Consider the following 72,089-nt stretch of genomic DNA (forward strand, 5'->3'; position numbering starts at 1 on the left):
AGGATATGTTCTGCAAGCAGAAGGGCTACCTGGATGAAGAGTTGGACTTCAGGAAGTGTTCCATGGACCAGGCTCATAAGGTAAGCCGCCCTCAAATCTCCCGCCGGACCACTGATGGACGAGGATTGCGGCCCAGAGGATCCTGGAGCTGGAGGCCATGTTGTACGAGGCGCTACCGCAGCGGGACTGCCCCGCCACGGACGGCGAAAAAGCCAGCCACGCTGGCGTGAATGACGTGCTGACGGCGGATCAGAGAGAAGAGCTTAGGAGCGCCGTGGACCAATGGAAGCGAGCCCTGATGTGCGAGTTGAGGGAGCGCGACGCTTGCATCCTCCAAGAGAGAATGGATCTGCTGCACAGCGCGCAACAGGTAAGGGCCCAAAGCCAGCCCGGCACTTACTTGCACGCTTACTGGCTTTTGAATGCCACTTTCCATTTGTCCGTCCTAGAGGAACAAAGAGCTGAAAGAATTCATCGAAGCTCAGAAGAGACAAATCAAACAATTGGAGGAGAAGTTTCTGTTTCTCTTTCTATTCTTCTCCTTGGCCTTCATTCTGTGGCCCTAACACCAGCTGGTGAGTGAGCTCCAGCGGCACCGCACTCGACACCTCCGATACACTGCCAGCCGGTCTCAGACGTTGGCAGACGCTCCGATGCCAACGTATACCCCCCGCCACGGTGACAGAGGCACCGCGTCACACCGGCGCTCATCCAATCAGAAGGCAGGAAAAGCAAATTCACATGCAGGGCACTTTTGAACCAGAAGAGAGCGCCACAAAAAACGGTTGTTGCCCCAAACGCGCACTAAAAAGGGTCAGAATAACAAGAGTCCCACTGGCCAGCCGGGGCCACCCGTCCAGCTGTTTCTTCAGGGGGGAAAAAAATTGGAGTCACCGGTGAGTACATTTTGCATTTAGCTCTGCTTTTCTGCTTCTGTCTTCAAGTGTGTGGCATCCTGCGATCAAAGAGTCAGCCAACCCCAAAGCGGTTGACCTCAACGTCCCACCACCATGCCTACCAGAGCAGGTGACGTGATGCTTTGGACATCCTTCCGTCTCAGATGCCCAAAAGTACTCTTTGCCACATCTGCGGCAATACGGTGTCTTTTCAAAGGTGCAAATAAATCCAGCGTGGGCGGAACACGCACGTCTTCGGTTTTTCCCGCTTTGTTTGTGTGACAGCTGTTGTGAAAATTTTATACAAATAAAGTTGTATAGTACAGGTTTGGCCAAGCCGCAACTCCCGAACCGCATGCGGCTCTTTTATGTTCATATCAACATTTGTGTGTGTGTGTGTGTGTGTGTGGGGGGGGGGGGGGTGTTGTGCGTGTTGGCTTCACTTGAGTTCAATTTGGTATTTTGGTCAAAAGCGCATGTGGTGAAATTCCACAAAGTAGGATGGGCAAACACATTTCTTTAAACTATGAGTGTCAATTGGGCTCTCGAAATGGCAGGGAAAAGATGCACAGCAAAACGAAAATACGTAGATGAACACAGGACGTTTTAATCAGAGTGGGAAAGTTTCTATTTTTTGTTGAACGTGATGGCAAACCATTCTGCCTGATATGTCAGACCTCAGCGCATTTCAAAGATTCAAATCTTCAGCGCCATGCACTTCAGCTCACTCCATGCTAACATTGATCAGGCGTCGAACCCGCATCATCATGCTTAAGAGGTGGCCATGCTAACCAGTGCGCCATTATGTCAACGCATAATAACTAAGTCTACTGGTCAAAACAGCGGTTACTATATGACGTCGCTACGTCGTGGTCACGTGACGCAGACAAGACGTCAATGGACGTGGGCAGAGTTAACTTGTTTAAAAGGGAGTAGGCAGAAGAAATATTTAATTTATTTAAATCTATTTTGAGTGCACACCATTATGCCAATGCATAACAACTGTAAATCTACTAAACAAAACAGCGGTTGCTATATGACATCTGCCACGTCGTGGTCACGTGACATACGTGACGTCGATGGGCGTAACTTTCGCCGGAATTCAAATCCGCGGGGAGAGTTAACTTGTTTAAAAGAGAGTGGGCAGAAGAATTATTTAATTTATTTAAATCTATTTGGTGTGTGCGCCATTATGTCAATGCATAACAACTGTAAGTCTACTAAACAAAACAGCGGTTGCTATTTGACGTCTGCCACGTCGTGGTCACGTGACGCGGACGTGACGTCGACGCCTACTTTACATCCCACCGATCACAGGACTCCTCGGCTGCATAACCGTGCCCCCTTCCCAACCAATCGGATTTGCTATACGCGAAAACGACGCCAATGGAAAGAGCTTCCGCCCAAATTTAAATCCGTGGGCGTGGCTCGCAGCAGGAAGTAGGAAAATGGCGGCGATGTTGACAAAGACACAGCGGATGGTAACATACGACTAACAAGATAAATATTTTTATTTTCTGCTTGCAACTGGACCGTCCAGAGCGTACACGGTAAGTACAACTCATCGTTTTTAAAAAGAAGTACTTTTGTTGCCCTGAAAAGCGAGTGAGCGTGGCGTTTGTGGGGGACGTCGAATTTCGACGATTCTTTCTGGTCAACGGTTGTAAATGATTGTGTTGATTAAAAAAGAAAACTTGATGTAACTCTACTTTTAACTGCCGTTTCAGATAGATTTGGAATTGCATCACATCCAATTTTGCCTAGAGCGTACACGGTAAGTAACACTCGTTGTGTTTAAGGAGATTTACGTTTGTAATAGCAGAAGTGTAGCCGCGTTGCGTTGTACGTGTGAATGTTGGTCCGGGCGAAATGTTAATGTTTAATTTCATTCCTTTAGGTTCCACGGTGTTTGTTGGCTGCAAGTTTTCCACTGCAAGAAGAGGCTCATATCATTGACCAGGAGCGAGCTACAATGGTGAGTAGCCATAACATTTATGTTAAACACTTCCTATTTCATGTCTAACAGTACTTGATTTAACAAATAACCATAAATAAATACAGTGTGGGCACTGAAGTTAACATATGTGATTATACTGCCTAATCTGTCACCGAGTAGATTGTTGCAAAGTAATATAAGATCCAAAGTTGTAATTCAGAATAGTTTTCAAAAGAAGGCCATTAGAATTATATACAAGTCTGATTACCCCGAACAAGCTATTAATTAAATCACAAATTCTTCAATTCAAAGATTTGGTAGATTATCAGACAAATAATGTCTAACAGTAATTGATTTAACACATCACGATAAGTAGATTGAGTGTGGGCACTCTCAAGTTAACCTATGTGATTATACTGCCTAATCTGTTACAGAGTATGTTGTTGCCAAGTAATGTAGAATAGATCCAAAGTAGTAATCCAGAATAGTTTTGAAGAGGCCATTAGAATGATAAACAAATCTGATTACCTTGAACATAATAACAAGCTAAGTGTTTAATATGTCCTATGAAGTCAAAATTGGGCACCATCATGTGGTGAAATTTGGAATTGCATCACATCCAATTTTGCCTGGGAACAAACAGATTACATAAATCTTAGTTTTGAATAAGCCACTCCTTCTCAAACAAGTAAACTCTGCCCATTTTGCGCAGTAGATGTTCTGTTAATATCTAGTATTTATACAAAGTCATAATTTAAATTGCTTTCAACCTTCATTCATCGGTTCAACCAACATTACTCGCTCTTCTTACCAACTTGTATTGATTTAACTAAGCGTTTAATACTTCCTATCAGGTCTCAAATCGAGATTTGGCAAAATACAATTTCAGCAAATCCAATTTTGCCAGGGAACAAAAATAGATTAAATAAACTAAATAAGTCCTCTTCCCATTAAATAAATCAGAAAAGTCTGTCTTGTAACCAGTCCTCTTCAAACAAGTAAAGTCTGCCCATTTTGTGCCGTCGATTTTGTGTCTATGCCTAGTATTTAAACAAAATCATAATTTAAACGACTTCTTTCCTTCATTCACTTTGGAAATTTGGAATTGCAGCAAATCGAATTTTGGCAGGGAACAAAAATAGATCAATTAAACTAAATAAGTCTTCTTCCCATTAAATAAATTAAAAAAGTCTGTCTTGTAACCAGTCCTTTTCAAACAAGTAAAGTCTGCCCATTTTGTGCCGTCGATTTTGTGTTAATGCCTAGTATTTATACAAAATCATAATTTAAAGGACTTCATTCCTTCATTCACTTTGGAAATTTGGAATTGCAGCACATCAAATTTTGCCTGGGAAGAAAAGTAGATTAAATAAATTTAATAAGTCTTACTACTTCCCATTAAATAAATTAAATACGTCTTACTTGTTCCCACTCCTTTTCAAAACAGTAGTTTAAAACGAGGGCCCTTCACTCAATCTTTAACCTCAACCCCGCACGTTGTGTTGTATCTGTGAATGTTGGTTGTGGCCAAATGATAGTTTTCTTTCATTCGTTTAGGTTCCAAGAAAACTTGATGTAACTCTACTTTTAACTGCCGTTTCAGATAAGCGGGTATTACGTCGCAGTCAAATGCCGCGGATATGACGTAATTGCCCGAACCTCCGCCAAAATTCAAATCTGTTGGCGCGATGGCCGTGAGCCACTGAGCAGCGACGATTATCAACAGAAATATCTTTATTTTCTGCTTGCAACTGGACCGTCTAGAGCGTACACGGTAAGTAACACTCATTGTGTTTAAGGAGATTTACGTTTGTAATAGCAGAAGTGTAGCCGCGTTGCGTTGTACGTGTGAAAATTGGTCGAGGCGAAATGTTAATGTTTAATTTCATTCCTTTAGGTTCCACGGTGTTTGTTGGCTGCAAGTTTTCCACTGCAAGAAGAGGCTCGTATCATTGACCAGGAGCGAGCTACAATGGTGAGTAGCCATAACATTTATGTTAAACACTTCCTATTTCATGTCTAACAGTACTTGATTTAACAAATAACCATAAATAAATACAGTGTGGGCACTGAAGTTAACATATGTGATTATACTGCCTAATCTGTCACGGAGTAGATTGTTGCAAAGTAATATAAGATCCAAAGTTGTAATTCAGAATAGTTTTCAAAAGAAGGCCATTAGAATTATATACAAGTCTGATTACCCTGAACAAGCTATTAATTAAATCACAAATTCTTCAATTCAAAGATTTGGTAGATTATCAGACAAATAATGTCTAACAGTAATTGATTTAACACATCACGATAAGTAGATTGAGTGTGGGCACTCTCAAGTTAACATATGTGATTATACTGCCTAATCTGTTACAGAGTATGTTGTTGCCAAGTAATGTAGAATAGATCCAAAGTAGTAATCCAGAATAGTTTTGAAGAGGCCATTAGAATGATAAACAAATCTGATTACCTTGAACATAATAACAAGCTAAGTGTTTAATATGTCCTATGAAGTCAAAATTGGGCACCATCATGTGGTGAAATTTGGAATTGCATCACATCCAATTTTGCCTGGGAACAAACAGATTACATAAATCTTAGTTTTGAATAAGCCACTCCTTCTCAAACAAGTAAACTCTGCCCATTTTGCGCAGTAGATGTTCTGTTAATATCTAGTATTTATACAAAGTCATAATTTAAATTGCTTTCAACCTTCATTCATCGGTTCAACCAACATTACTCGCTCTTATTACCAACTTGTATTGATTTAACTAAGCGTTTAATACTTCCTATCAGGTCTCAAATCGAGATTTGGCAAAATACAATTTCAGCAAATCCAATTTTGCCAGGGAACAAAAATAGATTAAATAAACTAAATAAGTCCTCTTCCCATTAAATAAATCAGAAAAGTCTGTCTTGTAACCAGTCCTCTTCAAACAAGTAAAGTCTGCCCATTTTGTGCCGTAGATTTTGTGTCTATGCCTAGTATTTAAACAAAATCATAATTTAAACGACTTCTTTCCTTCATTCACTTTGGAAATTTGGAATTGCAGCAAATCGAATTTTGGCAGGGAACAAAAATAGATCAATTAAACTAAATAAGTCTTCTTCCCATTAAATAAATTAAAAAAGTCTGTCTTGTAACCAGTCCTTTTCAAACAAGTAAAGTCTGCCCATTTTGTGCCGTCGATTTTGTGTTAATGCCTAGTATTTATACAAAATCATAATTTAAAGGACTTCATTCCTTCATTCACTTTGGAAATTTGGAATTGCAGCACATCAAATTTTGCCTGGGAAGAAAAGTAGATTAAATAAATTTAATAAGTCTTACTACTTCCCATTAAATAAATTAAATACGTCTTACTTGTTCCCACTCCTTTTCAAAACAGTAGTTTAAAACGAGGGCCCTTCACTCAATCTTTAACCCCAACCCCGCACGTTGTGTTGTATCTGTGAATGTTGGTTGTGGCCAAATGATAGTTTTCTTTCATTCGTTTAGGTTCCAAGAAAACTTGATGTAACTCTACTTTTAACTGCCGTTTCAGATAAGCGGGTATTACGTCGCAGTCATGTGCCGTGGATATGACGTAATTGCCCGAACCTCCGCCAAAATTCAAATCTGTTGGCGCGATGGCCGTGAGCCACTGAGCAGCGACGATTATCAACAGAAATATCTTTATTTTCTGCTTGCAACTGGACCGTCTAGAGCGTACACGGTAAGTAACACTCATTGTGTTTAAGGAGATTTACGTTTGTAATAGCAGAAGTGTAGCCGCGTTGCGTTGTACGTGTGAAAATTGGTCGAGGCGAAATGTTAATGTTTAATTTCATTCCTTTAGGTTCCACGGTGTTTGTTGGCTGCAAGTTTTCCACTGCAAGAAGAGGCTCGTATCATTGACCAGGAGCGAGCTACAATGGTGAGTAGCCATAACATTTATGTTAAACACTTCCTATTTCATGTCTAACTGTACTTGATTTAACAAATAACCATAAATAAATACAGTGTGGGCACTGAAGTTAACATATGTGATTATACTGCCTAATCTGTCACGGAGTAGATTGTTGCAAAGTAATATAAGATCCAAAGTTGTAATTCAGAATAGTTTTCAAAAGAAGGCCATTAGAATTATATACAAGTCTGATTACCCTTAACATAACAACAAGCTATTAATTAAATCACAAATTCTTCAATTCAAAGATTTGGTAGATTATCAGACAAATAATGTCTAACAGTAATTGATTTAACACATCACGATAAGTAGATTGAGTGTGGGCACTCTCAAGTTAACAGATATGATTATACTGCCTAATCTGTTACAGAGTATGTTGTTGCCAAGTAATGTAGAATAGATCCAAAGTAGTAATCCAGAATAGTTTTGAAGAGGCCATTAGAATAATAAACAAATCTGATTACCTTGAACATAATAACAAGCTAAGTGTTTAATATGTCCTATGAAGTCAAAATTGGGCACCATCATGTGGTGAAATTTGGAATTGCATCACATCCAATTTTGCCTGGGAACAAACAGATTAAATAAATCTTAGTTTTGAATAAGCCACTCCTTCTCAAACAAGTAAACTCTGCCCATTTCGCGCAGTAGATGTTCTGTTAATATCTAGTATTTATACAAAGTCATAATTTAAATTGCTTTCAACCTTCATTCATCGGTTCAACCAACATTACTCGCTCTTATTACCAACTTGTATTGATTTAACTAAGCGTTTAATACTTCCTATCAGGTCTCAAGGCAAGATTTGGCAAAATACAATTTCAGCAAATCCAATTTTGCCAGGGAACAAAAATAGATTAAATAAACTAAATAAGTCTTCTTCCCATTAAATAAATCAGAAAAGTCTGTCTTGTAACCAGTCCTCTTCAAACAAGTAAAGTCTGCCCATTTTGTGCCGTAGATTTTGTGTCTATGCCTAGTATTTAAACAAAATCATAATTTAAACGACTTCTTTCCTTCATTCACTTTGGAAATTTGGAATTGCAGCAAATCGAATTTTGCCAGGGAACAAAAATAGATCAATTAAACTAAATAAGTCTTCTTCCCATTAAATAAATTAAAAAAGTCTGTCTTGTAACCAGTCCTTTTCAAACAAGTAAAGTCTGCCCATTTTGTGCCGTCGATTTTGTGTTAATGCCTAGTATTTATACAAAATCATAATTTAAAGGACTTCATTCCTTCATTCACTTTGGAAATTTGGAATTGCAGCACATCAAATTTTGCCTGGGAAGAAAAGTAGATTAAATGAATTTAATAAGTCTTACTACTTCCCATTAAATAAATTAAATACGTCTTACTTGTTCCCACTCCTTTACAAAAAAGTAGTTTAAAACGAGGTCCCTTCACTCAACCTTTAACCCTATTTATTCACCTTCTAGGCTAAGTGTTAAAGGCTAAGTGTTAAAGGCTAAGTGTTAAAGGCTAAGTGTTAGAGGCTAAGTGCCAGAGGCTAGGCGCCAGAGGCGAGTTTTTGTGGGCTGAAGTTTTAGTGGGGTTAGTGTGAATACAATCCAAAAGAATACAACAGAATACAATACAATAGAATATAATACATAGATTAAATTCAATAGCTCTTACTACTTCCCATTAAATAAATTAAATACGTCTTACTTGTTCCCAATCCTTTTCAAAAAAGTAGTTTAAAACGAGGGCCCTTCACTCAACCTTTAACCTCAACCCCGCACGTCACATTGTGTTGTATCTGTGAATGTTGGTTGTGGCCAAATGATAGTTTTCTTTCATTCGTTTAGGTTCCACGGTGTTTGTTGGCTATGTTTTCCACTGTCAGAAGGATGAAAATACAAAGTACAACGCTTGGACGTGGGCGAAGACGTCACCGGTGAGTCCTTCCTTCCTATTTATTTACCTTCTAGATGCTAGAGGCTAAGTGTTAGAGGCTAAGTGTTAGAGGCTAAGTGTTAAACACAATACGAACAACACAACGATACTGCACTGAACAACACGATACCGCACTGAGAAACACGATACCGCACTGAACAACACGATACCGCACTGAACAACACCATGCCGCACTGAACACCATGCCACACTGAACAACACCATCCCGCACTGAACAACACCATGCCGCACTAAACAACACCATGCCGCACTGAACAACACCATGCCTCACTGAACGACACCATGCCGCACTGAAAGACACCATGCCGCACTGAACGACACCATGCCGCACTGAAAGACACCATCCCGCACTGAACACCATGCCGCACTGAACAACACCATCCTGCACTGAACAACACCATCCCGCACTGAACAACACCATGCCGCACTGAACAACATTATGCCGCACTGAACATTATGCCGCACTGAACAACACCATGCCGCACTGAACAACACCATGCCGCACTGAACAACATTATGCCGCACTGAACAACACCATGCCGCACTGAACAACACCATGCCGCACTGAACAACACCATGCCGCACTGAACAACATTATGCCGCACTGAACAACACCATGCCGCACTGAACAACACCATCCTGCACTGAACAACACCATTCCGCATTGAACACCATGCCGCACTGAACAACACCATCCCGCACTGAACAACACCATCCCGCACTGAACAACACCATGCCGCACTGAACAACATTATGCCGCACTGAACAACATTATGCCGCACTGAACAACACCATGCCGCACTGAACAACACCATGCCGCACTGAACAACACCATGCCGCACTGAACAACATTATAACGCACTGAACAACACCATCCCGCACTGAACAACACCATGCTGCACTAAACAACATTATGCCGCACTGAACAACATTATGCCGAAATGAACAACACCATGCCGCACTGAACAACACCATGCCGCACTGAACAACACCATCCTGCACTGAACAACACCATCCCGCACTGAACAACACCATGCCGCACTGAACAACACCATGCCGCACTGAACAACACCATGCCGCAATGAACAACACCATCCCGCACTGAACAACATTATGCCGCACTGAACAACATTATGCCGCACTGAACAACATTATGCCGCACTGAACAACACCATGCCGCACTGAACAACACCATCCTGCACTGAACAACACCATCCCGCACTGAACAACACCATGCCGCACTGAACAACATTATGGCGCACTGAACAACATTATGCCGCACTGAACAACACCATGCCGCACTGAACAACACCATGCCGCACTGAACAACACCATGTCGCAATGAACAACACCATCCCGCACTGAACAACACCATGCCGCACTGAGCAACACCATGCCGCACTGAACAACACCATCCTGCACTGAACAACACCATGCCGCACTGAACAACACCATTCCGCACTGAACAACACCATGCCGCACTGAACAACATTACGCCGCACTGAACAACACCATGCCGCACTGAACAACACCATGCCGCACTGAACAACACCATGCTGCACTGAACAACATTATGCTGCACTGAACAACACGATCCTGCATTGAACAACACCATGCCGCACTGAACAACACCATCCTGCACTGAACAACACCATCCTGCACTGAACAACACCACCCCGCACTGAACAACACGATCCCGCATTGAACACCATCCCGCACTGAACAACACCATGCCGCACTGAACAACACCATGCCGCACTGAACAACACCATGCCGCACTGAACAACACCATGCCGCACTGAACAACACCATGCCGCACTGAACAACACCATGCCGCACTGAACAACATTATGCCGCACTGAACAACACCATGCCGCACTGAACAACACCATCCCGCACTGAACAACACCATGCCGCATTGAACAACACCATGCCGCACTGAACAACACCATCCTGCACTGAACAACACCATCCCGCACTAAACAACACCATGCCGCACTGAACAACATTATGGCGCACTGGACAACATTATGCCGCACTGAACAACACCATGCCGCACTGAACAACACCATGCCGCACTGAACAACACCATGCCGCACTGAACAACACCATGCCGCACTGAACAACATTATGCCGCACTGAACAACACCATGCCGCACTGAACAACACCATGCCGCACTGAACAACACGATCCCGCATTGAACAACACCATCCTGCACTGAACAACACCATGCCGCACTGAACAACACCATGCCGCACTGAACAACACCATTCCGCACTGAACAACACCATGCCGCACTGAACGACACCATCCTGCACTGAACAACACCATCCCGCACTGAACAACACCATGCCGCATTAAACAACACCATGCCGCACTGAACAACACCATCCTGCACTGAACAACACCATGCCGCACTGAACAACACCATGCCGCACTGAACAACACCATGCCGCACTGAACAACATTATGCCGCACTGAACAACATTATGCCGCACTAAACAACATTATGTCGCACTGAACAACACCATGCCGCACTGAACAACACCATGCTGCACTGAACAACATTATGCCGCACTGAACAACACGATCCCGCATTGAACAACACCATCCCGCAGTGAACAACACCATGCCGCATTGAACAACACCATGCCGCACTGAACAACACCATGCTGCACTGAACAACATTATGCTGCACTGAACAACACGATCCTGCATTGAACAACACCATGCCGCACTGAACAACACCATCCTGCACTGAACAACACCATGCCGCACTGAACAACACCATGCCGCACTGAACAACATTATGCCGCACTGAAAAACACCATGCCGCACTGAACAACACCATCCCGCACTGAACAACACCATGCCGCATTGAACAACACCATGCCGCACTGAACAACACCATGCTGCACTGAACAACATTATGCTGCACTGAACAACACGATCCTGCATTGAACAACACCATGCCGCACTGAACAACACCATCCTGCACTGAACAACACCATCCTGCACTGAACAACACCACCCCGCACTGAACAACACGATCCCGCATTGAACAACACCATCCCGCACTGAACAACACCATGCCGCACTGAACAACACCATTCCGCACTGAACAACACCATGCCGCACTGAACAACACCATGCCGCACTGAACACCACCATGCCGCACTGAACAACACCATGCCGCACTGAACAACATTATGCCGCACTGAACAACACCATGCCGCACTGAACAACACCATCCCGCACTGAACAACACCATGCCGCATTGAACAACACCATGCCGCACTGAACAACACCATCCTGCACTGAACAACACCATCCCGCACTAAACAACACCATGCCGCACTGAACAACATTATGGCGCACTGGACAACATTATGCCGCACTGAACAACACCATGCCGCACTGAACAACACCATGCCGCACTGAACAACACCATGCCGCACTGAACAACACCATGCCGCACTGAACAACATTATGCCGCACTGAACAACACCATGCCGCACTGAACAACACCATGCCGCACTGAACAACACGATCCCGCATTGAACAACACCATCCTGCACTGAACAACACCATGCCGCACTGAACAACACCATGCCACACTGAACAACACCATTCCGCACTGAACAACACCATGCCGCACTGAACAACACCATCCTGCACTGAACAACACCATCCCGCACTGAACAACACCATGCCGCATTGAACAACACCATGCCGCACTGAACAACACCATCCTGCACTGAACAACACCATGCCGCACTGAACAACACCATGCCGCACTGAACAACACCATGCCGCACTGAACAACATTATGCCGCATTGAACAACATTATGCCGCACTAAACAACATTATGTCGCACTGAACAACACCATGCCGCACTGAACAACACCATGCTGCACCGAACAACATTATGCCGCACTGAACAACACGATCCCGCATTGAACAACACCATCCCGCAGTGAACAACACCATGCCGCATTGAACAACACCATGCCGCACTGAACAACACCATGCTGCACTGAACAACATTATGCTGCACTGAACAACACGATCCTGCATTGAACAACACCATGCCGCACTGAACAACACCATCCTGCACTGAACAACACCTTTCCACACTGAACAACACCATGCCGCACTGAACAACATTATGCCGCACTGAACAACACCATGCCGCACTGAACAACACCATGCCGCACTGAACAACACCATGCCGCACTGAACAACACCATGCCGCACTGAACAACACCATGCCGCACTGAACAACACCATGCCGCATTGAACAACACCATGCCGCACTGAACAACACCATCCCGCACTGAACAACACCACCCCGCACTGAACAACACGATCCCGCATTGAACAACACCATCCCGGACTGAACAACACCATGCCGCACTGAACAACACCATTCCGCACTGAACAACACCATGCCGCACTGAACAACACCATGCCGCACTGAACAACACCATGCCGCACTGAACAACATTATGCCGCACTGAACAACACCATGCCGCACTGAACAACACCATCCCGCACTGAACAACACCATGCCGCATTGAACAACACCATGCCGCACTGAACAACACCATCCTGCACTGAACAACACCATCCCGCACTGAACAACACCATGCCGCACTGAACAACATTATGGCGCACTGAACAACATTATGCCGCACTGAACAACACCATGCCGCACTGAACAACACCATGCCGCACTGAACAACATTATGCCGCACTGAACAACATTATGCCGCACTGAACAACACCATGCCGCACTGAACAACACCATGCCGCACTGAACAACACCATGCCGCACTGAACAACACGACGTCGCACTGAACAACACGACGCCGCACAGAACAACACGACGCCGCACAGAATAACACAATACCGCACAGAACAACACAATACCGCACAAACAGTTTTAGATAATATTACGTCGCAGTCATGTGACGCGGACATGACGTCAATAGGCGGAACTCACGGCAAAATTATAATCCGTGGGCGTGGCTTGCAACAGGAAGTAGGAAAGCGGCAGTTCTGGCAAACAAGACACAGCTGTTAGTAACACGATGACTAACAAGGCAAATATTTTTGTTTTCAGCTTGCAACTTGACCGTCTAGAGCGTACAAGGTAATTACAACTGTTTTTTTTTAGCCCTGAAAAGCGAGGGAGTGTGGCGTTTGGGAGGAATGTCGAACTCGGCGTCTGCTTCCAGCCACAGACGCCAAATTTCGACGATTATTTCGACTGGTCAACGGTTGTAAATTATTGCGTTGACTAAAAACTTTATTTAACTCTACTCTTAACTTTGCCGTTTCAGATATGCGGGTATTACACCGCGGAAATGACGTCAATAGGCTGAACTCTCGCCAAAATTCAAATCTGTGGGCGCAATGGCCTTGAGCGAGACACCGGATACAAACACGACGATTATCAACAGAAATATCTTTATTTTCCGCTTGCAAGTGGACCGTCTAGAGCGTACACGGTAAGTACAACTCATTGTGTTTAAAAAGATTTACGTTTGTGTAGTTTGCGTTGCGTTGTATCTGTGAATGTTGGTTGAGGCTAAATGTTAATGTTTAATTTCATTCCTTTAGGTTCCACGGTGTTTGTTGGCTGTATGTTTTCCACTGCAAGAAGAGGCTCGTATCATTGACCAGCAGGAGCTACAATGGTGAGTACCCCTTTCGTCTTCCATTTATGTTAAACACTTCCTATTTCATGTCTAACAGTACTCGATTTAACAAATAACCATAAATAAATACAGTGTGGGCAGTCACGTTAACATATGTGATTATCCTGCCTAATATGTTTATCACAAATATGTCACTAATCACTAATATGTTTATTTGTTTATCACAACACCTTTGGACCTTCAGCAATCGATTATTTACCTTCATCTACATAGAGACAGAACGATGGTGTCTTAAACATCTCATTCATTTCACCAAATAACTTCACGCAGGTGGATAACGGCCGTCTCGGTCACGCTATGTTGCGTGATGCAGTTTTGAAGAACCAAATGCATTTATTCAATGAATAAGTCAAGCTAGTTCTATGTTTATGATGTTGTAAGTTACGGTACCGATTGAAGTTGAGTTCGAAGCCAGTGGAAAACAGCGCTGCGTTTGTGCTCTCCAGGTACAAATGTTGTGATCTCTGACTGACGACCGGGCGAGACTCGAGTAAGAGATGTCCAAACGAGCTCCGGCAGGGCGGGCCAAGGCGGAGCGAACGGACGCCCTTCAGGCCGCCAATGACGAGCTGAGAACCAAACTGATGGACGTCCAGTTAGAACTTCAGCAGGAGAAGAACAAGGTGAAAACCTCAACAGACAGACACTGCCTGCCTCCCTGCCTGCCTCCCTGCCTGCCTCCCTGCCTGCCTCCCTGCCTGCCTCCCTCCCTCCCAGTTTTCCCGATGTAGATTAGACATGCGTGTGCCATGACTGTGTCAGCCTACATCAACAAATGCACCGAGGACGTCAGCACCACTAAGAATATCATCACCCGGGGCAACCAACGACCCTGGATGACTGAGGAGGTACGTCAAACGCTACGAGCGCGGAACTCTGCCTTCAAGTCTGGCGACAAGGAGACACTGAGGACAGCGAGAGCCAACTTGAACCGTGCCATCAGGATAGCGAAGCGAGACCGCAGTCGAAAATTTCAGGATCGTTTCCACGACGTCAAAAACATCAGGAGTATGTGGCAAGGCATACGGGCGATTACAGACTACAACTCACCCTCCCCCCCCCCCCGGTGGGTGTAGTTGATGCTGACTTTCTAAATGGTCTAAATAACTTCTTTGGGAGGTTCGAGGCACTAAACGGCACTCCAGCAGTTAAAACTGTCCCCCATCAGGAAGAGGAGGTACTCTGCCTTGACTCCGCCGATGTGTTGAAGACCCTGAGGAGAGTCAACCCCTGTAAGGCCCCTGGCCCCGACAACATTCCTGGGCGTGTGTTCAGGGAATGTGCAAGTCATCTGGCTGGGGTCATCACAGACATTTTTAACACCTCGCTGGGCCAAGCCACAGTGCCGGCGTGCTTTAAGACTGCCTCCATCATTCCGGTGCCGAAGAAACCTCAAATCACCTCATTTAATGATTACCGGCCTGTTGCACTGACTCCGGTTATGATGAAGTGCTTCGAAAGGCTGCTTAAAGGTCACATCGTTTCCAGACTCCCCCTATTATTTGACCCGTTCCAGTTTGCCGACCGGCAAAACCGCTCCACTCAGGACGCCATCTCCTCCGTTCTTCACCTGAGCCTGGCTCACCTGGAGGAGAAGAACACCCATGTGCGGAGGCTGTTCCTGGACTTCAGCTCAGCGTTTAACACCATCATCCCACAGCATCTGGTAGGAAAATTGGAACACCTGGGCTTCAACACCCCCCTTCGCAACTGGCTGCTAGACTTCCTCACCAACAGACCTCAGTCAGTCCGGGTCGGACAGAACACCTCTGATGTCATCACCCTCAGCACAGGCTCCCTTCAGGGCTGCGTCCTGAGCCCCCTGCTGTGCACCCTGATGACACACGACTGCGTCCTCAGGTTCACCACCAATCACATCGTGAAGTCAGCAGACGACACAACGGTGGTGGGGCTCATCAGAGACAACAACGACCTGGACTACAGAGAGGAGGTGGAGCAGCTGGTGGGCTGGTGCAGAGAAAACAGCCTGATCCTGAATGAGGAGAAGATGAAGGAGATCATCGTCGACTTCAGGAAAAAACAGCCTCACCACGCTCCACTGATCATCAACAGCTCAGCTGTGGAGGTGGTCAGCACCACCAAATTCCTGGGGGTCCACATCACAGAAGACCTCACCTGGACTATGAACACTACGGCACTGGTCAAGAGGGCACAGAAGCGCTTGTACTTCCTGCGGAGGATGAGGAGAGCCCACCTGCCCCCACCCATCATGAGGACGTTCTACAGGAGCACCATAGAGAGCATTCTGACAAGCTGTCTCTCTGTGTGGTGTGGAGGCTGCACCGCCTCCGATTGGAAGAACGTGAGGAGAGTGGTGAGGACAGCAGAGAGGATCATAGGGGCTCCTCTTCCCTCCATTCAGGACATTTCATCTCAGCGCTGCATGTCCCGTGCCCGTAACATCATCAATGACCCATCACACCCCCACCATGGACTGTTCTCCCTGCTGCCCTCTGGGAAGAGGTTTGCAGCATCCGCTGCAGGTCCACCAGGTTCTGCAACAGCTTTTTCCCTGCTGTCATCAGACTGTTGAACACTAGAACTGTTGAGCTCTAAACTGAACTCTGCATCACACATTCACAGAACTGTACTTTATGACACTACGGACCTCTATCTTGCACTATCTCGCACTACCAACTTTACTGAACTTGTATAAACCCTTTAAATAGAAGTTTAATACATGGTTTAGCATTCCTCTGCACACTCTTGAATACTGTTTTGCCTACTTGCACTATTGCATAATTATCACTGCTGCACTTTATACTTATTTTTAATATATATATATATATATATATAGTATATATGTATATATATATATTTTCATAGGGTATGTTACTTCTATTCAACTGCAATATCACTACTTTGTTGTAAGACGTATGCAACGGAATTTCGTTTTGTATGCACCATGTGCAGACAAGATGACAATAAAGTTTGTCTAAGTCTAAGTCATGTCAGGTCAGCTGTCTGGAGAGAGAGAGAAGTCAGGACCTGCGGGCGGAGCACCACCGTGCCACCGCCGCCATGACGGAACTCAAAAGCAAACTCCATGAGGAGAAGCAGAAAGAGTTAGCCATTACCAGGGAGACATTACTGCGGCAGCATGAAATGGAGCTGATGAGAGTGATCAAAATCAAAGATGGAGAGATCCAGCGACTGAATGCCTTGGTCCTCAGCCTGAGGGACGGCTCCATGGACAAGGTGATCCGCTCTATCCGTGTCTGACTATCCGCACGCCACGTCGGGCTTCGATGCGGCCGCTACCGTATTGTGTAGCTTGTCCCCAGTAAGCGTCGCGGCGCTCCGTTGCGGTCTCAACGGCCCGGTGTGGCGCAATGTCTGCTCAGGTGAGGAGGGGGGGCGCTTTGCTGGCGGAGGTGGAGGAGACGCGGCGGTGTCGGGAACCGAGCGGTGTCGCCTCCACCAGGAGCGCGGAAGAAGCCCTGGCAGCGGCCCAGCAGGCCTGGCAGTCCCGAGCGGCCGAGCTCCGATCGGCTCATCACCAGCATCGGGAGGAGCTGAGCCGAACCAAGAGAGACTGCGAGAGGGAGATCCGCCGACTGGTAGGACTGATCAGATGCGCGGTGCGTGGCTATGTTCCCAATTTCGTTGTATACCTGCAGTGCAATGACACCTAAGGCATTCTATTCTATTCTATTTCACAAGAAGAAAATGTCCGGTTGCTCGCTTCGCTTTTGTCACAGCAAAGGTGTTCTAGTCGATTCAAGAAAAAAATTGGCCGGTTGCTCTCTTTGTTTTTGTCACAATTCTGGCAAATGAGTTTGCCCGCCTGCCTGAGCGCTCCCCGTTTGTACATCCAGACGGATGAGATCAAGCTGAAAGACAGAGCGGTTAGTGTTTTGGATGAAGCCCTGGGGCCGGCCACGTCCACCGCCTTCAGCTGCAGACTCAGGCTGCCGAGCAGCAGATCGCTGCCCTGAGGGATTCCCAAAGGGCGGGCCTAAACTACCCTGGAAGTGGGGTCAACGCCGCTACTAGCAATCCTCTTCATTGCGTAAGCCACCTCATCACACACTTGCAGTACGCATGACTTAGTTCGTTGCTGGAGGAAGGTAGCACAAAAACAGTTTTGAACTTTGAACGAGTGCTTGTGTGTGTGTGTTGCGGGGCGTTTTCAGTCTCAGGAGGATCGGGACACGCGACGGTTTCATCTGAAAATCGCTGAGCTCAGCGCAGTCATCAGGAAACTGGAGGATCGAAACGCCCTGCTTTCTGAAGAGCGCAATGAACTGGTAATTTATTGACGGCACGCTTGAAGGTTTGCGCTACGTTTGATGCGCGCCATCCAGCGAGGCACCCATTGCGCTTGCTTATTAGTTGAGCGGCGCGGCGAGTCGGTTGCCTGGTAGATGTCTTTTATTGGGAGCCAAAGCCACGATTCCGTTCAAACCGATGCAAAAGGAATGGATACGTTCTGGCCCGCGTGTTGTGCGTCTTTCACATCCCGCACTTCATGCTTGCAGCTAAAGCGACTGAGAGAAACAGAAAGCCAGTTTCTGCCACTCCTGTACAAAAACAAACGCCTGAGCAGGAAGAATGAAGAACTCTCGCTGGTGCTGTGTCGCCTTGAAAACAAAGTGCGCTTTGTCACCCAGGAGAACGAGGAGATGGCAAGCTTGGTAAGTCGACGCGGACAACGGCGGCGTGCCAACAGAGTCCACTGCATTTGTGTTCCACAGAGAAGGCCTAGTTCGCTCAATGACCTGGACCGCGGTTGCGGCTAGCAGGACGGTGAAATGGAGTTCCTTCAAGTTGTGGAGCAGCGGCACATCATCGACGACTTGTCCAAGGTCTTCAGGCAGGCGACTCGGTGCACGTACGGCAGCGCCGCGCTCGCTCGCTGTCGCCAGGAAACCTTTTCCGTCCAAAGCTTGGCCGGCGGCCGCCATCCAAAAAATTGGCCCCTTAAATTCCGACCTTTCAAGCAGGAGCATTGTGCGCACGCGTTTGAACACGCTTTAGACTTGTTTTGCCGTTTTCAGCAGCTCAAAGCTCCCGTTTTGTCAGCGCCTTTGCCACTCGCTGTGCGCTGAAAACGACGGACTTGCCCGGCTGCTCAGCCCGTCAACCATGAGCCGCGAGCGCGACGTCATTGTCCGTAGGCAGCTAGTGGCAAAATGCACCCTGTTAGAGTTGCGCTCGCTCCAACTTATTTTGCAAGAACCACACGGGAGACAAGTAAGTTCTTTTGGACACCTGCAGGTGGAGAGTCCATCCGTTGTACGAATGAAGTCTGACTCTCGGCTCCTGCACGAGCATTTTAATTAAGAGAAACAGGGTGGGTGTAAGAGTGGATTGAATAGAGGAAGCCCTTGACCTCTAGTCAAAACATAGCAAGGGGTGTTTTACGACTTTGTGTAGGAAGGGATAAGCGATAGGGATAAATAATATTATTTATTACAGGTCGCAGTCAAAGTCAAAGCAACACAATGATACGATAAAGATAATCTGGAAAACCCTGACACATCCTGTAGTTGTCACTTTTGGAAAAGACGAGCGTCCCTCCAATCATCGCCGGTGACGTGTTTTTCAGGCTCTGGAGACAGGAGCTCATGTCAGAAATGTCATTGTGAGTCGCGTTTGTTTCTGCGCCGGAGCCGTTCGTTCCCTTTGCATCCAAAGAATCTCAAAGGCGGATTATTTGTGTCGACAGGAGAGAGATTTGCTGCTACGATACCGACGTCGAGAATCTCTGAGGAGGAACAAAGCGTGAGGTCCTGCAAGGTGAGTCTGTTTGTTTGCGGCTGCTTGGTGTTGCGCAAGATGAAATGGCCTTTTTCTCGCTATCGTTCCTCTCGTCGATTCATCGTGAGGTGTCGCTTCAGTTTGTTCAGAGAGATGTTTGCTTCCGCGCCCGCAGGTCATCGAAACATTTTACGGCTACGACGAAGACGTGTTGGTGGACTCGGACGGATCGTCCTTGTCTTTTCACACCGACAGAACCCCCGACACGGAACCCGAAGAGGTAGCCCGCCATTTCTGCCAGCGTATTGGCACCAAACATTCCTCTTCAGCCTGGAATCGGACTCGTCTTTGCGTCGCGGGTGCTTTGTCGCCGGTCTGACTGATTCTGGTACTAGTGCTGTGTTGCATTGGTGTGTGCATGAAGAGGCGGAGCTTCGCTACCGCCAGCTGACGCAAGAATATCAAGCGCTGCAACGAGCCTACGCTCTGCTAGCCCAGACCAGCGAAAGGGGACTACGACGCCGAGAAGGAGATCAAGGTGGCGCCCCTTCCCGCAACCCCCGGCCGGGTCGCAGCCTCCCCGTTCTCACCCAGCCTCGGGTGTTCTCTGGTCTGAAAGGAGGAGGAGGAGCCTCCCTCCTCCTCCTTTCAGACCAGAGAAAAGCTGATGGTAGAAATGGGTCACTATCAAAGCAGAGTAGCAGATCTGGAGTCAGCGCTGAAGCAACAAGGACAGGTAAGCTCATCAATGAGCACACCTTTTTCTCAGACAAAATAGCTACATTCTTCAGTCACTCATCCGTCTGGCATTACTGGACCAACCCCCCCCCCCCCCCCCCCCCCCGAACGTGGCTGGGAAAATGCGGAGAAAAGCAAATGTCATTTTCCAGTCAACCAAAGAATTTGTGGATGAAAATGACACAACATTCCAAAGCTGTCCACGCGTTTGTCTCTTCTAGAATGTCAAGTGGGTGGAGGAGAAGCAGCTGCTGCGTCAGAGCAATCAGCAGTTGGCCGAAAAGGTGACGGAAAGAAAGGCGCTGGGCGGAGTCGCTTGGCGTCACACCTGTCGGGAAGCCCCGCAGATGAGGTCTGACTGTCTTTTCAGGTCAGGCGGATGGAGGCGGAAGAAGCGCGTCTGAAAGAGCACATCCAGGATATCCGAGACCAAAACGAACTGCTTGAGTTCCGCATCCTGGAGCTGGAGGTGGGAAGACTCGCACAAGCGTGTTGAGGCCAGAGATGTGACGGACGGACGGACGGACGGACGGACGGATGCATGCCTCTGCCTTTCAGGAGAGGGAGTGGCGCTCCCCCGTCTTGAAGTTTCTGCAAGTCCGTTTCCCAGACGGCCTCAGCCCTTTGCAGATCTACTGCGAGGCCGAGGGCGTGAGCGTACGTAAGGCGTCCCTCGCAACCCTAACCTTAACCCGAGGTCCCAGAACACCTTACATTGCTCCTTGCGCCTTTCCCCCGGACATCGTCATCAGTGATCTGATGAAGAAGCTGGACATCCTGGGCTATAACGCCGTAAGTGTATGTCGAACTCCTTATGTTCGCACTCCACGAGACTCGGCGGCTCAAATGTGACTTTTGGAAGGCTTTGCGCTGAAAGAAGCTTGTTGACGCTGTGCCTTTGGGCTCTTGCAGAATCTCACCAACGAGGAGCAGGTGGTCGTGATTCACGCCAGGACCCTTCTCACCCTAGCCGAGAAGGTAACGCGCACGTCCACGCACGCTCTCGCATTCTGCTTATGTGACAGCAGCCTTTCCTCAGTGGTTAGAATACATCAAAGTGACCAAGTCAGCACTTCAACAGAAGATGTTGGACATTGAAAGTGAGAAGGTAGACAGACACGCGACATCAGCCAAGGGGAACTCCGGCAATGTGCCCCAACAATTCTGACCTTGAGCTGTGCTAGGATATGTTCTGCAAGCAGAAGGGCTACCTGGATGAAGAGTTGGACTTCAGGAAGTGTTCCATGGACCAGGCTCATAAGGTAAGCCGCCCTCAAATCTCCCGCCGGACCACTGATGGACGAGGATTGCGGCCCAGAGGATCCTGGAGCTGGAGGCCATGTTGTACGAGGCGCTACCGCAGCGGGACTGCCCCGCCACGGACGGCGAAAAAGCCAGCCACGCTGGCGTGAATGACGTGCTGACGGCGGATCAGAGAGAAGAGCTTAGGAGCGCCGTGGACCAATGGAAGCGAGCCCTGATGTGCGAGTTGAGGGAGCGCGACGCTTGCATCCTCCAAGAGAGAATGGATCTGCTGCACAGCGCGCAACAGGTAAGGGCCCAAAGCCAGCCCGGCACTTACTTGCACGCTTACTGGCTTTTGAATGCCACTTTCCATTTGTCCGTCCTAGAGGAACAAAGAGCTGAAAGAATTCATCGAAGCTCAGAAGAGACAAATCAAACAATTGGAGGAGAAGTTTCTGTTTCTCTTTCTATTCTTCTCCTTGGCCTTCATTCTGTGGCCCTAACACCAGCTGGTGAGTGAGCTCCAGCGGCACCGCACTCGACACCTCCGATACACTGCCAGCCGGTCTCAGACGTTGGCAGACGCTCCGATGCCAACGTATACCCCCCGCCACGGTGACAGAGGCACCGCGTCACACCGGCGCTCATCCAATCAGAAGGCAGGAAAAGCAAATTCACATGCAGGGCACTTTTGAACCAGAAGAGAGCGCCACAAAAAACGGTTGTTGCCCCAAACGCGCACTAAAAAGGGTCAGAATAACAAGAGTCCCACTGGCCAGCCGGGGCCACCCGTCCAGCTGTTTCTTCAGGGGGGAAAAAAATTGGAGTCACCGGTGAGTACATTTTGCATTTAGCTCTGCTTTTCTGCTTCTGTCTTCAAGTGTGTGGCATCCTGCGATCAAAGAGTCAGCCAACCCCAAAGCGGTTGACCTCAACGTCCCACCACCATGCCTACCAGAGCAGGTGACGTGATGCTTTGGACATCCTTCCGTCTCAGATGCCCAAAAGTACTCTTTGCCACATCTGCGGCAATACGGTGTCTTTTCAAAGGTGCAAATAAATCCAGCGTGGGCGGAACACGCACGTCTTCGGTTTTTCCCGCTTTGTTTGTGTGACAGCTGTTGTGAAAATTTTATACAAATAAAGTTGTATAGTACAGGTTTGGCCAAGCCGCAACTCCCGAACCGCATGCGGCTCTTTTATGTTCATATCAACATTTGTGTGTGTGTGTGTGTGTGGGGGGGGGGGGGGGGGGGTTGTGCGTGTTGGCTTCACTTGAGTTCAATTTGGTATTTTGGTCAAAAGCGCATGTGGTGAAATTCCACAAAGTAGGATGGGCAAACACATTTCTTTAAACTATGAGTGTCAATTGGGCTCTCGAAATGGCAGGGAAAAGATGCACAGCAAAACAAAAATACGTAGATGAACACAGGACGTTTTAATCAGAGTGGGAAAGTTTCTATTTTTTGTTGAACGTGATGGCAAACCATTCTGCCTGATATGTCAGACCTCAGCGCATTTCAAAGATTCAAATCTTCAGCGCCATGCACTTCAGCTCACTCCATGCTAACATTGATCAGGCGTCGAACCCGCATCATCATGCTTAAGAGGTGGCCATGCTAACCAGTGCGCCATTATGTCAACGCATAATAACTAAGTCTACTGGTCAAAACAGCGGTTACTATATGACGTCGCTACGTCGTGGTCACGTGACGCAGACAAGACGTCAATGGACGTGGGCAGAGTTAACTTGTTTAAAAGGGAGTAGGCAGAAGAAATATTTAATTTATTTAAATCTATTTTGAGTGCACACCATTATGCCAATGCATAACAACTGTAAATCTACTAAACAAAACAGCGGTTGCTATATGACATCTGCCACGTCGTGGTCACGTGACATACGTGACGTCGATGGGCGTAACTTTCGCCGGAATTCAAATCCGCGGGGAGAGTTAACTTGTTTAAAAGAGAGTGGGCAGAAGAATTATTTAATTTATTTAAATCTATTTGGTGTGTGCGCCATTATGTCAATGCATAACAACTGTAAGTCTACTAAACAAAACAGCGGTTGCTATATGACGTCTGCCACGTCGTGGTCACGTGACGCGGACGTGACGTCGACGCCTACTTTACATCCCACCGATCACAGGACCCCTCGGCTGCATAACCGTGCCCCCTTCCCAACCAATCGGATTTGCTATACGCGAAAACGACGCCAATGGAAAGAGCTTCCGCCCAAGTTTAAATCCGTGGGCGTGGCTCGCAGCAGGAAGTAGGAAAATGGCGGCGATGTTGACAAAGACACAGCGGATGGTAACATACGACTAACAAGAGAAATATTTTTATTTTCTGCTTGCAACTGGACCGTCCAGAGCGTACACGGTAAGTACAACTCATCGTTTTTAAAAAGAAGTACTTTTGTTGCCCTGAAAAGCGAGTGAGCGTGGCGTTTGTGGGGGACGTCGAATTTCGACGATTCTTTCTGGTCAACGGTTGTAAATGATTGTGTTGATTAAAAAAGAAAACTTGATGTAACTCTACTTTTAACTGCCGTTTCAGATAGATTTGGAATTGCATCACATCCAATTTTGCCTAGAGCGTACACGGTAAGTAACACTCGTTGTGTTTAAGGAGATTTACGTTTGTAATAGCAGAAGTGTAGCCGCGTTGCGTTGTACGTGTGAATGTTGGTCCGGGCGAAATGTTAATGTTTAATTTCATTCCTTTAGGTTCCACGGTGTTTGTTGGCTGCAAGTTTTCCACTGCAAGAAGAGGCTCATATCATTGACCAGGAGCGAGCTACAATGGTGAGTAGCCATAACATTTATGTTAAACACTTCCTATTTCATGTCTAACAGTACTTGATTTAACAAATAACCATAAATAAATACAGTGTGGGCACTGAAGTTAACATATGTGATTATACTGCCTAATCTGTCACCGAGTAGATTGTTGCAAAGTAATATAAGATCCAAAGTTGTAATTCAGAATAGTTTTCAAAAGAAGGCCATTAGAATTATATACAAGTCTGATTACCCTGAACAAGCTATTAATTAAATCACAAATTCTTCAATTCAAAGATTTGGTAGATTATCAGACAAATAATGTCTAACAGTAATTGATTTAACACATCACGATAAGTAGATTGAGTGTGGGCACTCTCAAGTTAACATATGTGATTATACTGCCTAATCTGTTACAGAGTATGTTGTTGCCAAGTAATGTAGAATAGATCCAAAGTAGTAATCCAGAATAGTTTTGAAGAGGCCATTAGAATGATAAACAAATCTGATTACCTTGAACATAATAACAAGCTAAGTGTTTAATATGTCCTATGAAGTCAAAATTGGGCACCATCATGTGGTGAAATTTGGAATTGCATCACATCCAATTTTGCCTGGGAACAAACAGATTACATAAATCTTAGTTTTGAATAAGCCACTCCTTCTCAAACAAGTAAACTCTGCCCATTTTGCGCAGTAGATGTTCTGTTAATATCTAGTATTTATACAAAGTCATAATTTAAATTGCTTTCAACCTTCATTCATCGGTTCAACCAACATTACTCGCTCTTATTACCAACTTGTATTGATTTAACTAAGCGTTTAATACTTCCTATCAGGTCTCAAATCGAGATTTGGCAAAATACAATTTCAGCAAATCCAATTTTGCCAGGGAACAAAAATAGATTAAATAAACTAAATAAGTCCTCTTCCCATTAAATAAATCAGAAAAGTCTGTCTTGGAACCAGTCCTCTTCAAACAAGTAAAGTCTGCCCATTTTGTGCCGTAGATTTTGTGTCTATGCCTAGTATTTAAACAAAATCATAATTTAAACGACTTCTTTCCTTCATTCACTTTGGAAATTTGGAATTGCAGCAAATCGAATTTTGGCAGGGAACAAAAATAGATCAATTAAACTAAATAAGTCTTCTTCCCATTAAATAAATTAAAAAAGTCTGTCTTGTAACCAGTCCTTTTCAAACAAGTAAAGTCTGCCCATTTTGTGCCGTCGATTTTGTGTTAATGCCTAGTATTTATACAAAATCATAATTTAAAGGACTTCATTCCTTCATTCACTTTGGAAATTTGGAATTGCAGCACATCAAATTTTGCCTGGGAAGAAAAGTAGATTAAATAAATTTAATAAGTCTTACTACTTCCCATTAAATAAATTAAATACGTCTTACTTGTTCCCACTCCTTTTCAAAACAGTAGTTTAAAACGAGGGCCCTTCACTCAATCTTTAACCTCAACCCCGCACGTTGTGTTGTATCTGTGAATGTTGGTTGTGGCCAAATGATAGTTTTCTTTCATTCGTTTAGGTTCCAAGAAAACTTGATGTAACTCTACTTTTAACTGCCGTTTCAGATAAGCGGGTATTACGTCGCAGTCAAATGCCGCGGATATGACGTAATTGCCCGAACCTCCGCCAAAATTCAAATCTGTTGGCGCGATGGCCGTGAGCCACTGAGCAGCGACGATTATCAACAGAAATATCTTTATTTTCTGCTTGCAACTGGACCGTCTAGAGCGTACACGGTAAGTAACACTCATTGTGTTTAAGGAGATTTACGTTTGTAATAGCAGAAGTGTAGCCGCGTTGCGTTGTACGTGTGAAAATTGGTCGAGGCGAAATGTTAATGTTTAATTTCATTCCTTTAGGTTCCACGGTGTTTGTTGGCTGCAAGTTTTCCACTGCAAGAAGAGGCTCGTATCATTGACCAGGAGCGAGCTACAATGGTGAGTAGCCATAACATTTATGTTAAACACTTCCTATTTCATGTCTAACAGTACTTGATTTAACAAATAACCATAAATAAATACAGTGTGGGCACTGAAGTTAACATATGTGATTATACTGCCTAATCTGTCACGGAGTAGATTGTTGCAAAGTAATATAAGATCCAAAGTTGTAATTCAGAATAGTTTTCAAAAGAAGGCCATTAGAATTATATACAAGTCTGATTACCCTGAACAAGCTATTAATTAAATCACAAATTCTTCAATTCAAAGATTTGGTAGATTATCAGACAAATAATGTCTAACAGTAATTGATTTAACACATCACGATAAGTAGATTGAGTGTGGGCACTCTCAAGTTAACATATGTGATTATACTGCCTAATCTGTTACAGAGTATGTTGTTGCCAAGTAATGTAGAATAGATCCAAAGTAGTAATCCAGAATAGTTTTGAAGAGGCCATTAGAATGATAAACAAATCTGATTACCTTGAACATAATAACAAGCTAAGTGTTTAATATGTCCTATGAAGTCAAAATTGGGCACCATCATGTGGTGAAATTTGGAATTGCATCACATCCAATTTTGCCTGGGAACAAACAGATTACATAAATCTTAGTTTTGAATAAGCCACTCCTTCTCAAACAAGTAAACTCTGCCCATTTTGCGCAGTAGATGTTCTGTTAATATCTAGTATTTATACAAAGTCATAATTTAAATTGCTTTCAACCTTCATTCATCGGTTCAACCAACATTACTCGCTCTTATTACCAACTTGTATTGATTTAACTAAGCGTTTAATACTTCCTATCAGGTCTCAAATCGAGATTTGGCAAAATACAATTTCAGCAAATCCAATTTTGCCAGGGAACAAAAATAGATTAAATAAACTAAATAAGTCCTCTTCCCATTAAATAAATCAGAAAAGTCTGTCTTGTAACCAGTCCTCTTCAAACAAGTAAAGTCTGCCCATTTTGTGCCGTAGATTTTGTGTCTATGCCTAGTATTTAAACAAAATCATAATTTAAACGACTTCTTTCCTTCATTCACTTTGGAAATTTGGAATTGCAGCAAATCGAATTTTGGCAGGGAACAAAAATAGATCAATTAAACTAAATAAGTCTTCTTCCCATTAAATAAATTAAAAAAGTCTGTCTTGTAACCAGTCCTTTTCAAACAAGTAAAGTCTGCCCATTTTGTGCCGTCGATTTTGTGTTAATGCCTAGTATTTATACAAAATCATAATTTAAAGGACTTCATTCCTTCATTCACTTTGGAAATTTGGAATTGCAGCACATCAAATTTTGCCTGGGAAGAAAAGTAGATTAAATAAATTTAATAAGTCTTACTACTTCCCATTAAATAAATTAAATACGTCTTACTTGTTCCCACTCCTTTTCAAAACAGTAGTTTAAAACGAGGGCCCTTCACTCAATCTTTAACCCCAACCCCGCACGTTGTGTTGTATCTGTGAATGTTGGTTGTGGCCAAATGATAGTTTTCTTTCATTCGTTTAGGTTCCAAGAAAACTTGATGTAACTCTACTTTTAACTGCCGTTTCAGATAAGCGGGTATTACGTCGCAGTCATGTGCCGTGGATATGACGTAATTGCCCGAACCTCCGCCAAAATTCAAATCTGTTGGCGCGATGGCCGTGAGCCACTGAGCAGCGACGATTATCAACAGAAATATCTTTATTTTCTGCTTGCAACTGGACCGTCTAGAGCGTACACGGTAAGTAACACTCATTGTGTTTAAGGAGATTTACGTTTGTAATAGCAGAAGTGTAGCCGCGTTGCGTTGTACGTGTGAAAATTGGTCGAGGCGAAATGTTAATGTTTAATTTCATTCCTTTAGGTTCCACGGTGTTTGTTGGCTGCAAGTTTTCCACTGCAAGAAGAGGCTCGTATCATTGACCAGGAGCGAGCTACAATGGTGAGTAGCCATAACATTTATGTTAAACACTTCCTATTTCATGTCTAACAGTACTTGATTTAACAAATAACCATAAATAAATACAGTGTGGGCACTGAAGTTAACATATGTGATTATACTGCCTAATCTGTCACGGAGTAGATTGTTGCAAAGTAATATAAGATCCAAAGTTGTAATTCAGAATAGTTTTCAAAAGAAGGCCATTAGAATTATATACAAGTCTGATTACCCTTAACATAACAACAAGCTATTAATTAAATCACAAATTCTTCAATTCAAAGATTTGGTAGATTATCAGACAAATAATGTCTAACAGTAATTGATTTAACACATCACGATAAGTAGATTGAGTGTGGGCACTCTCAAGTTAACAGATATGATTATACTGCCTAATCTGTTACAGAGTATGTTGTTGCCAAGTAATGTAGAATAGATCCAAAGTAGTAATCCAGAATAGTTTTGAAGAGGCCATTAGAATAATAAACAAATCTGATTACCTTGAACATAATAACAAGCTAAGTGTTTAATATGTCCTATGAAGTCAAAATTGGGCACCATCATGTGGTGAAATTTGGAATTGCATCACATCCAATTTTGCCTGGGAACAAACAGATTAAATAAATCTTAGTTTTGAATAAGCCACTCCTTCTCAAACAAGTAAACTCTGCCCATTTCGCGCAGTAGATGTTCTGTTAATATCTAGTATTTATACAAAGTCATAATTTAAATTCCTTTCAACCTTCATTCATCGGTTCAACCAACATTACTCGCTCTTATTACCAACTTGTATTGATTTAACTAAGCGTTTAATACTTCCTATCAGGTCTCAAGGCAAGATTTGGCAAAATACAATTTCAGCAAATCCAATTTTGCCAGGGAACAAAAATAGATTAAATAAACTAAATATCCCATTAAATAAATCAGAAAAGTCTGTCTTGTAACCAGTCCTCTTCAAACAAGTAAAGTCTGCCCATTTTGTGCCGTAGATTTTGTGTCTATGCCTAGTATTTAAACAAAATCATAATTTAAACGACTTCTTTCCTTCATTCACTTTGGAAATTTGGAATTGCAGCAAATCGAATTTTGGCAGGGAACAAAAATAGATCAATTAAACTAAATAAGTCTTCTTCCCATTAAATAAATTAAAAAAGTCTGTCTTGTAACCAGTCCTTTTCAAACAAGTAAAGTCTGCCCATTTTGTGCCGTCGATTTTGTGTTAATGCCTAGTATTTATACAAAATCATAATTTAAAGGACTTCATTCCTTCATTCACTTTGGAAATTTGGAATTGCAGCACATCAAATTTTGCCTGGGAAGAAAAGTAGATTAAATAAATTTAATAAGTCTTACTACTTCCCATTAAATAAATTAAATACGTCTTACTTGTTCCCACTCCTTTTCAAAACAGTAGTTTAAAACGAGGGCCCTTCACTCAACCTTTAACCTCAACCCCGCACGTCACATTGTGTTGTATCTGTGAATGTTGGTTGTGGCCAAATGATAGTTTTCTTTCATTCGTTTAGGTTCCACGGTGTTTGTTGGCTATGTTTTCCACTGTCAGAAGGATGAAAATACAAAGTACAACGCTTGGACGTGGGCGAAGACGTCGCCGGTGAGTCCTTCCTTCCTATTTATTTACCTTCTAGATGCTAGAGGCTAAGTGTTAGAGGCTAAGTGTTAGAGGCTAAGTGTTAAACACAATACGAACAACACAACGATACTGCACTGAACAACACGATACCGCACTGAGAAACACGATACCGCACTGAACAACACGATACCGCACTGAACAACACCATGCCGCACTGAACACCATGCCACACTGAACAACACCATCCCGCACTGAACAACACCATGCCGCACTAAACAACACCATGCCGCACTGAACAACACCATGCCTCACTGAACGACACCATGCCGCACTGAAAGACACCATGCCGCACTGAACGACACCATGCCGCACTGAAAGACACCATCCCGCACTGAACACCATGCCGCACTGAACAACACCATCCTGCACTGAACAACACCATCCCGCACTGAACAACACCATGCCGCACTGAACAACATTATGCCGCACTGAACATTATGCCGCACTGAACAACACCATGCCGCACTGAACAACACCATGCCGCACTGAACAACATTATGCCGCACTGAACAACACCATGCCGCACTGAACAACACCATGCCGCACTGAACAACACCATGCCGCACTGAACAACATTATGCCGCACTGAACAACACCATGCCGCACTGAACAACACCATCCTGCACTGAACAACACCATTCCGCATTGAACACCATGCCGCACTGAACAACACCATCCCGCACTGAACAACACCATCCCGCACTGAACAACACCATGCCGCACTGAACAACATTATGCCGCACTGAACAACATTATGCCGCACTGAACAACACCATGCCGCACTGAACAACACCATGCCGCACTGAACAACACCATGCCGCACTGAACAACATTATGCCGCACTGAACAACATTATGCCGAAATGAACAACACCATGCCGCACTGAACAACACCATGCCGCACTGAACAACATTATGCCGAAATGAACAACACCATGCCGCACTGAACAACACCATGCCGCACTGAACAACACCATCCTGCACTGAACAACACCATCCCGCACTGAACAACACCATGCCGCACTGAACAACACCATGCCGCACTGAACAACACCATGCCGCAATGAACAACACCATCCCGCACTGAACAACATTATGCCGCACTGAACAACATTATGCCGCACTGAACAACACCATGCCGCACTGAACAACACCATGCCGCACTGAACAACACCATCCTGCACTGAACAACACCATCCCGCACTGAACAACACCATGCCGCACTGAACAACATTATGGCGCACTGAACAACATTATGCCGCACTGAACAACACCATGCCGCACTGAACAACACCATGCCGCACTGAACAACACCATGCCGCAATGAACAACACCATCCCGCACTGAACAACACCATGCCGCACTGAGCAACACTATGCCGCACTGAACAACACCATCCTGCACTGAACAACACCATGCCGCACTGAACAACACCATTCCGCACTGAACAACACCATGCCGCACTGAACAACATTACACTGCACTGAACAACACCATGCCGCACTGAACAACACCATGCCGCACTGAACAACACCATGCCGCATTGAACAACACCATGCTGCATTGAACAACACCATGCCGCACTGAACAACACCATCCTGCACTGAACAACACCATGCCGCATTGAACAACACCATGCCGCACTGAACAACACCATCCTGCACTGAACAACACCATCCCGCACTGAACAACACCATCCCGCATTGAACAACACCATCCTGCACTGAACAACACCATGCCGCACTGAACAACACCATGCCGCACTGAACAACACCATTCCGCACTGAACAACACCATGCCGCACTGAACAACACCATCCCGCACTGAACAACACCATCCCGCACTGAACAACACCATCCTGCACTGAACAACACCATCCTGCACTGAACAACACCATCCTGCACTGAACAACACCATGCCGCACTGAACAACACCATGCCGCACTGAACAACACCATGCCGCACTGAACAACACCATGCCGCATTGAACAACACCATGCCGCACTGAACAACACCATGCTGCACTGAACAACATTATGCTGCACTGAACAACACGATCCTGCATTGAACAACACCATGCCGCACTGAACAACACCATCCTGCACTGAACAACACCATCCTGCACTGAACAACACCACCCCGCACTGAACAACACGATCCCGCATTGAACACCATCCCGCACTGAACAACACCATGCCGCACTGAACAACACCATTCCGCACTGAACAACACCATGCCGCACTGAACAACACCATGCCGCACTGAACAACACCATGCCGCACTGAACAACACCATGCCGCACTGAACAACATTATGCCGCACTGAACAACACCATGCCGCACTGAACAACACCATCCCGCACTGAACAACACCATGCCGCATTGAACAACACCATGCCGCACTGAACAACACCATCCTGCACTGAACAACACCATCCCGCACTAAACAACACCATGCCGCACTGAACAACATTATGGCGCACTGGACAACATTATGCCGCACTGAACAACACCATGCCGCACTGAACAACAACATGCCGCACTGAACAACACCATGCCGCACTGAACAACACCATGCCGCACTGAACAACATTATGCCGCACTGAACAACACCATGCCGCACTGAACAACACCATGCCGCACTGAACAACACGATCCCGCATTGAACAACACCATCCTGCACTGAACAACACCATGCCGCACTGAACAACACCATGCCGCACTGAACAACACCATTCCGCACTGAACAACACCATGCCGCACTGAACGACACCATCCTGCACTGAACGACACCATCCCGCACTGAACAACACCATCCCGCACTGAACAACACCATGCCGCATTAAACAACACCATGCCGCACTGAACAACACCATGCCGCACTGAACAACACCATGCCGCACTGAACAACACCATGCCGCACTGAACAACATTATGCCACACTGAACAACATTATGCCGCACTAAACAACATTATGTCGCACTGAACAACACCATGCCGCACTGAACAACACCATGCTGCACTGAACAACATTATGCCGCACTGAACAACACGATCCCGCATTGAACAACACCATCCCGCAGTGAACAACACCATGCCGCATTGAACAACACCATGCCGCACTGAACAACACCATGCTGCACTGAACAACATTATGCTGCACTGAACAACACGATCCTGCATTGAACAACACCATGCCGCACTGAACAACACCATCCTGCACTGAACAACACCATGCCGCACTGAACAACACCATGCCGCACTGAACAACATTATGCCGCACTGAAAAACACCATGCCGCACTGAACAACACCATCCCGCACTGAACAACACCATGCCGCATTGAACAACACCATGCCGCACTGAACAACACCATGCTGCACTGAACAACATTATGCTGCACTGAACAACACGATCCTGCATTGAACAACACCATGCCGCACTGAACAACACCATCCTGCACTGAACAACACCATCCTGCACTGAACAACACCACCCCGCACTGAACAACACGATCCCGCATTGAACAACACCATCCCGCACTGAACAACACCATGCCGCACTGAACAACACCATGCCGCACTGAACAACACCATGCCGCACTGAACAACACCATGCCGCACTGAACAACACCATGCCGCACTGAACAACATTATGCCGCACTGAACAACACCATGCCGCACTGAACAACACCATCCCGCACTGAACAACACCATGCCGCATTGAACAACACCATGCCGCACTGAACAACACCATCCTGCACTGAACAACACCATCCCGCACTAAACAACACCATGCCGCACTGAACAACATTATGGCGCACTGGACAACATTATGCCGCACTGAACAACACCATGCCGCACTGAACAACACCATGCCGCACTGAACAACACCATGCCGCACTGAACAACACCATGCCGCACTGAACAACATTATGCCGCACTGAACAACACCATGCCGCACTGAACAACACCATGCCGCACTGAACAACACGATCCCGCATTGAACAACACCATCCTGCACTGAACAACACCATGCCGCACTGAACAACACCATGCCGCACTGAACAACACCATGCCGCACTGAACAACATTATGGCGCACTGAACAACATTATGCCGCACTGAACAACACCATGCCGCACTGAACAACACCATGCCGCACTGAACAACACCATGCCGCACTGAACAACATTATGCCGCACTGAACAACATTATGCCGCACTGAACAACACCATGCCGCACTGAACAACACCATGCCGCACTGAACAACACCATCCTGCACTGAACAACACCATTCCGCACTGAACAACACCATGCCGCATTGAACAACACCATGCCGCACTGAACAACACCATCCTGCACTGAACAACACCATGCCGCACTGAACAACACCATGCCGCACTGAACAACACCATGCCGCACTGAACAACATTATGCCGCACTGAACAACATTATGCCGCACTAAACAACATTATGTCGCACTGAACAACACCATGCCGCACTGAACAACACCATGCTGCACTGAACAACACCATGCCGCACTGAACAACATTATGCCGCACTGAACAACACGATCCCGCATTGAACAACACCATCCCGCAGTGAACAACACCATGCCGCAGTGAACAACACCATGCCGCACTGAACAACACCATGCTGCACTGAACAACACCATGCTGCACTGAACAACACGATCCTGCATTGAACAACACCATGCCGCACTGAACAACACCATGCCGCACTGAACAACACCATCCTGCACTGAACAACACCTTTCCACACTGAACAACACCATGCCGCACTGAACAACATTATGCCGCACTGAACAACACCATGCCGCGCTGAACAACACCATGCCGCACTGAACAACACCATGCCGCACTGAACAACACCATGCCGCAATGAACAACACCATCCCGCACTGAACAACACCATGCCGCATTGAACAACACCATGCCGCACTGAACAACACCATCCCGCACTGAACAACACCACCCCGCACTGAACAACACGATCCCGCATTGAACAACACCATCCCGGACTGAACAACACCATGCCGCACTGAACAACACCATTCCGCACTGAACAACACCATGCCGCACTGAACAACACCATGCCGCACTGAACAACACTATGCCGCACTGAACAACACCATGCCGCACTGAACAACACCATGCCGCAATGAACAACACCATCCCGCACTGAACAACACCATGCCGCATTGAACAACACCATGCCACACTGAACAACACCATCCCGCACTGAACAACACCACCCCGCACTGAACAACACGATCCCGCATTGAACAACACCATCCCGGACTGAACAACACCATGCCGCACTGAACAACACCATTCCGCACTGAACAACACCATGCCGCACTGAACAACACCATGCCGCACTGAACAACACCATGCCGCACTGAACAACATTATGCCGCACTGAACAACACCATGCCGCACTGAACAACACCATCCCGCACTGAACAACACCATGCCGCATTGAACAACACCATGCCGCACTGAACAACACCATCCCGCACTGAACAACACCATGCCGCACTGAACAACATTATGGCGCACTGAACAACATTATGCCGCACTGAACAACACCATGCCGCACTGAACAACACCATGCCGCACTGAACAACACCATGCCGCACTGAACAACATTATGCCGCACTGAACAACATTATGCCGCACTGAACAACACCATGCCGCACTGAACAACACCATGCCGCACTGAACAACACCATGCCGCACTGAACAACACGACGTCGCACTGAACAACACGACGCCGCACAGAACAACACGACGCCGCACAGAATAACACAATACCGCACAGAACAACACAATACCGCACAAACAGTTTTAGATAATATTACGTCGCAGTCATGTGACGCGGACATGACGTCAATAGGCGGAACTCACGGCAAAATTATAATCCGTGGGCGTGGCTTGCAACAGGAAGTAGGAAAGCGGCAGTTCTGGCAAACAAGACACAGCTGTTAGTAACACGATGACTAACAAGGCAAATATTTTTGTTTTCAGCTTGCAACTTGACCGTCTAGAGCGTACAAGGTAATTACAACTGTTTTTTTTTAGCCCTGAAAAGCAAGGGAGTGTGGCGTTTGGGAGGAATGTCGAACTCGGCGTCTGCTTCCAGCCACAGACGCCAAATTTCGACGATTATTTCGACTGGTCAACGGTTGTAAATTATTGCGTTGACTAAAAACTTTATTTAACTCTACTCTTAACTTTGCCGTTTCAGATATGCGGGTATTACACCGCGGAAATGACGTCAATAGGCTGAACTCTCGCCAAAATTCAAATCTGTGGGCGCAATGGCCTTGAGCGAGACACCGGATACAAACACGACGATTATCAACAGAAATATCTTTATTTTCCGCTTGCAAGTGGACCGTCTAGAGCGTACACGGTAAGTACAACTCATTGTGTTTAAAAAGATTTACGTTTGTGTAGTTTGCGTTGCGTTGTATCTGTGAATGTTGGTTGAGGCTAAATGTTAATGTTTAATTTCATTCCTTTAGGTTCCACGGTGTTTGTTGGCTGTATGTTTTCCACTGCAAGAAGAGGCTCGTATCATTGACCAGCAGGAGCTACAATGGTGAGTACCCCTTTCGTCTTCCATTTATGTTAAACACTTCCTATTTCATGTCTAACAGTACTCGATTTAACAAATAACCATAAATAAATACAGTGTGGGCAGTCACGTTAACATATGTGATTATCCTGCCTAATATGTTTATCACAAATATGTCACTAATCACTAATATGTTTATTTGTTTATCACAACACCTTTGGACCTTCAGCAATCGATTATTTACCTTCATCTACATAGAGACAGAACGATGGTGTCTTAAACATCTCATTCATTTCACCAAATAACTTCACGCAGGTGGATAACGGCCGTCTCGGTCACGCTATGTTGCGTGATGCAGTTTTGAAGAACCAAATGCATTTATTCAATGAATAAGTCAAGCTAGTTCTATGTTTATGATGTTGTAAGTTACGGTACCGATTGAAGTTGAGTTCGAAGCCAGTGGAAAACAGCGCTGCGTTTGTGCTCTCCAGGTACAAATGTTGTGATCTCTGACTGACGACCGGGCGAGACTCGAGTAAGAGATGTCCAAACGAGCTCCGGCAGGGCGGGCCAAGGCGGAGCGAACGGACGCCCTTCAGGCCGCCAATGACGAGCTGAGAACCAAACTGATGGACGTCCAGTTAGAACTTCAGCAGGAGAAGAACAAGGTGAAAACCTCAACAGACAGACACTGCCTGCCTCCCTGCCTGCCTCCCTGCCTGCCTCCCTGCCTGCCTCCCTCCCTCCCAGTTTTCCCGATGTAGATTAGACATGCGTGTGCCATGACTGTGTCAGCCTACATCAACAAATGCACCGAGGACGTCAGCACCACTAAGAATATCATCACCCGGGGCAACCAACGACCCTGGATGACTGAGGAGGTACGTCAAACGCTACGAGCGCGGAACTCTGCCTTCAAGTCTGGCGACAAGGAGACACTGAGGACAGCGAGAGCCAACTTGAACCGTGCCATCAGGATAGCGAAGCGAGACCGCAGTCGAAAATTTCAGGATCGTTTCCACGACGTCAAAAACATCAGGAGTATGTGGCAAGGCATACGGGCGATTACAGACTACAACTCACCCTCCCCCCCCCCCGGTGGGTGTAGTTGATGCTGACTTTCTAAATGGTCTAAATAACTTCTTTGGGAGGTTCGAGGCACTAAACGGCACTCCAGCAGTTAAAACTGTCCCCCATCAGGAAGAGGAGGTACTCTGCCTTGACTCCGCCGATGTGTTGAAGACCCTGAGGAGAGTCAACCCCTGTAAGGCCCCTGGCCCCGACAACATTCCTGGGCGTGTGTTCAGGGAATGTGCAAGTCATCTGGCTGGGGTCATCACAGACATTTTTAACACCTCGCTGGGCCAAGCCACAGTGCCGGCGTGCTTTAAGACTGCCTCCATCATTCCGGTGCCGAAGAAACCTCAAATCACCTCATTTAATGATTACCGGCCTGTTGCACTGACTCCGGTTATGATGAAGTGCTTCGAAAGGCTGCTTAAAGGCCACATCGTTTCCAGACTCCCCCTATTATTTGACCCGTTCCAGTTTGCCGACCGGCAAAACCGCTCCACTCAGGACGCCATCTCCTCCGTTCTTCACCTGAGCCTGGCTCACCTGGAGGAGAAGAACACCCATGTGCGGAGGCTGTTCCTGGACTTCAGCTCAGCGTTTAACACCATCATCCCACAGCATCTGGTAGGAAAATTGGAACACCTGGGCTTCAACACCCCCCTTCGCAACTGGCTGCTAGACTTCCTCACCAACAGACCTCAGTCAGTCCGGGTCGGACAGAACACCTCTGATGTCATCACCCTCAGCACAGGCTCCCTTCAGGGCTGCGTCCTGAGCCCCCTGCTGTGCACCCTGATGACACACGACTGCGTCCTCAGGTTCACCACCAATCACATCGTGAAGTCAGCAGACGACACAACGGTGGTGGGGCTCATCAGAGACAACAACGACCTGGACTACAGAGAGGAGGTGGAGCAGCTGGTGGGCTGGTGCAGAGAAAACAGCCTGATCCTGAATGAGGAGAAGATGAAGGAGATCATCGTCGACTTCAGGAAAAAACAGCCTCACCACGCTCCACTGATCATCAACAGCTCAGCTGTGGAGGTGGTCAGCACCACCAAATTCCTGGGGGTCCACATCACAGAAGACCTCACCTGGACTATGAACACTACGGCACTGGTCAAGAGGGCACAGAAGCGCTTGTACTTCCTGCGGAGGATGAGGAGAGCCCACCTGCCCCCACCCATCATGAGGACGTTCTACAGGAGCACCATAGAGAGCATTCTGACAAGCTGTCTCTCTGTGTGGTGTGGAGGCTGCACCGCCTCCGATTGGAAGAACGTGAGGAGAGTGGTGAGGACAGCAGAGAGGATCATAGGGGCTCCTCTTCCCTCCATTCAGGACATTTCATCTCAGCGCTGCATGTCCCGTGCCCGTAACATCATCAATGACCCATCACACCCCCACCATGGACTGTTCTCCCTGCTGCCCTCTGGGAAGAGGTTTGCAGCATCCGCTGCAGGTCCACCAGGTTCTGCAACAGCTTTTTCCCTGCTGTCATCAGACTGTTGAACACTAGAACTGTTGAGCTCTAAACTGAACTCTGCATCACACATTCACAGAACTGTACTTTATGACACTACGGACCTCTATCTTGCACTATCTCGCACTACCAACTTTACTGAACTTGTATAAACCCTTTAAATAGAAGTTTAATACATGGTTTAGCATTCCTCTGCACACTCTTGAATACTGTTTTGCCTACTTGCACTATTGCATAATTATCACTGCTGCACTTTATACTTATTTTTATATATATATATATATATATATATATATATATAGTATATATGTATATATATATATTTTCATAGGATATGTTACTTCTATTCAACTGCAATATCACTACTTTGTTGTAAGACGTATGCAACGGAATTTCGTTTTGTATGCACCATGTGCAGACAAGATGACAATAAAGTTTGTCTAAGTCTAAGTCATGTCAGGTCAGCTGTCTGGAGAGAGAGAGAAGTCAGGACCTGCGGGCGGAGCACCACCGTGCCACCGCCGCCATGACGGAACTCAAAAGCAAACTCCATGAGGAGAAGCAGAAAGAGTTAGCCATTACCAGGGAGACATTACTGCGGCAGCATGAAATGGAGCTGATGAGAGTGATCAAAATCAAAGATGGAGAGATCCAGCGACTGAATGCCTTGGTCCTCAGCCTGAGGGACGGCTCCATGGACAAGGTGATCCGCTCTATCCGTGTCTGACTATCCGCACGCCACGTCGGGCTTCGATGCGGCCGCTACCGTATTGTGTAGCTTGTCCCCAGTAAGCGTCGCGGCGCTCCGTTGCGGTCTCAACGGCCCGGTGTGGCGCAATGTCTGCTCAGGTGAGGAGGGGGGGCGCTTTGCTGGCGGAGGTGGAGGAGACGCGGCGGTGTCGGGAGACCGAGCGGTGTCGCCTCCACCAGGAGCGCGGAAGAAGCCCTGGCAGCGGCCCAGCAGGCCTGGCAGTCCCGAGCGGCCGAGCTCCGATCGGCTCATCACCAGCATCGGGAGGAGCTGAGCCGAACCAAGAGAGACTGCGAGAGGGAGATCCGCCGACTGGTAGGACTGATCAGATGCGCGGTGCGTGGCTATGTTCCCAATTTCGTTGTATACCTGCAGTGCAATGACACCTAAGGCATTCTATTCTATTCTATTTCACAAGAAGAAAATGTCCGGTTGCTCGCTTCGCTTTTGTCACAGCAAAGGTGTTCTAGTCGATTCAAGAAAAAAATTGGCCGGTTGCTCTCTTTGTTTTTGTCACAATTCTGGCAAATGAGTTTGCCCGCCTGCCTGAGCGCTCCCCGTTTGTACATCCAGACGGATGAGATCAAGCTGAAAGACAGAGCGGTTAGTGTTTTGGATGAAGCCCTGGGGCCGGCCACGTCCACCGCCTTCAGCTGCAGACTCAGGCTGCCGAGCAGCAGATCGCTGCCCTGAGGGATTCCCAAAGGGCGGGCCTAAACTACCCTGGAAGTGGGGTCAACGCCGCTACTAGCAATCCTCTTCATTGCGTAAGCCACCTCATCACACACTTGCAGTACGCATGACTTAGTTCGTTGCTGGAGGAAGGTAGCACAAAAACAGTTTTGAACTTTGAACGAGTGCTTGTGTGTGTGTGTTGCGGGGCGTTTTCAGTCTCAGGAGGATCGGGACACGCGACGGTTTCATCTGAAAATCGCTGAGCTCAGCGCAGTCATCAGGAAACTGGAGGATCGAAACGCCCTGCTTTCTGAAGAGCGCAATGAACTGGTAATTTATTGACGGCACGCTTGAAGGTTTGCGCTACGTTTGATGCGCGCCATCCAGCGAGGCACCCATTGCGCTTGCTTATTAGTTGAGCGGCGCGGCGAGTCGGTTGCCTGGTAGATGTCTTTTATTGGGAGCCAAAGCCACGATTCCGTTCAAACCGATGCAAAAGGAATGGATACGTTCTGGCCCGCGTGTTGTGCGTCTTTCACATCCCGCACTTCATGCTTGCAGCTAAAGCGACTGAGAGAAACAGAAAGCCAGTTTCTGCCACTCCTGTACAAAAACAAACGCCTGAGCAGGAAGAATGAAGAACTCTCGCTGGTGCTGTGTCGCCTTGAAAACAAAGTGCGCTTTGTCACCCAGGAGAACGAGGAGATGGCAAGCTTGGTAAGTCGACGCGGACAACGGCGGCGTGCCAACAGAGTCCACTGCATTTGTGTTCCACAGAGAAGGCCTAGTTCGCTCAATGACCTGGACCGCGGTTGCGGCCAGCAGGACGGTGAAATGGAGTTCCTTCAAGTTGTGGAGCAGCGGCACATCATCGACGACTTGTCCAAGGTCTTCAGGCAGGCGACTCGGTGCACGTACGGCAGCGCCGCGCTCGCTCGCTGTCGCCAGGAAACCTTTTCCGTCCAAAGCTTGGCCGGCGGCCGCCATCCAAAAAATTGGCCCCTTAAATTCCGACCTTTCAAGCAGGAGCATTGTGCGCACGCGTTTGAACACGCTTTAGACTTGTTTTGCCGTTTTCAGCAGCTCAAAGCTCCCGTTTTGTCAGCGCCTTTGCCACTCGCTGTGCGCTGAAAACGACGGACTTGCCCGGCTGCTCAGCCCGTCAACCATGAGCCGCGAGCGCGACGTCATTGTCCGTAGGCAGCTAGTGGCAAAATGCACCCTGTTAGAGTTGCGCTCGCTCCAACTTATTTTGCAAGAACCACACGGGAGACAAGTAAGTTCTTTTGGACACCTGCAGGTGGAGAGTCCATCCGTTGTACGAATGAAGTCTGACTCTCGGCTCCTGCACGAGCATTTTAATTAAGAGAAACAGGGTGGGTGTAAGAGTGGATTGAATAGAGGAAGCCCTTGACCTCTAGTCAAAACATAGCAAGGGGTGTTTTACGACTTTGTGTAGGAAGGGATAAGCGATAGGGATAAATAAGGGATAAATAATATTATTTATTACAGGTCGCAGTCAAAGTCAAAGCAACACAATGATACGATAAAGATAATCTGGAAAACCCTGACACACCCTGTAGTTGTCACTTTTGGAAAAGACGAGCGTCCCTCCAATCATCGCCGGTGACGTGTTTTTCAGGCTCTGGAGACAGGAGCTCATGTCAGAAATGTCATTGTGAGTCGCGTTTGTTTCCGCGCCGGAGCCGTTCGTTCCCTTTGCATCCAAAGAATCTCAAAGGCGGATTATTTGTGTCGACAGGAGAGAGATTTGCTGCTACGATACCGACGTCGAGAATCTCTGAGGAGGAACAAAGCGTGAGGTCCTGCAAGGTGAGTCTGTTTGTTTGCGGCTGCTTGGTGTTGCGCAAGATGAAATGGCCTTTTTCTCGCTATCGTTCCTCTCGTCGATTCATCGTGAGGTGTCGCTTCAGTTTGTTCAGAGAGATGTTCGCTTCCGCGCCCGCAGGTCATCGAAACATTTTACGGCTACGACGAAGACGTGTTGGTGGACTCGGACGGATCGTCCTTGTCTTTTCACACCGACAGAACCCCCGACACGGAACCCGAAGAGGTAGCCCGCCATTTCTGCCAGCGTATTGGCACCAAACATTCCTCTTCAGCCTGGAATCGGACTCGTCTTTGCGTCGCGGGTGCTTTGTCGCCGGTCTGACTGATTCTGGTACTAGTGCTGTGTTGCATTGGTGTGTGCATGAAGAGGCGGAGCTTCGCTACCGCCAGCTGACGCAAGAATATCAAGCGCTGCAACGAGCCTACGCTCTGCTAGCCCAGACCAGCGAAAGGGGACTACGACGCCGAGAAGGAGATCAAGGTGGCGCCCCTTCCCGCAACCCCCGGCCGGGTCGCAGCCTCCCCGTTCTCACCCAGCCTCGGGTGTTCTCTGGTCTGAAAGGAGGAGGAGGAGCCTCCCTCCTCCTCCTTTCAGACCAGAGAAAAGCTGATGGTAGAAATGGGTCACTATCAAAGCAGAGTAGCAGATCTGGAGTCAGCGCTGAAGCAACAAGGACAGGTAAGCTCATCAATGAGCACACCTTTTTCTCAGACAAAATAGCTACATTCTTCAGTCACTCATCCGTCTGGCATTACTGGACCAACCCCCCCCCCCCCCCCCCCCCCCGAACGTGGCTGGGAAAATGCGGAGAAAAGCAAATGTCATTTTCCAGTCAACCAAAGAATTTGTGGATGAAAATGACACAACATTCCAAAGCTGTCCACGCGTTTGTCTCTTCTAGAATGTCAAGTGGGTGGAGGAGAAGCAGCTGCTGCGTCAGAGCAATCAGCAGTTGGCCGAAAAGGTGACGGAAAGAAAGGCGCTGGGCGGAGTCGCTTGGCGTCACACCTGTCGGGAAGCCCCGCAGATGAGGTCTGACTGTCTTTTCAGGTCAGGCGGATGGAGGCGGAAGAAGCGCGTCTGAAAGAGCACATCCAGGATATCCGAGACCAAAACGAACTGCTTGAGTTCCGCATCCTGGAGCTGGAGGTGGGAAGACTCGCACAAGCGTGTTGAGGCCAGAGATGTGACGGACGGACGGACGGACGGACGGATGCATGCCTCTGCCTTTCAGGAGAGGGAGTGGCGCTCCCCCGTCTTGAAGTTTCTGCAAGTCCGTTTCCCAGACGGCCTCAGCCCTTTGCAGATCTACTGCGAGGCCGAGGGCGTGAGCGTACGTAAGGCGTCCCTCGCAACCCTAACCTTAACCCGAGGTCCCAGAACACCTTACATTGCTCCTTGCGCCTTTCCCCCGGACATCGTCATCAGTGATCTGATGAAGAAGCTGGACATCCTGGGCTATAACGCCGTAAGTGTATGTCGAACTCCTTATGTTCGCACTCCACGAGACTCGGCGGCTCAAATGTGACTTTTGGAAGGCTTTGCGCTGAAAGAAGCTTGTTGACGCTGTGCCTTTGGGCTCTTGCAGAATCTCACCAACGAGGAGCAGGTGGTCGTGATTCACGCCAGGACCCTTCTCACCCTAGCCGAGAAGGTAACGCGCACGTCCACGCACGCTCTCGCATTCTGCTTATGTGACAGCAGCCTTTCCTCAGTGGTTAGAATACATCAAAGTGACCAAGTCAGCACTTCAACAGAAGATGTTGGACATTGAAAGTGAGAAGGTAGACAGACACGCGACATCAGCCAAGGGGAACTCCGGCAATGTGCCCCAACAATTCTGACCTTGAGCTGTGCTAGGATATGTTCTGCAAGCAGAAGGGCTACCTGGATGAAGAGTTGGACTTCAGGAAGTGTTCCATGGACCAGGCTCATAAGGTAAGCCGCCCTCAAATCTCCCGCCGGACCACTGATGGACGAGGATTGCGGCCCAGAGGATCCTGGAGCTGGAGGCCATGTTGTACGAGGCGCTACCGCAGCGGGACTGCCCCGCCACGGACGGCGAAAAAGCCAGCCACGCTGGCGTGAATGACGTGCTGACGGCGGATCAGAGAGAAGAGCTTAGGAGCGCCGTGGACCAATGGAAGCGAGCCCTGATGTGCGAGTTGAGGGAGCGCGACGCTTGCATCCTCCAAGAGAGAATGGATCTGCTGCACAGCGCGCAACAGGTAAGGGCCCAAAGCCAGCCCGGCACTTACTTGCACGCTTACTGGCTTTTGAATGCCACTTTCCATTTGTCCGTCCTAGAGGAACAAAGAGCTGAAAGAATTCATCGAAGCTCAGAAGAGACAAATCAAACAATTGGAGGAGAAGTTTCTGTTTCTCTTTCTATTCTTCTCCTTGGCCTTCATTCTGTGGCCCTAACACCAGCTGGTGAGTGAGCTCCAGCGGCACCGCACTCGACACCTCCGATACACTGCCAGCCGGTCTCAGACGTTGGCAGACGCTCCGATGCCAACGTATACCCCCCGCCACGGTGACAGAGGCACCGCGTCACACCGGCGCTCATCCAATCAGAAGGCAGGAAAAGCAAATTCACATGCAGGGCACTTTTGAACCAGAAGAGAGCGCCACAAAAAACGGTTGTTGCCCCAAACGCGCACTAAAAAGGGTCAGAATAACAAGAGTCCCACTGGCCAGCCGGGGCCACCCGTCCAGCTGTTTCTTCAGGGGGGAAAAAAATTGGAGTCACCGGTGAGTACATTTTGCATTTAGCTCTGCTTTTCTGCTTCTGTCTTCAAGTGTGTGGCATCCTGCGATCAAAGAGTCAGCCAACCCCAAAGCGGTTGACCTCAACGTCCCACCACCATGCCTACCAGAGCAGGTGACGTGATGCTTTGGACATCCTTCCGTCTCAGATGCCCAAAAGTACTCTTTGCCACATCTGCGGCAATACGGTGTCTTTTCAAAGGTGCAAATAAATCCAGCGTGGGCGGAACACGCACGTCTTCGGTTTTTCCCGCTTTGTTTGTGTGACAGCTGTTGTGAAAATTTTATACAAATAAAGTTGTATAGTACAGGTTTGGCCAAGCCTTAACTCCCGAACCGCATGCGGCTCTTTTATGTTCATATCAACATTTGTGTGTGTGTGTGTGTGTGTGTGTGGGGGGGGGGGGGGGTTGTGCGTGTTGGCTTCACTTGAGTTCAATTTGGTATTTTGGTCAAAAGCGCATGTGGTGAAATTCCACAAAGTAGGATGGGCAAACACATTTCTTTAAACTATGAGTGTCAATTGGGCTCTCGAAATGGCAGGGAAAAGATGCACAGCAAAACGAAAATACGTAGATGAACACAGGACGTTTTAATCAGAGTGGGAAAGTTTCTATTTTTTGTTGAACGTGATGGCAAACCATTCTGCCTGATATGTCAGACCTCAGCGCATTTCAAAGATTCAAATCTTCAGCGCCATGCACTTCAGCTCACTCCATGCTAACATTGATCAGGCGTCGAACCCGCATCATCATGCTTAAGAGGTGGCCATGCTAACCAGTGCGCCATTATGTCAACGCATAATAACTAAGTCTACTGGTCAAAACAGCGGTTACTATATGACGTCGCTACGTCGTGGTCACGTGACGCAGACAAGACGTCAATGGACGTGGGCAGAGTTAACTTGTTTAAAAGGGAGTAGGCAGAAGAAATATTTAATTTATTTAAATCTATTTTGAGTGCACACCATTATGCCAATGCATAACAACTGTAAATCTACTAAACAAAACAGCGGTTGCTATATGACATCTGCCACGTCGTGGTCACGTGACATACGTGACGTCGATGGGCGTAACTTTCGCCGGAATTCAAATCCGCGGGGAGAGTTAACTTGTTTAAAAGAGAGTGGGCAGAAGAATTATTTAATTTATTTAAATCTATTTGGTGTGTGCGCCATTATGTCAATGCATAACAACTGTAAGTCTACTAAACAAAACAGCGGTTGCTATTTGACGTCTGCCACGTCGTGGTCACGTGACGCGGACGTGACGTCGACGCCTACTTTACATCCCACCGATCACAGGACTCCTCGGCTGCATATATGCCCCCTTCCCAACCAATCGGATTTGCTATACGCGAAAACGACGCCAATGGAAAGAGCTTCCGCCCAAATTTAAATCCGTGGGCGTGGCTCGCAGCAGGAAGTAGGAAAATGGCGGCGATGTTGACAAAGACACAGCGGATGGTAACATACGACTAACAAGAGAAATATTTTTATTTTCTGCTTGCAACTGGACCGTCCAGAGCGTACACGGTAAGTACAACTCATCGTTTTTAAAAAGAAGTACTTTTGTTGCCCTGAAAAGCGAGTGAGCGTGGCGTTTGTGGGGGACGTCGAATTTCGACGATTCTTTCTGGTCAACGGTTGTAAATGATTGTGTTGATTAAAAAAGAAAACTTGATGTAACTCTACTTTTAACTGCCGTTTCAGATAGATTTGGAATTGCATCACATCCAATTTTGCCTAGAGCGTACACGGTAAGTAACACTCGTTGTGTTTAAGGAGATTTACGTTTGTAATAGCAGAAGTGTAGCCGCGTTGCGTTGTACGTGTGAATGTTGGTCCGGGCGAAATGTTAATGTTTAATTTCATTCCTTTAGGTTCCACGGTGTTTGTTGGCTGCAAGTTTTCCACTGCAAGAAGAGGCTCATATCATTGACCAGGAGCGAGCTACAATGGTGAGTAGCCATAACATTTATGTTAAACACTTCCTATTTCATGTCTAACAGTACTTGATTTAACAAATAACCATAAATAAATACAGTGTGGGCACTGAAGTTAACATATGTGATTATACTGCCTAATCTGTCACCGAGTAGATTGTTGCAAAGTAATATAAGATCCAAAGTTGTAATTCAGAATAGTTTTCAAAAGAAGGCCATTAGAATTATATACAAGTCTGATTACCCTGAACAAGCTATTAATTAAATCACAAATTCTTCAATTCAAAGATTTGGTAGATTATCAGACAAATAATGTCTAACAGTAATTGATTTAACACATCACGATAAGTAGATTGAGTGTGGGCACTCTCAAGTTAACATATGTGATTATACTGCCTAATCTGTTACAGAGTATGTTGTTGCCAAGTAATGTAGAATAGATCCAAAGTAGTAATCCAGAATAGTTTTGAAGAGGCCATTAGAATGATAAACAAATCTGATTACCTTGAACATAATAACAAGCTAAGTGTTTAATATGTCCTATGAAGTCAAAATTGGGCACCATCATGTGGTGAAATTTGGAATTGCATCACATCCAATTTTGCCTGGGAACAAACAGATTACATAAATCTTAGTTTTGAATAAGCCACTCCTTCTCAAACAAGTAAACTCTGCCCATTTTGCGCAGTAGATGTTCTGTTAATATCTAGTATTTATACAAAGTCATAATTTAAATTGCTTTCAACCTTCATTCATCGGTTCAACCAACATTACTCGCTCTTATTACCAACTTGTATTGATTTAACTAAGCGTTTAATACTTCCTATCAGGTCTCAAATCGAGATTTGGCAAAATACAATTTCAGCAAATCCAATTTTGCCAGGGAACAAAAATAGATTAAATAAACTAAATAAGTCCTCTTCCCATTAAATAAATCAGAAAAGTCTGTCTTGTAACCAGTCCTCTTCAAACAAGTAAAGTCTGCCCATTTTGTGCCGTAGATTTTGTGTCTATGCCTAGTATTTAAACAAAATCATAATTTAAACGACTTCTTTCCTTCATTCACTTTGGAAATTTGGAATTGCAGCAAATCGAATTTTGGCAGGGAACAAAAATAGATCAATTAAACTAAATAAGTCTTCTTCCCATTAAATAAATTAAAAAAGTCTGTCTTGTAACCAGTCCTTTTCAAACAAGTAAAGTCTGCCCATTTTGTGCCGTCGATTTTGTGTTAATGCCTAGTATTTATACAAAATCATAATTTAAAGGACTTCATTCCTTCATTCACTTTGGAAATTTGGAATTGCAGCACATCAAATTTTGCCTGGGAAGAAAAGTAGATTAAATAAATTTAATAAGTCTTACTACTTCCCATTAAATAAATTAAATACGTCTTACTTGTTCCCACTCCTTTTCAAAACAGTAGTTTAAAACGAGGGCCCTTCACTCAATCTTTAACCTCAACCCCGCACGTTGTGTTGTATCTGTGAATGTTGGTTGTGGCCAAATGATAGTTTTCTTTCATTCGTTTAGGTTCCAAGAAAACTTGATGTAACTCTACTTTTAACTGCCGTTTCAGATAAGCGGGTATTACGTCGCAGTCAAATGCCGCGGATATGACGTAATTGCCCGAACCTCCGCCAAAATTCAAATCTGTTGGCGCGATGGCCGTGAGCCACTGAGCAGCGACGATTATCAACAGAAATATCTTTATTTTCTGCTTGCAACTGGACCGTCTAGAGCGTACACGGTAAGTAACACTCATTGTGTTTAAGGAGATTTACGTTTGTAATAGCAGAAGTGTAGCCGCGTTGCGTTGTACGTGTGAAAATTGGTCGAGGCGAAATGTTAATGTTTAATTTCATTCCTTTAGGTTCCACGGTGTTTGTTGGCTGCAAGTTTTCCACTGCAAGAAGAGGCTCGTATCATTGACCAGGAGCGAGCTACAATGGTGAGTAGCCATAACATTTATGTTAAACACTTCCTATTTCATGTCTAACAGTACTTGATTTAACAAATAACCATAAATAAATACAGTGTGGGCACTGAAGTTAACATATGTGATTATACTGCCTAATCTGTCACGGAGTAGATTGTTGCAAAGTAATATAAGATCCAAAGTTGTAATTCAGAATAGTTTTCAAAAGAAGGCCATTAGAATTATATACAAGTCTGATTACCCTGAACAAGCTATTAATTAAATCACAAATTCTTCAATTCAAAGATTTGGTAGATTATCAGACAAATAATGTCTAACAGTAATTGATTTAACACATCACGATAAGTAGATTGAGTGTGGGCACTCTCAAGTTAACATATGTGATTATACTGCCTAATCTGTTACAGAGTATGTTGTTGCCAAGTAATGTAGAATAGATCCAAAGTAGTAATCCAGAATAGTTTTGAAGAGGCCATTAGAATGATAAACAAATCTGATTACCTTGAACATAATAACAAGCTAAGTGTTTAATATGTCCTATGAAGTCAAAATTGGGCACCATCATGTGGTGAAATTTGGAATTGCATCACATCCAATTTTGCCTGGGAACAAACAGATTACATAAATCTTAGTTTTGAATAAGCCACTCCTTCTCAAACAAGTAAACTCTGCCCATTTTGCGCAGTAGATGTTCTGTTAATATCTAGTATTTATACAAAGTCATAATTTAAATTGCTTTCAACCTTCATTCATCGGTTCAACCAACATTACTCGCTCTTATTACCAACTTGTATTGATTTAACTAAGCGTTTAATACTTCCTATCAGGTCTCAAATCGAGATTTGGCAAAATACAATTTCAGCAAATCCAATTTTGCCAGGGAACAAAAATAGATTAAATAAACTAAATAAGTCCTGTTCCCATTAAATAAATCAGAAAAGTCTGTCTTGTAACCAGTCCTCTTCAAACAAGTAAAGTCTGCCCATTTTGTGCCGTAGATTTTGTGTCTATGCCTAGTATTTAAACAAAATCATAATTTAAACGACTTCTTTCCTTCATTCACTTTGGAAATTTGGAATTGCAGCAAATCGAATTTTGGCAGGGAACAAAAATAGATCAATTAAACTAAATAAGTCTTCTTCCCATTAAATAAATTAAAAAAGTCTGTCTTGTAACCAGTCCTTTTCAAACAAGTAAAGTCTGCCCATTTTGTGCCGTCGATTTTGTGTTAATGCCTAGTATTTATACAAAATCATAATTTAAAGGACTTCATTCCTTCATTCACTTTGGAAATTTGGAATTGCAGCACATCAAATTTTGCCTGGGAAGAAAAGTAGATTAAATAAATTTAATAAGTCTTACTACTTCCCATTAAATAAATTAAATACGTCTTACTTGTTCCCACTCCTTTTCAAAACAGTAGTTTAAAACGAGGGCCCTTCACTCAATCTTTAACCCCAACCCCGCACGTTGTGTTGTATCTGTGAATGTTGGTTGTGGCCAAATGATAGTTTTCTTTCATTCGTTTAGGTTCCAAGAAAACTTGATGTAACTCTACTTTTAACTGCCGTTTCAGATAAGCGGGTATTACGTCGCAGTCATGTGCCGTGGATATGACGTAATTGCCCGAACCTCCGCCAAAATTCAAATCTGTTGGCGCGATGGCCGTGAGCCACTGAGCAGCGACGATTATCAACAGAAATATCTTTATTTTCTGCTTGCAACTGGACCGTCTAGAGCGTACACGGTAAGTAACACTCATTGTGTTTAAGGAGATTTACGTTTGTAATAGCAGAAGTGTAGCCGCGTTGCGTTGTACGTGTGAAAATTGGTCGAGGCGAAATGTTAATGTTTAATTTCATTCCTTTAGGTTCCACGGTGTTTGTTGGCTGCAAGTTTTCCACTGCAAGAAGAGGCTCGTATCATTGACCAGGAGCGAGCTACAATGGTGAGTAGCCATAACATTTATGTTAAACACTTCCTATTTCATGTCTAACAGTACTTGATTTAACAAATAACCATAAATAAATACAGTGTGGGCACTGAAGTTAACATATGTGATTATACTGCCTAATCTGTCACGGAGTAGATTGTTGCAAAGTAATATAAGATCCAAAGTTGTAATTCAGAATAGTTTTCAAAAGAAGGCCATTAGAATTATATACAAGTCTGATTACCCTTAACATAACAACAAGCTATTAATTAAATCACAAATTCTTCAATTCAAAGATTTGGTAGATTATCAGACAAATAATGTCTAACAGTAATTGATTTAACACATCACGATAAGTAGATTGAGTGTGGGCACTCTCAAGTTAACAGATATGATTATACTGCCTAATCTGTTACAGAGTATGTTGTTGCCAAGTAATGTAGAATAGATCCAAAGTAGTAATCCAGAATAGTTTTGAAGAGGCCATTAGAATAATAAACAAATCTGATTACCTTGAACATAATAACAAGCTAAGTGTTTAATATGTCCTATGAAGTCAAAATTGGGCACCATCATGTGGTGAAATTTGGAATTGCATCACATCCAATTTTGCCTGGGAACAAACAGATTAAATAAATCTTAGTTTTGAATAAGCCACTCCTTCTCAAACAAGTAAACTCTGCCCATTTCGCGCAGTAGATGTTCTGTTAATATCTAGTATTTATACAAAGTCATAATTTAAATTGCTTTCAACCTTCATTCATCGGTTCAACCAACATTACTCGCTCTTATTACCAACTTGTATTGATTTAACTAAGCGTTTAATACTTCCTATCAGGTCTCAAGGCAAGATTTGGCAAAATACAATTTCAGCAAATCCAATTTTGCCAGGGAACAAAAATAGATTAAATAAACTAAATAAGTCTTCTTCCCATTAAATAAATCAGAAAAGTCTGTCTTGTAACCAGTCCTCTTCAAACAAGTAAAGTCTGCCCATTTTGTGCCGTAGATTTTGTGTCTATGCCTAGTATTTAAACAAAATCATAATTTAAACGACTTCTTTCCTTCATTCACTTTGGAAATTTGGAATTGCAGCAAATCGAATTTTGCCAGGGAACAAAAATAGATCATTTAAACTAAATAAGTCTTCTTCCCATTAAATAAATTAAAAAAGTCTGTCTTGTAACCAGTCCTTTTCAAACAAGTAAAGTCTGCCCATTTTGTGCCGTCGATTTTGTGTTAATGCCTAGTATTTATACAAAATCATAATTTAAAGGACTTCATTCCTTCATTCACTTTGGAAATTTGGAATTGCAGCACATCAAATTTTGCCTGGGAAGAAAAGTAGATTAAATAAATTTAATAAGTCTTACTACTTCCCATTAAATAAATTAAATACGTCTTACTTGTTCCCACTCCTTTACAAAAAAGTAGTTTAAAACGAGGTCCCTTCACTCAACCTTTAACCCTATTTATTCACCTTCTAGGCTAAGTGTTAAAGGCTAAGTGTTAAAGGCTAAGTGTTAAAGGCTAAGTGTTAGAGGCTAAGTGCCAGAGGCTAGGCGCCAGAGGCGAGTTTTTGTGGGCTGAAGTTTTAGTGGGGTTAGTGTGAATACAATCCAAAAGAATACAACAGAATACAATACAATAGAATATAATACATAGATTAAATTCAATAGCTCTTACTACTTCCCATTAAATAAATTAAATACGTCTTACTTGTTCCCAATCCTTTTCAAAAAAGTAGTTTAAAACGAGGGCCCTTCACTCAACCTTTAACCTCAACCCCGCACGTCACATTGTGTTGTATCTGTGAATGTTGGTTGTGGCCAAATGATAGTTTTCTTTCATTCGTTTAGGTTCCACGGTGTTTGTTGGCTATGTTTTCCACTGTCAGAAGGATGAAAATACAAAGTACAACGCTTGGACGTGGGCGAAGACGTCGCCGGTGAGTCCTTCCTTCCTATTTATTTACCTTCTAGATGCTAGAGGCTAAGTGTTAGAGGCTAAGTGTTAGAGGCTAAGTGTTAAACACAATACGAACAACACAACGATACTGCACTGAACAACACGATACCGCACTGAGAAACACGATACCGCACTGAACAACACGATACCGCACTGAACAACACCATGCCGCACTGAACACCATGCCACACTGAACAACACCATCCCGCACTGAACAACACCATGCCGCACTAAACAACACCATGCCGCACTGAACAACACCATGCCTCACTGAACGACACCATGCCGCACTGAAAGACACCATGCCGCACTGAACGACACCATGCCGCACTGAAAGACACCATCCCGCACTGAACACCATGCCGCACTGAACAACACCATCCTGCACTGAACAACACCATCCCGCACTGAACAACACCATGCCGCACTGAACAACATTATGCCGCACTGAACATTATGCCGCACTGAACAACACCATGCCGCACTGAACAACACCATGCCGCACTGAACAACATTATGCCGCACTGAACAACACCATGCCGCACTGAACAACACCATGCCGCACTGAACAACACCATGCCGCACTGAACAACATTATGCCGCACTGAACAACACCATGCCGCACTGAACAACACCATCCTGCACTGAACAACACCATTCCGCATTGAACACCATGCCGCACTGAACAACACCATCCCGCACTGAACAACACCATCCCGCACTGAACAACACCATGCCGCACTGAACAACATTATGCCGCACTGAACAACATTATGCCGCACTGAACAACACCATGCCGCACTGAACAACACCATGCCGCACTGAACAACACCATGCCGCACTGAACAACATTATGCCGCACTGAACAACATTATGCCGAAATGAACAACACCATGCCGCACTGAACAACACCATGCCGCACTGAACAACATTATGCCGAAATGAACAACACCATGCCGCACTGAACAACACCATGCCGCACTGAACAACACCATCCTGCACTGAACAACACCATCCCGCACTGAACAACACCATGCCGCACTGAACAACACCATGCCGCACTGAACAACACCATGCCGCAATGAACAACACCATCCCGCACTGAACAACATTATGCCGCACTGAACAACATTATGCCGCACTGAACAACACCATGCCGCACTGAACAACACCATGCCGCACTGAACAACACCATCCTGCACTGAACAACACCATCCCGCACTGAACAACACCATGCCGCACTGAACAACATTATGGCGCACTGAACAACATTATGCCGCACTGAACAACACCATGCCGCACTGAACAACACCATGCCGCACTGAACAACACCATGCCGCAATGAACAACACCATCCCGCACTGAACAACACCATGCCGCACTGAGCAACACCATGCCGCACTGAACAACACCATCCTGCACTGAACAACACCATGCCGCACTGAACAACACCATTCCGCACTGAACAACACCATGCCGCACTGAACAACATTACGCTGCACTGAACAACACCATGCCGCACTGAACAACACCATGCCGCACTGAACAACACCATGCCGCATTGAACAACACCATGCCGCATTGAACAACACCATGCCGCACTGAACAACACCATCCTGCACTGAACAACACCATGCCGCATTGAACAACACCATGCCGCACTGAACAACACCATCCTGCACTGAACAACACCATCCCGCACTGAACAACACCATCCCGCATTGAACAACACCATCCTGCACTGAACAACACCATGCCGCACTGAACAACACCATGCCGCACTGAACAACACCATTCCGCACTGAACAACACCATGCCGCACTGAACAACACCATCCCGCACTGAACAACACCATCCCGCACTGAACAACACCATCCCGCACTGAACAACACCATCCTGCACTGAACAACACCATCCTGCACTGAACAACACCATGCCGCACTGAACAACACCATGCCGCACTGAACAACACCATGCCGCACTGAACAACACCATGCCGCACTGAACAACATTATGCCGCACTGAACAACATTATGTCGCACTGAACAACACCATGCCGCACTGAACAACACCATGCCGCACTGAACAACATTATGCCGCACTGAAAAACACCATGCCGCACTGAACAACACCATCCCGCACTGAACAACACCATGCCGCATTGAACAACACCATGCCGCACTGAACAACACCATGCTGCACTGAACAACATTATGCTGCACTGAACAACACGATCCTGCATTGAACAACACCATGCCGCACTGAACAACACCATCCTGCACTGAACAACACCATCCTGCACTGAACAACACCACCCCGCACTGAACAACACGATCCCGCATTGAACACCATCCCGCACTGAACAACACCATGCCGCACTGAACAACACCATTCCGCACTGAACAACACCATGCCGCACTGAACAACACCATGCCGCACTGAACAACACCATGCCGCACTGAACAACACCATGCCGCACTGAACAACATTATGCCGCACTGAACAACACCATGCCGCACTGAACAACACCATCCCGCACTGAACAACACCATGCCGCACTGAACAACACCATGCCGCACTGAACAACACCATGCCGCACTGAACAACATTATGCCGCACTGAACAACACCATGCCGCACTGAACAACACCATCCTGCACTGAACAACACCATTCCGCATTGAACACCATGCCGCACTGAACAACACCATCCCGCACTGAACAACACCATCCCGCACTGAACAACACCATGCCGCACTGAACAACATTATGCCGCACTGAACAACATTATGCCGCACTGAACAACACCATGCCGCACTGAACAACACCATGCCGCACTGAACAACACCATGCCGCACTGAACAACATTATGCCGCACTGAACAACATTATGCCGAAATGAACAACACCATGCCGCACTGAACAACACCATGCCGCACTGAACAACATTATGCCGAAATGAACAACACCATGCCGCACTGAACAACACCATGCCGCACTGAACAACACCATCCTGCACTGAACAACACCATCCCGCACTGAACAACACCATGCCGCACTGAACAACACCATGCCGCACTGAACAACACCATGCCGCAATGAACAACACCATCCCGCACTGAACAACATTATGCCGCACTGAACAACATTATGCCGCACTGAACAACACCATGCCGCACTGAACAACACCATGCCGCACTGAACAACACCATCCTGCACTGAACAACACCATCCCGCACTGAACAACACCATGCCGCACTGAACAACATTATGGCGCACTGAACAACATTATGCCGCACTGAACAACACCATGCCGCACTGAACAACACCATGCCGCACTGAACAACACCATGCCGCAATGAACAACACCATCCCGCACTGAACAACACCATGCCGCACTGAGCAACACCATGCCGCACTGAACAACACCATCCTGCACTGAACAACACCATGCCGCACTGAACAACACCATTCCGCACTGAACAACACCATGCCGCACTGAACAACATTACGCTGCACTGAACAACACCATGCCGCACTGAACAACACCATGCCGCACTGAACAACACCATGCCGCATTGAACAACACCATGCCGCATTGAACAACACCATGCCGCACTGAACAACACCATCCTGCACTGAACAACACCATGCCGCATTGAACAACACCATGCCGCACTGAACAACACCATCCTGCACTGAACAACACCATCCCGCACTGAACAACACCATCCCGCATTGAACAACACCATCCTGCACTGAACAACACCATGCCGCACTGAACAACACCATGCCGCACTGAACAACACCATTCCGCACTGAACAACACCATGCCGCACTGAACAACACCATCCCGCACTGAACAACACCATCCCGCACTGAACAACACCATCCCGCACTGAACAACACCATCCTGCACTGAACAACACCATCCTGCACTGAACAACACCATGCCGCACTGAACAACACCATGCCGCACTGAACAACACCATGCCGCACTGAACAACACCATGCCGCACTGAACAACATTATGCCGCACTGAACAACATTATGTCGCACTGAACAACACCATGCCGCACTGAACAACACCATGCCGCACTGAACAACATTATGCCGCACTGAAAAACACCATGCCGCACTGAACAACACCATCCCGCACTGAACAACACCATGCCGCATTGAACAACACCATGCCGCACTGAACAACACCATGCTGCACTGAACAACATTATGCTGCACTGAACAACACGATCCTGCATTGAACAACACCATGCCGCACTGAACAACACCATCCTGCACTGAACAACACCATCCTGCACTGAACAACACCACCCCGCACTGAACAACACGATCCCGCATTGAACACCATCCCGCACTGAACAACACCATGCCGCACTGAACAACACCATTCCGCACTGAACAACACCATGCCGCACTGAACAACACCATGCCGCACTGAACAACACCATGCCGCACTGAACAACACCATGCCGCACTGAACAACATTATGCCGCACTGAACAACACCATGCCGCACTGAACAACACCATCCCGCACTGAACAACACCATGCCGCATTGAACAACACCATGCCGCACTGAACAACACCATCCTGCACTGAACAACACCATCTCGCACTAAACAACACCATGCCGCACTGAACAACATTATGGCGCACTGGACAACATTATGCCGCACTGAACAACACCATGCCGCACTGAACAACAACATGCCGCACTGAACAACACCATGCCGCACTGAACAACACCATGCCGCACTGAACAACATTATGCCGCACTGAACAACACCATGCCGCACTGAACAACACCATGCCGCACTGAACAACACGATCCCGCATTGAACAACACCATCCTGCACTGAACAACACCATGCCGCACTGAACAACACCATGCCGCACTGAACAACACCATTCCGCACTGAACAACACCATGCCGCACTGAACGACACCATCCTGCACTGAACGACACCATCCCGCACTGAACAACACCATCCCGCACTGAACAACACCATGCCGCATTAAACAACACCATGCCGCACTGAACAACACCATGCCGCACTGAACAACACCATGCCGCACTGAACAACACCATGCCGCACTGAACAACATTATGCCGCACTGAACAACATTATGCCGCACTAAACAACATTATGTCGCACTGAACAACACCATGCCGCACTGAACAACACCATGCTGCACTGAACAACATTATGCCGCACTGAACAACACGATCCCGCATTGAACAACACCATCCCGCAGTGAACAACACCATGCCGCATTGAACAACACCATGCCGCACTGAACAACACCATGCTGCACTGAACAACATTATGCTGCACTGAACAACACGATCCTGCATTGAACAACACCATGCCGCACTGAACAACACCATCCTGCACTGAACAACACCATGCCGCACTGAACAACACCATGCCGCACTGAACAACATTATGCCGCACTGAAAAACACCATGCCGCACTGAACAACACCATCCCGCACTGAACAACACCATGCCGCATTGAACAACACCATGCCGCACTGAACAACACCATGCTGCACTGAACAACATTATGCTGCACTGAACAACACGATCCTGCATTGAACAACACCATGCCGCACTGAACAACACCATCCTGCACTGAACAACACCATCCTGCACTGAACAACACCACCCCGCACTGAACAACACGATCCCGCATTGAACAACACCATCCCGCACTGAACAACACCATGCCGCACTGAACAACACCATGCCGCACTGAACAACACCATGCCGCACTGAACAACACCATGCCGCACTGAACAACACCATGCCGCACTGAACAACACCATGCCGCACTGAACAACATTATGCCGCACTGAACAACACCATGCCGCACTGAACAACACCATCCCGCACTGAACAACACCATGCCGCATTGAACAACACCATGCCGCACTGAACAACACCATCCTGCACTGAACAACACCATGCCGCACTGAACAACATTATGGCGCACTGGACAACATTATGCCGCACTGAACAACACCATGCCGCACTGAACAACACGATCCCGCATTGAACAACACCATCCTGCACTGAACAACACCATGCCGCACTGAACAACACCATGCCGCACTGAACAACACCATTCCGCACTGAACAACACCATGCCGCACTGAACAACACCATCCTGCACTGAACAACACCATTCCGCACTGAACAACACCATGCCGCATTGAACAACACCATGCCGCACTGAACAACACCATCCTGCACTGAACAACACCATGCCGCACTGAACAACACCATGCCGCACTGAACAACACCATGCCGCACTGAACAACATTATGCCGCACTGAACAACATTATGCCGCACTAAACAACATTATGTCGCACTGAACAACACCATGCCGCACTGAACAACACCATGCTGCACTGAACAACACCATGCCGCACTGAACAACATTATGCCGCACTGAACAACACGATCCCGCATTGAACAACACCATCCCGCATTGAACAACACCATCCCGCAGTGAACAACACCATGCCGCACTGAACAACACCATGCTGCACTGAACAACACCATGCTGCACTGAACAACACGATCCTGCATTGAACAACACCATGCCGCACTGAACAACACCATGCCGCACTGAACAACACCATCCTGCACTGAACAACACCTTTCCACACTGAACAACACCTTTCCACACTGAACAACATTATGCCGCACTGAACAACACCATGCCGCACTGAACAACACCATGCCGCACTGAACAACACCATGCCGCACTGAACAACACCATGCCGCAATGAACAACACCATCCCGCACTGAACAACACCATGCCGCATTGAACAACACCATGCCGCACTGAACAACACCATGCCGCACTGAACAACACCACCCCGCACTGAACAACACGATCCCGCATTGAACAACAACATCCCGGACTGAACAACACCATGCCGGACTGAACAACACCATTCCGCACTGAACAACACCATGCCGCACTGAACAACACCATGCCGCACTGAACAACACTATGCCGCACTGAACAACACCATGCCGCACTGAACAACACCATGCCGCAATGAACAACACCATGCCGCACTGAACAACACCATGCCGCATTGAACAACACCATGCCGCACTGAACAACACCATCCCGCACTGAACAACACCACCCCGCACTGAACAACACGATCCCGCATTGAACAACACCATCCCGCACTGAACAACACCATGCCGCCATGAACAACACCATGCCGCACTGAACAACACCATGCCGCACTGAACAACACCATGCCGCACTGAACAACACCATGCCGCACTGAACAACACCATGCCGCACTGAACAACATTATGCCGCACTGAACAACACCGTGCCGCACTGAACAACACCATCCCGCACTGAACAACACCATGCCGCATTGAACAACACCATGCCGCACTGAACAACACCATCCTGCACTGAACAACACCATCCCGCACTAAACAACACCATGCCGCAATGAACAACATTATGGCGCACTGGACAACATTATGCCGCACTGAACAACACCATGCCGCACTGAACAACACCATGCCGCACTGAACAACACCATGCCGCACTGAACAACACCATGCCGCACTGAACAACATTATGCCGCACTGAACAACACCATGCCGCACTGAACAACACCATGCCGCACTGAACAACATGATCCCGCATTGAACAACACCATCCTGCACTGAACAACACCATGCCGCACTGAACAACACCATGCCGCACTGAACAACACCATTCCGCACTGAACAACACCATGCCGCACTGAACGACACCATCCTGCACTGAACAACACCATCCCGCACTGAACAACACCATGCCGCATTAAACAACACCATGCTGCACTGAACAACACCATCCTGCACTGAACAACACCATGCCGCACTGAACAACACCATGCCGCACTGAACAACACCATGCCGCACTGAACAACATTATGCCGCACTGAACAACATTATGCCGCACTAAACAACATTATGTCGCACTGAACAACACCATGCCGCACTGAACAACACCATGCTGCACTGAACAACATTATGCCGCACTGAACAACACGATCCCGCATTGAACAACACCATCCCGCAGTGAACAACACCATGCCGCATTGAACAACACCATGCCGCACTGAACAACACCATGCTGCACTGAACAACATTATGCTGCACTGAACAACACGATCCTGCATTGAACAACACCATGCCGCACTGAACAACACCATCCTGCACTGAACAACACCATGCCGCACTGAACAACACCATGCCGCACTGAACAACATTATGCCGCACTGAAAAACACCATGCCGCACTGAACAACACCATCCCGCACTGAACAACACCATGCCGCATTGAACAACACCATGCCGCACTGAACAACACCATGCTGCACTGAACAACATTATGCTGCACTGAACAACACGATCCTGCATTGAACAACACCATGCCGCACTGAACAACACCATCCTGCACTGAACAACACCATCCTGCACTGAACAACACCACCCCGCACTGAACAACACGATCCCGCATTGAACAACACCATCCCGCACTGAACAACACCATGCCGCACTGAACAACACCATTCCGCACTGAACAACACCATGCCGCACTGAACAACACCATGCCGCACTGAACAACACCATGCCGCACTGAACAACACCATGCCGCACTGAACAACATTATGCCGCACTGAACAACACCATGCCGCACTGAACAACACCATCCCGCACTGAACAACACCATGCCGCATTGAACAACACCATGCCGCACTGAACAACACCATCCTGCACTGAACAACACCATCCCGCACTGAACAACACCATGCCGCACTGAACAACATTATGGCGCACTGGACAACATTATGCCGCACTGAACAACACCATGCCGCACTGAACAACACCATGCCGCACTGAACAACACCATGCCGCACTGAACAACACCATGCCGCACTGAACAACATTATGCCGCACTGAACAACACCATGCCGCACTGAACAACACCATGCCGCACTGAACAACACGATCCCGCATGGAACAACACCATCCTGCACTGAACAACACCATGCCGCACTGAACAACACCATGCCGCACTGAACAACACCATTCCGCACTGAACAACACCATGCCGCACTGAACAACACCATCCTGCACTGAACAACACCATTCCGCACTGAACAACACCATGCCGCACTGAACAACACCATGCCGCACTGAACAACACCATCCTGCACTGAACAACACCATGCCGCACTGAACAACACCATGCTGCACTGAACAACACCATGCCGCACTGAACAACATTATGCCGCACTGAACAACATTATGCCGCACTAAACAACATTATGTCGCACTGAACAACACCATGCCGCACTGAACAACACCATGCTGCACTGAACAACACCATGCCGCACTGAACAACATTATGCCGCACTGAACAACACGATCCCGCATTGAACAACACCATCCCGCAGTGAACAACACCATGCCGCAGTGAACAACACCATGCCGCACTGAACAACACCATGCCGCACTGAACAACACCATGCTGCACTGAACAACACGATCCTGCATTGAACAACACCATGCCGCACTGAACAACACCATGCCGCACTGAACAACACCATCCTGCACTGAACAACACCTTTCCACACTGAACAACACCATGCCGCACTGAACAACATTATGCCGCACTGAACAACACCATGCCGCACTGAACAACACCATGCCGCACTGAACAACACCATGCCGCACTGAACAACACCATGCCGCAATGAACAACACCATCCCGCACTGAACAACACCATGCCGCATTGAACAACACCATGCCGCACTGAACAACACCATCCCGCACTGAACAACACCACCCCGCACTGAACAACACGATCCCGAATTGAACAACAACATCCCGGACTGAACAACACCATGCCGCACTGAACAACACCATTCCGCACTGAACAACACCATGCCGCACTGAACAACACCATGCCGCACTGAACAACACTATGCCGCACTGAACAACACCATGCCGCACTGAACAACACCATGCCGCAATGAACAACACCATCCCGCACTGAACAACACCATGCCGCATTGAACAACACCATGCCGCACTGAACAACACCATCCCGCACTGAACAACACCACCCCGCACTGAACAACACGATCCCGCATTGAACAACACCATCCCGGACTGAACAACACCATGCCGCACTGAACAACACCATTCCGCACTGAACAACACCATGCCGCACTGAACAACACCATGCCGCACTGAACAACACCATGCCGCACTGAACAACATTATGCCGCACTGAACAACACCATGCCGCACTGAACAACACCATCCCGCACTGAACAACACCATGCCGCATTGAACAACACCATGCCGCACTGAACAACACCATCCCGCACTGAACAACACCATGCCGCACTGAACAACATTATGGCGCACTGAACAACATTATGCCGCACTGAACAACACCATGCCGCACTGAACAACACCATGCCGCACTGAACAACACCATGCCGCACTGAACAACATTATGCCGCACTGAACAACATTATGCCGCACTGAACAACACCATGCCGCACTGAACAACACCATGCCGCACTGAACAACACCATGCCGCACTGAACAACACGACGTCGCACTGAACAACACGACGCCGCACAGAACAACACGACGCCGCACAGAATAACACAATACCGCACAGAACAACACAATACCGCACAAACAGTTTTAGATAATATTACGTCGCAGTCATGTGACGCGGACATGACGTCAATAGGCGGAACTCACGGCAAAATTATAATCCGTGGGCGTGGCTTGCAACAGGAAGTAGGAAAGCGGCAGTTCTGGCAAACAAGACACAGCTGTTAGTAACACGATGACTAACAAGGCAAATATTTTTGTTTTCAGCTTGCAACTTGACCGTCTAGAGCGTACAAGGTAATTACAACTGTTTTTTTTTAGCCCTGAAAAGCAAGGGAGTGTGGCGTTTGGGAGGAATGTCGAACTCGGCGTCTGCTTCCAGCCACAGACGCCAAATTTCGACGATTATTTCGACTGGTCAACGGTTGTAAATTATTGCGTTGACTAAAAACTTTATTTAACTCTACTCTTAACTTTGCCGTTTCAGATATGCGGGTATTACACCGCGGAAATGACGTCAATAGGCTGAACTCTCGCCAAAATTCAAATCTGTGGGCGCAATGGCCTTGAGCGAGACACCGGATACAAACACGACGATTATCAACAGAAATATCTTTATTTTCCGCTTGCAAGTGGACCGTCTAGAGCGTACACGGTAAGTACAACTCATTGTGTTTAAAAAGATTTACGTTTGTGTAGTTTGCGTTGCGTTGTATCTGTGAATGTTGGTTGAGGCTAAATGTTAATGTTTAATTTCATTCCTTTAGGTTCCACGGTGTTTGTTGGCTGTATGTTTTCCACTGCAAGAAGAGGCTCGTATCATTGACCAGCAGGAGCTACAATGGTGAGTACCCCTTTCGTCTTCCATTTATGTTAAACACTTCCTATTTCATGTCTAACAGTACTCGATTTAACAAATAACCATAAATAAATACAGTGTGGGCAGTCACGTTAACATATGTGATTATCCTGCCTAATATGTTTATCACAAATATGTCACTAATCACTAATATGTTTATTTGTTTATCACAACACCTTTGGACCTTCAGCAATCGATTATTTACCTTCATCTACATAGAGACAGAACGATGGTGTCTTAAACATCTCATTCATTTCACCAAATAACTTCACGCAGGTGGATAACGGCCGTCTCGGTCACGCTATGTTGCGTGATGCAGTTTTGAAGAACCAAATGCATTTATTCAATGAATAAGTCAAGCTAGTTCTATGTTTATGATGTTGTAAGTTACGGTACCGATTGAAGTTGAGTTCGAAGCCAGTGGAAAACAGCGCTGCGTTTGTGCTCTCCAGGTACAAATGTTGTGATCTCTGACTGACGACCGGGCGAGACTCGAGTAAGAGATGTCCAAACGAGCTCCGGCAGGGCGGGCCAAGGCGGAGCGAACGGACGCCCTTCAGGCCGCCAATGACGAGCTGAGAACCAAACTGATGGACGTCCAGTTAGAACTTCAGCAGGAGAAGAACAAGGTGAAAACCTCAACAGACAGACACTGCCTGCCTCCCTGCCTGCCTCCCTGCCTGCCTCCCTGCCTGCCTCCCTCCCTCCCAGTTTTCCCGATGTAGATTAGACATGCGTGTGCCATGACTGTGTCAGCCTACATCAACAAATGCACCGAGGACGTCAGCACCACTAAGAATATCATCACCCGGGGCAACCAACGACCCTGGATGACTGAGGAGGTACGTCAAACGCTACGAGCGCGGAACTCTGCCTTCAAGTCTGGCGACAAGGAGACACTGAGGACAGCGAGAGCCAACTTGAACCGTGCCATCAGGATAGCGAAGCGAGACCGCAGTCGAAAATTTCAGGATCGTTTCCACGACGTCAAAAACATCAGGAGTATGTGGCAAGGCATACGGGCGATTACAGACTACAACTCACCCTCCCCCCCCCCCGGTGGGTGTAGTTGATGCTGACTTTCTAAATGGTCTAAATAACTTCTTTGGGAGGTTCGAGGCACTAAACGGCACTCCAGCAGTTAAAACTGTCCCCCATCAGGAAGAGGAGGTACTCTGCCTTGACTCCGCCGATGTGTTGAAGACCCTGAGGAGAGTCAACCCCTGTAAGGCCCCTGGCCCCGACAACATTCCTGGGCGTGTGTTCAGGGAATGTGCAAGTCATCTGGCTGGGGTCATCACAGACATTTTTAACACCTCGCTGGGCCAAGCCACAGTGCCGGCGTGCTTTAAGACTGCCTCCATCATTCCGGTGCCGAAGAAACCTCAAATCACCTCATTTAATGATTACCGGCCTGTTGCACTGACTCCGGTTATGATGAAGTGCTTCGAAAGGCTGCTTAAAGGCCACATCGTTTCCAGACTCCCCCTATTATTTGACCCGTTCCAGTTTGCCGACCGGCAAAACCGCTCCACTCAGGACGCCATCTCCTCCGTTCTTCACCTGAGCCTGGCTCACCTGGAGGAGAAGAACACCCATGTGCGGAGGCTGTTCCTGGACTTCAGCTCAGCGTTTAACACCATCATCCCACAGCATCTGGTAGGAAAATTGGAACACCTGGGCTTCAACACCCCCCTTCGCAACTGGCTGCTAGACTTCCTCACCAACAGACCTCAGTCAGTCCGGGTCGGACAGAACACCTCTGATGTCATCACCCTCAGCACAGGCTCCCTTCAGGGCTGCGTCCTGAGCCCCCTGCTGTGCACCCTGATGACACACGACTGCGTCCTCAGGTTCACCACCAATCACATCGTGAAGTCAGCAGACGACACAACGGTGGTGGGGCTCATCAGAGACAACAACGACCTGGACTACAGAGAGGAGGTGGAGCAGCTGGTGGGCTGGTGCAGAGAAAACAGCCTGATCCTGAATGAGGAGAAGATGAAGGAGATCATCGTCGACTTCAGGAAAAAACAGCCTCACCACGCTCCACTGATCATCAACAGCTCAGCTGTGGAGGTGGTCAGCACCACCAAATTCCTGGGGGTCCACATCACAGAAGACCTCACCTGGACTATGAACACTACGGCACTGGTCAAGAGGGCACAGAAGCGCTTGTACTTCCTGCGGAGGATGAGGAGAGCCCACCTGCCCCCACCCATCATGAGGACGTTCTACAGGAGCACCATAGAGAGCATTCTGACAAGCTGTCTCTCTGTGTGGTGTGGAGGCTGCACCGCCTCCGATTGGAAGAACGTGAGGAGAGTGGTGAGGACAGCAGAGAGGATCATAGGGGCTCCTCTTCCCTCCATTCAGGACATTTCATCTCAGCGCTGCATGTCCCGTGCCCGTAACATCATCAATGACCCATCACACCCCCACCATGGACTGTTCTCCCTGCTGCCCTCTGGGAAGAGGTTTGCAGCATCCGCTGCAGGTCCACCAGGTTCTGCAACAGCTTTTTCCCTGCTGTCATCAGACTGTTGAACACTAGAACTGTTGAGCTCTAAACTGAACTCTGCATCACACATTCACAGAACTGTACTTTATGACACTACGGACCTCTATCTTGCACTATCTCGCACTACCAACTTTACTGAACTTGTATAAACCCTTTAAATAGAAGTTTAATACATGGTTTAGCATTCCTCTGCACACTCTTGAATACTGTTTTGCCTACTTGCACTATTGCATAATTATCACTGCTGCACTTTATACTTATTTTTAATATATATATATATATATATATATATATAGTATATATGTATATATATATATTTTCATAGGATATGTTACTTCTATTCAACTGCAATATCACTACTTTGTTGTAAGACGTATGCAACGGAATTTCGTTTTGTATGCACCATGTGCAGACAAGATGACAATAAAGTTTGTCTAAGTCTAAGTCATGTCAGGTCAGCTGTCTGGAGAGAGAGAGAAGTCAGGACCTGCGGGCGGAGCACCACCGTGCCACCGCCGCCATGACGGAACTCAAAAGCAAACTCCATGAGGAGAAGCAGAAAGAGTTAGCCATTACCAGGGAGACATTACTGCGGCAGCATGAAATGGAGCTGATGAGAGTGATCAAAATCAAAGATGGAGAGATCCAGCGACTGAATGCCTTGGTCCTCAGCCTGAGGGACGGCTCCATGGACAAGGTGATCCGCTCTATCCGTGTCTGACTATCCGCACGCCACGTCGGGCTTCGATGCGGCCGCTACCGTATTGTGTAGCTTGTCCCCAGTAAGCGTCGCGGCGCTCCGTTGCGGTCTCAACGGCCCGGTGTGGCGCAATGTCTGCTCAGGTGAGGAGGGGGGGCGCTTTGCTGGCGGAGGTGGAGGAGACGCGGCGGTGTCGGGAGACCGAGCGGTGTCGCCTCCACCAGGAGCGCGGAAGAAGCCCTGGCAGCGGCCCAGCAGGCCTGGCAGTCCCGAGCGGCCGAGCTCCGATCGGCTCATCACCAGCATCGGGAGGAGCTGAGCCGAACCAAGAGAGACTGCGAGAGGGAGATCCGCCGACTGGTAGGACTGATCAGATGCGCGGTGCGTGGCTATGTTCCCAATTTCGTTGTATACCTGCAGTGCAATGACACCTAAGGCATTCTATTCTATTCTATTTCACAAGAAGAAAATGTCCGGTTGCTCGCTTCGCTTTTGTCACAGCAAAGGTGTTCTAGTCGATTCAAGAAAAAAATTGGCCGGTTGCTCTCTTTGTTTTTGTCACAATTCTGGCAAATGAGTTTGCCCGCCTGCCTGAGCGCTCCCCGTTTGTACATCCAGACGGATGAGATCAAGCTGAAAGACAGAGCGGTTAGTGTTTTGGATGAAGCCCTGGGGCCGGCCACGTCCACCGCCTTCAGCTGCAGACTCAGGCTGCCGAGCAGCAGATCGCTGCCCTGAGGGATTCCCAAAGGGCGGGCCTAAACTACCCTGGAAGTGGGGTCAACGCCGCTACTAGCAATCCTCTTCATTGCGTAAGCCACCTCATCACACACTTGCAGTACGCATGACTTAGTTCGTTGCTGGAGGAAGGTAGCACAAAAACAGTTTTGAACTTTGAACGAGTGCTTGTGTGTGTGTGTTGCGGGGCGTTTTCAGTCTCAGGAGGATCGGGACACGCGACGGTTTCATCTGAAAATCGCTGAGCTCAGCGCAGTCATCAGGAAACTGGAGGATCGAAACGCCCTGCTTTCTGAAGAGCGCAATGAACTGGTAATTTATTGACGGCACGCTTGAAGGTTTGCGCTACGTTTGATGCGCGCCATCCAGCGAGGCACCCATTGCGCTTGCTTATTAGTTGAGCGGCGCGGCGAGTCGGTTGCCTGGTAGATGTCTTTTATTGGGAGCCAAAGCCACGATTCCGTTCAAACCGATGCAAAAGGAATGGATACGTTCTGGCCCGCGTGTTGTGCGTCTTTCACATCCCGCACTTCATGCTTGCAGCTAAAGCGACTGAGAGAAACAGAAAGCCAGTTTCTGCCACTCCTGTACAAAAACAAACGCCTGAGCAGGAAGAATGAAGAACTCTCGCTGGTGCTGTGTCGCCTTGAAAACAAAGTGCGCTTTGTCACCCAGGAGAACGAGGAGATGGCAAGCTTGGTAAGTCGACGCGGACAACGGCGGCGTGCCAACAGAGTCCACTGCATTTGTGTTCCACAGAGAAGGCCTAGTTCGCTCAATGACCTGGACCGCGGTTGCGGCCAGCAGGACGGTGAAATGGAGTTCCTTCAAGTTGTGGAGCAGCGGCACATCATCGACGACTTGTCCAAGGTCTTCAGGCAGGCGACTCGGTGCACGTACGGCAGCGCCGCGCTCGCTCGCTGTCGCCAGGAAACCTTTTCCGTCCAAAGCTTGGCCGGCGGCCGCCATCCAAAAAATTGGCCCCTTAAATTCCGACCTTTCAAGCAGGAGCATTGTGCGCACGCGTTTGAACACGCTTTAGACTTGTTTTGCCGTTTTCAGCAGCTCAAAGCTCCCGTTTTGTCAGCGCCTTTGCCACTCGCTGTGCGCTGAAAACGACGGACTTGCCCGGCTGCTCAGCCCGTCAACCATGAGCCGCGAGCGCGACGTCATTGTCCGTAGGCAGCTAGTGGCAAAATGCACCCTGTTAGAGTTGCGCTCGCTCCAACTTATTTTGCAAGAACCACACGGGAGACAAGTAAGTTCTTTTGGACACCTGCAGGTGGAGAGTCCATCCGTTGTACGAATGAAGTCTGACTCTCGGCTCCTGCACGAGCATTTTAATTAAGAGAAACAGGGTGGGTGTAAGAGTGGATTGAATAGAGGAAGCCCTTGACCTCTAGTCAAAACATAGCAAGGGGTGTTTTACGACTTTGTGTAGGAAGGGATAAGCGATAGGGATAAATAAGGGATAAATAATATTATTTATTACAGGTCGCAGTCAAAGTCAAAGCAACACAATGATACGATAAAGATAATCTGGAAAACCCTGACACACCCTGTAGTTGTCACTTTTGGAAAAGACGAGCGTCCCTCCAATCATCGCCGGTGACGTGTTTTTCAGGCTCTGGAGACAGGAGCTCATGTCAGAAATGTCATTGTGAGTCGCGTTTGTTTCCGCGCCGGAGCCGTTCGTTCCCTTTGCATCCAAAGAATCTCAAAGGCGGATTATTTGTGTCGACAGGAGAGAGATTTGCTGCTACGATACCGACGTCGAGAATCTCTGAGGAGGAACAAAGCGTGAGGTCCTGCAAGGTGAGTCTGTTTGTTTGCGGCTGCTTGGTGTTGCGCAAGATGAAATGGCCTTTTTCTCGCTATCGTTCCTCTCGTCGATTCATCGTGAGGTGTCGCTTCAGTTTGTTCAGAGAGATGTTCGCTTCCGCGCCCGCAGGTCATCGAAACATTTTACGGCTACGACGAAGACGTGTTGGTGGACTCGGACGGATCGTCCTTGTCTTTTCACACCGACAGAACCCCCGACACGGAACCCGAAGAGGTAGCCCGCCATTTCTGCCAGCGTATTGGCACCAAACATTCCTCTTCAGCCTGGAATCGGACTCGTCTTTGCGTCGCGGGTGCTTTGTCGCCGGTCTGACTGATTCTGGTACTAGTGCTGTGTTGCATTGGTGTGTGCATGAAGAGGCGGAGCTTCGCTACCGCCAGCTGACGCAAGAATATCAAGCGCTGCAACGAGCCTACGCTCTGCTAGCCCAGACCAGCGAAAGGGGACTACGACGCCGAGAAGGAGATCAAGGTGGCGCCCCTTCCCGCAACCCCCGGCCGGGTCGCAGCCTCCCCGTTCTCACCCAGCCTCGGGTGTTCTCTGGTCTGAAAGGAGGAGGAGGAGCCTCCCTCCTCCTCCTTTCAGACCAGAGAAAAGCTGATGGTAGAAATGGGTCACTATCAAAGCAGAGTAGCAGATCTGGAGTCAGCGCTGAAGCAACAAGGACAGGTAAGCTCATCAATGAGCACACCTTTTTCTCAGACAAAATAGCTACATTCTTCAGTCACTCATCCGTCTGGCATTACTGGACCAACCCCCCCCCCCCCCCCCCCCCCCGAACGTGGCTGGGAAAATGCGGAGAAAAGCAAATGTCATTTTCCAGTCAACCAAAGAATTTGTGGATGAAAATGACACAACATTCCAAAGCTGTCCACGCGTTTGTCTCTTCTAGAATGTCAAGTGGGTGGAGGAGAAGCAGCTGCTGCGTCAGAGCAATCAGCAGTTGGCCGAAAAGGTGACGGAAAGAAAGGCGCTGGGCGGAGTCGCTTGGCGTCACACCTGTCGGGAAGCCCCGCAGATGAGGTCTGACTGTCTTTTCAGGTCAGGCGGATGGAGGCGGAAGAAGCGCGTCTGAAAGAGCACATCCAGGATATCCGAGACCAAAACGAACTGCTTGAGTTCCGCATCCTGGAGCTGGAGGTGGGAAGACTCGCACAAGCGTGTTGAGGCCAGAGATGTGACGGACGGACGGACGGACGGACGGATGCATGCCTCTGCCTTTCAGGAGAGGGAGTGGCGCTCCCCCGTCTTGAAGTTTCTGCAAGTCCGTTTCCCAGACGGCCTCAG

Source organism: Syngnathus floridae, chromosome 13, assembly GCF_059516105.1.
Source record: "Syngnathus floridae isolate MCC-2025c chromosome 13, RoL_Sflo_1.0, whole genome shotgun sequence".
In the NCBI taxonomy this organism is placed as follows: Eukaryota; Metazoa; Chordata; class Actinopteri; order Syngnathiformes; family Syngnathidae; genus Syngnathus; species Syngnathus floridae.